At 42.3% G+C, this 70,881-nt stretch overlaps 3 protein-coding genes across 4 annotated transcripts in view; 2 read left to right on the forward strand and 1 right to left on the reverse strand.

Moving 5' to 3' along the window:
• Positions 1-22,668: 22,668 nt before the first annotated feature.
• PCF11 (PCF11 cleavage and polyadenylation factor subunit) lies at positions 22,669-43,750 on the forward strand. The gene is made up of 16 exons (XM_064719457.1): positions 22,669-23,063; positions 27,786-27,911; positions 30,172-30,360; positions 30,748-30,939; positions 31,715-32,823; positions 33,084-33,273; positions 33,368-34,001; positions 34,088-35,562; positions 36,916-37,003; positions 37,733-37,852; positions 38,384-38,492; positions 39,628-39,811; positions 40,213-40,368; positions 41,391-41,483; positions 42,005-42,040; positions 42,605-43,750. The coding sequence occupies exons 1-16, from the start codon at positions 22,875-22,877 to the stop codon at positions 42,815-42,817; spliced, it is 5,103 nt and encodes a 1,700-aa protein (XP_064575527.1). The 5' UTR covers positions 22,669-22,874; the 3' UTR covers positions 42,818-43,750.
• Positions 43,751-45,115: 1,365 nt separating this feature from the next.
• On the forward strand, positions 45,116-64,967 carry ANKRD42 (ankyrin repeat domain 42). The gene is made up of 14 exons (XM_064719470.1): positions 45,116-45,160; positions 46,684-46,837; positions 47,217-47,380; positions 48,890-48,997; positions 50,598-50,717; positions 51,333-51,468; positions 54,287-54,487; positions 54,820-54,945; positions 56,620-56,725; positions 57,527-57,702; positions 58,087-58,213; positions 60,790-60,925; positions 62,111-62,230; positions 64,466-64,967. Exons 2-14 carry the CDS (start codon positions 46,819-46,821, stop codon positions 64,496-64,498), a joined length of 1,572 nt encoding a protein of 523 aa, XP_064575540.1. The 5' UTR covers positions 45,116-45,160; positions 46,684-46,818; the 3' UTR covers positions 64,499-64,967.
• The window catches only part of CCDC90B (coiled-coil domain containing 90B), a 9,723-nt gene continuing 2,991 nt past the window's right edge, over positions 64,150-70,881 (reverse strand). For both annotated transcript variants that reach the window (XM_064719484.1, XM_064719492.1), the window contains exons 3-9: positions 68,951-69,054; positions 67,536-67,637; positions 66,840-66,881; positions 66,689-66,760; positions 66,554-66,607; positions 65,510-65,624; positions 64,150-64,383 (exon numbers count right to left, since the gene is read on the reverse strand). In XM_064719484.1, the coding sequence (XP_064575554.1) occupies positions 64,328-64,383; positions 65,510-65,624; positions 66,554-66,607; positions 66,689-66,760; positions 66,840-66,881; positions 67,536-67,637; positions 68,951-69,054 (545 nt within the window). In that variant the 3' untranslated portion in view covers positions 64,150-64,327. The remainder of the gene's footprint in view (positions 64,384-65,509; positions 65,625-66,553; positions 66,608-66,688; positions 66,761-66,839; positions 66,882-67,535; positions 67,638-68,950; positions 69,055-70,881) is intronic.

Here is a 70,881-nt window from a genome sequence, read left to right on the forward strand (position 1 = left end):
TTTTGTGAGGTTGTAGGGGAAGAGTGTTGGATGAAGGAAAAGTGAAAGCCATAACCAGAGGTTAACATTTAGTTTTAGCAACTATGTTTATGTGAAGTGATGCACCATTACTAATTTTCAAAGCAGGTCCCGCACCTAAATTGATGGAATCCCTGATCATGTGTGCGAATGTCTTTGGGTTCTTCAGTTGTGTGAGTGCAATGGTGCAAAATTACATGTTGCATTCCTGTATGATTCAGCTTAAAATACAAGCTTGGGCAGTGAGTACCTAAACAACAGTATTGTAGTCAGAGCAATGACTACAGTATTGTAGTCATTCCTCATGCACAGAAACATTTCCTTTTGGGTAAGTAATGCTGCACTGTGAAAAAGCATGCAGCTCTTAGGACAGCACCATTTGATTGAGTTCCCTGTGCTACAATTCCCTGGATTTGCTCTCTTCCTTGCCCTGGACTCTACCCAAACTTCTAGTATTTCTGGATGTTACCACTGGTTTACTCTTCCATTTTTGGGTGGGGTTTTTTTGCTGTTTATTTGCAAATGCCTCTTCCTGGAAAACTGGCAGCGACAGTAAGTATCTCAGGTTCCTGGCCAAGTTTCCACTCACATGGTTTCACTTGCTCCATTCTGTCAAGTTATTTACATGTGGTGTCCTAAGGACGTAATTTAGTGGATTGCTAGTGAGGAGCTAACCTACATGTATTGGCTGCAGTCCACATAAGTTACACAAACCTGCTTCCTCATGAATTCAGTGGCTACTCTGGAAGCCCTTGGTTTCCTGATGCACAACTTTATGAAAAAGATAATGTTACACTGCTCTTGCAGAAATTTAAAGTTGGTCATATTGGCGTTGCTCGCTTTACCTGCTGAGTTGGAGGACCCAGAATGATTTCTGAACCTTGTTCTGCATGCACAGCACCTAGGGCTCACAAGGTGAGAAGGATACATTCTTCAGGTCTGATGTGCCACAATACAGGAGAGATAGCTTAGAGATGTGTAGTTGATCACTTAAGCAACCTTGCTCTAGGTAACCCTTAACCCTCATGTTCTGGTTTCATGTGTATCAGCATTGTTTTGTTTCTAGTAGAGCGTCTTTGGGCATGCATTCCCAGGTAGTGTAATTACTTGAATTACCTGCTTTTGAGCTCTTGAAAAATGCAGTTGCATGAAGCAGAGGCAGCAGTGACATTGGTAGTTTGAGGAATTTGGTGTTACCTTCTGCCCTTGCCTTCCCATGGTGCAGTACACCATTCCCTTTCATGCCCGTGCAACTACCTGGAGCGGCTTATGGAGCTATCAGTGTCTTAATCAGGGTGGTAATGCACACTCCCTGCCCTGAGTATGCTTTTCTGTGGGTCACTGCTGATGTCTGGAGGAAGAGGTTTGTAGTTCTGTGGCTTTCTAGAACTTGAATTAGGTTTGTGAACTGGTTTAGAGTGTTTTCACCATGTCACAAAAAACAGGTGATTGGGTGCATGCCAGAAGTCCAAAGTTGTTGTCTTGTTGCTGAAGTCTCTTGACTCATGAAATTATGCATCTAAGGATGCTGTTAATTTTGTGGGGGAGGAGCAGCAATGTCCCTTGTGCACATGGCTGCTTTTTTAACCCATGTTTTTCTGTGTTAGGTCTCATGGCACAGCTTTCTTGTGGTTTTGCTGTGTGTAGCCTTCTGACCAGGCAGATCAAGTGTTCCTGATGTCTGTAAGCAGCACTAGAGATTGTTCAACATACTCCAGACAAATTCTTGTACAAACAGAGCTGGAGTAAGATATGGAACACTCTTCTCCTGAGTTTGGGGTTTTTTAAGTTACTGAGACAACCAATGTATTTTCCTTTGATTGAACTAATTCTTAAATATAGGGATTTGTATATTACCCCTGCACATGTAGCCAAATACAATTATATATTCAATGGCAAAGAAGATCAGCAAAAGAGAATTGGGTACTAAAATGTTTCACATATGATAGATAAAAAGCTAATCCCTATTGTCATTTTTGCAATGCTCCTGCTTCCAGTGAAGGCTGCTCTGCTGTGACCTCTTGCTATGCAATTATGATTTCCTTTCCCTGTTTTGATAATGGTGAATGTTGCCCTCTGATGACGACAATGAGGTGACAGCTGTTTCAGAGAGACCTGCAGTGGCTTCACTGTACATGCTGTGCCTCAGTGGATGTCAGCTAAGAGTAATTGCATCCCCCAAGAGTTAGACTTGCTGCTGTTGACCTTTCTGGAGAAACAAACATGAAGTAGAGGCAAGTGCAATCCTCACATGAGCTGGCAGCCAGGTGGGTGCTGTGTGTCACCAGGGATGACAGGCAGTCACTCTTAAACAGCAGTGAGGTGCATTTGGCCTCTTGAAAATTCTTGCCCACTGAAAGCTCTCATCTCCAGGGTAGATTGGGACTGGGGGAACTGCTGTCCCATGCTACCTCCTGGAAACAAGGGGGTGATGAAATGGAGTTTATTTTAGTAGGTTCAAAGAGAATAAATTAATGTTATTCATTATAAATATTCACACAATAATTCATAAGTATTTTTATAGTGTAAATTGTTCCTAAGTACATATCTGGAAATCTAGGCATATATGTATATAAAATGTATGTATTTAAATACATTTGTATACATTGTTTTATAATTCATAATCTAACACTTAGTAAAATACAAATTAGTAAATTGTATTTACTAATTTGTATTTTTTATTCTTTTTACAAATAGTAAAAAGAATCGTGGGAAAGGAGAGGAGCTTTGTGTTGACAAACTCCTGGGATGGAGAAGCTATTCCTTGAGAACAAATAGAACACACATGTCTGGTCCACAGCATGAATGGTCCACAGTTGGCATGGATTGTTTTGTTAAAACTGCTCATGACTGTCTTTTAAACTCATAACCTTGGGAGGGTGGATTACTTTGTCATGAGCACTGAGGCATGTGACATGCTTGGCCATGAAAGCAAGGATGTGAGGGGTCTCACAAGTTTCTGTCAACACTTCAGTGATGATGTGGCTACCTGGGATGGGTGGCATTGCTGCCATTCATTCTGTGTGACACTGCAGCCTCATCCACATGGGTTTGATGGTACCTCAAATATCCAGCCTTTTGCTATACTCGGTTCTCTGTTACCTGAAGTTAAATTTAGGTGCAGATCACATCAGCCAAGATCTTGCTTTTGGAATATGTCTGTCTCACTCACTGGTATGAGTGACTCTGCTTCTTGGGTAGTATTGATTTACCATCTTATTTCTCCCAAAGGAAACATGCGCTCTGAACTTTCCTTGTGCTCTGGCAGTGCTTTATGTGTGCAACCTCCAGGTAATGTTCACCTCCATGGATGTAAGGGAACAGCTATCCCAGTCTTTCCTAAATTTACTGCTCAGCAGTCAGTGACATTGTGGGAAAAACAAAGCGTTATTTTGCTCATGTCCACCATCCACAAATGGCATTTGGTTTTCATCCCCATTTTGTTTCTAGCTAACATGTCTGTCAACACACAGGTTTTCAAACTCCCTTTTTTTTCCCTTTTTCTACTATTTCCTTGTCACCCATAAGTAACACATTGCACTCAGTGTTTAGTGTGTGAGAAAACCCTAGGATGATTCCCTGTAGTAGTAAATTTTAGCTGTGGGGAGATGGTGATTCTGGTGGCTGCAGAATTCCACCTATAGCATCCCATCATTATAAAGAAAAAAGTAAGTTTGGAGGAAAGAGCCCTCTTTGAATCTGGGTAGGGAAAGAGATGTATTAACACTTAAAAAGTAGACAAAAATTGTTCTTCATGTGTCAAGTTTCATATATTTAACCTTTGCATTTTAAAATTTTAAAGTTGTGCATTCTGTTTCCTAAACTGATGACACTTGAGGAAAACCAGATCTCTGTAGCCAGTCGCTTCAAATACCTCCAACACAGAAGTGGTGTTTTGCAGATGCCCAGGGAAGATGCAGATGCACAGTATTGCTGAGAACCAGCCTGTCACAGCTAAAATACAGTAGTGCAAAAACCTGTCAGCAGGCTGAGCAAACCCAGCCCTTCATACACGTTATGTCTACAGTGTTCTGTGTGAAAGCTATTATCCCTTGGAAAACTTGCTGACACGTTTTAACAAGAAGAATCAAAGACTTAGAAGTACCTCTGCAGGGTTCCCCTAATTTGTACTGCATTCATAATCATAGTCAACTACTGCCCTCTCTTTAGTAAAGATTATATTGGAAGCCATCCATAGATAAATAACTTCTTGATACAGTTTTAACTATTCATCCATTTGCATATGGCCTGGTTTTGACATCAGCAGGTATGTTCACATTTCTGAGTCCGAAATGCAAGGTTGCTTTATGTTATTTCTATAGAAACAGTAGAAGTCATAAAAGAAGGCCTAATTTTCAAAACAGAAACATTACATTTGTATTTTATTTAAAATAAAATCACGCAGATGGAGGTGCAAGTCAGTACAGGGTTTGTTCAGGCAGGGTTTGTGGTTTCCTAGCCCACCTGTTCTGCCTGCAGAGCAGCAGAGAGAGCACGGTTTGTGCAATCATAAATCCTGTTCATACCTTCTCTCCTGGCAGACTCCTAGGGACAGGGCTGTAAGGTGAAACCTGGGCTGGATGCAGCTGCAAGGGGAGGAAGGGAATAGCAGCTTCCCTTTGCAGGACCCAGGGCACCCTGAAAGGCAAAAGGACACGGAGAGGGGCCTACCTCGCTCCCTCCCAGCTGCCCTAGGGTCACACTGCTCACGTCTTTGGGGTAGCTGAATGCCACGTGGTGCTGCAAAATGCACGTCAGGGGCGTTGATCTCTGCTGGCTCTGGAACTGGAGAGGCTGCTGTAGCTGCCTGAGCTGCTGGCCCCCTGTACCGGTGGGTGTTCACCAGCAGAGGGTGGCTCTAAGACGGTTCATGTATTCCTGTAATGTTTAAACACACTACAGCGTGAAAACCGTGATGGCCTCAGTGCTTCCTTTAGTGCCTAATACTTAATCTTTAGTTAGTAATTACAAGAAAGAAGTATCTGGCAAAGGTTTTTGTTTCAGCTTCCCCTCGCTGATTTGTTTTTGTTTTTTTCTCCTCTGGCATTATTCTTCCAGGTAAGAATAACCAAATATAGTTAAGGATCAAGGGATTTGAAATAAATAATTGCATAAGTTGTCAGTGCTCTAGCATTTATTAGGGATTGAAACATAAGACACTAATATTGAATGGAAGTAATTTTGCTGAACTTCAGACACCTAACAGATGTCCAGTGTGTGCTTGGGCTTTCCTTGCACTCTGTGGAGAGCACTGCACACATCCCAAGATTGATTTCAGCTCCTCTTACCCTAATTCAAGATCTCAGTCTAGAGAACACAAGCTAGCAGGAGCCTGAGCCCAAACAGCACTTGTGTGTGTATAATTATTCTCACGTGGAACCCCACTATGTGCGACAGTTAATGACTACATGGTTAATTATGTGAGTAGTTTATGTAGGAATGGGTTCAATTCTTGTGTCTGTGTTGCAGGGAGACTAATTTGTGTCTTGAGATGTTTGTTCATTGACCACAGAGGAAGCAGAGGTCAGACTAGCTCAAAGTGAGCTATCTGACCTCCACATCTAGCTGAGATACAGCTCAGCCGCTGTGCCTGCCGGCTGCTTCTGCTGCTAACGGTGGGTCATACTCTGCTTCATATTTGAAGGCCTGCACACACTTGGTAGGTTTTATAGACCTGATTTCACATCTAAGGGAATAAAGTGTAACAGTTCATGTAATTAGTAGACAGTCATTAACTTCTCTGAAATCAGTGGAATTCCACATGGGACCATGTGTGAGTGAATATGCTGTTGCTGACTGGAGACCTGTTGAGAAGCTCTACAAAATAAAAGGTAGTAGTAAATGATGATGGAAAATTTTTCATGTTCTAATATATAGTGATTTATATTCTGAATTAGATACTCTGTTCAGAATTATCCTACATATATTTAAGTAGTTTTAAAAGGTTTGAACTAAAATTCAGACATTCTTGTTCTTGATTTCAGTTTATTTACTGCTCAGAAATTATTTTCAAAATGGAATTCCTATCTAAAGTTCTTCAATTAAAAAACCCAAACACCTGAGTACCAGCAGTTTTGAACTATTGCAGAAGTATAGCACAGATGCAGCCTCAGTATTTACCAGAGTAGATAAAATTCCTCTCTGTTTGCAGAAATAGAGCAACTTAGGGACCAACTCAAGCAAAAAATTGAAGAGGCATCTTCACAAAGTCTACAAACAGCAGATGACCTCTGGCTTTCTCTTCCACAGAAGACAGGCAATACCAAATGTGAAGAGGATTCACTTCCTCCTTCCTGCCTGATCGGCAGGTATCAAGCCTTTTGAGCCTGTTTCCAAAACCATATCCATAATGTAAGAAGTGTTTGATGTATGTAAACATAGAGACATGCCACAACAATGATTAAGGGATTAGAGGAAAAGGATCAGGAGGACAAGAGAAGATTATTGCAGACACAAGGGTGTATCAATGACACCAGCATACACTGTGGTTCTTCTGGAAGTTTCCAGTCCACACCAGACTAATCAGAGCTTTCTGCAGGATGTAAGCATGCCCAGCACTTGTACTCTGCTTGAGGTTAAGATGGAAAATCCTGTGTGTGATTCCCTGCTCTTAATGACCTGTTTGTATACAGATGGGCTTTCCAGTTATGGAAATGACCCATGACTTATGAAATAGCCTCTTCCTGTTTGCAATGATGCAATGAAGTATTGAGTCATCTCTAACCCCTGAGCCTTCCCCGTACAAGCTCTTTGTTGTTTGCAACGTGTCCCCTGGGATTTGGATTGATGATACTGGACAATTGTTTTCACTTGAACTGGTCCCAGTTTTACCAGTTTTGGATTAATTACTGCTCTTTCCTAGGGGAAAAGGTTTGATCCACATCACTGCTGATTTGAATTATAATAACTTACTGAAAAAATACCTGTGTATAGTTTGGTTTAAATTAATGAATTCTTGATTTGGGGGATTAATTACTTGTATTTACTGTATGTACCTAATTCTCCTCCCACAGCATAATGAGTCCAGGGGTCCACAAAGTTCTGGATTCAGATGGAAAGTACATACTGTAATGCTCCACAAGATTATATTTCACTGCCTTTTGGAGAGAGGCCCTAATGCCAGTGAAATCTCAGAAATACAACATCTGACCCTTCAAGGGATGAAATAGATTAGGGGCCTGACAACATAACAAAAAATCTTTTGTGAGGTATTTTGTTGAGTATTTTTATCCTTTCTCTACAGAATATAGCAAAGGCTTAGGTATAGCAGGTTGGATGGCCCTAACTTAGAGCGGTTAAGTTTAGTTTAACTTTGACATAACGTCTTGGCTGAAGAGCTGCATTTCCAGTGACTGTGCAGACTGCTGGGTGTGCTGCCAAATAGCTGGAGATTGCAGAGTGATGTTGTTGTTAATTTGTTTCTGCCAGAGAGACATTCCTCTTCATCTCTGGGACAGTGTCATAAGTCACTGTCTTGGTTTGAAAAGACAGGTGTCTGCTAAGGAAGGCAGGAGCCTCCCTTGAAATGGAAAATTTAAACCCCCTCTCTCTGGATTATTTTAATTTTGAAATTAAGGGGCTCTCAGGGAAGATATGGGAATAGGAATAACAGTTCTTTACTAGGAAAAATTAAATAAAAATGCAGTAGTACAAAAAACCAAAAAAAAGTACTGACAGAGTCAGAATATAACCTGACACCCTGTGGGTCAGGGTGTTGGCAGCAGTCTGATTGAGTGGTGGCTGCAGTCCTCCTGGGGTGACAAATGTGGTTCTGTTGAAGCAGTGATCCTGCAGAAGGGCACAGTTCTCCTCTGAAGGTCCAGAAGTGGTGCAGTCAGGTCTGGTCTTCCTCTGGGAATCCAGTGGGAAAAGGTTAAGCCGCCTGGTTTTAACAGCTGGCCCATTAACAGAAAATAACTGCCCCAGCTGCTGTAAACAGCTGGTAACAGAATAAATACTTGCAGTTACATCTCGCATTGCAACCTAACACAGTCACTTATTGATCCTGCCCATCCCTGGACCTGGTGGGAACTCAAGCATAATGTATGTGCCAGTTAAAAGCCACTGTGCCTTCCTAGAAGCAGCTCATTTTAGCTGTTGTCCTACAAAGAAGGAGGAAAGAAGGTGGAACAAACCAAGTTACATTGGTGGGGTAAAAGAGCCAGCAGTTTTCCAGGTTTGAAATGCAATGCCATTAGACATTGGCAACTGAGTTGCTTCATCAAGGCACAGAATTTTGCAAAGCCTTTGACAAATTAAATGCAGATGCAACATAAGGCATTTTCTTGTGGAACATTTTAATGGCTATTCTTGGTTTTCCCAGTGGGATCTTACTTTCTTATAGCAGAGATTTGTCACCAGTTAATTGATTTGTGTGAACTCTGCCAAAATCAACAAGGAAGGAATTGACACGACAGACTCTGGAAACAGGGAAGTTGTGACATGTTTGAAGAGAATGCATACTCAGATGTGGGTCTGCTGCTCTTTCAAAAAGCAGTTTCCTATCAGCAAAACAAGCTCCACTCTCCTGCTTGTATCTTGTCCCTGCCTTGCAGCAGTGCTACAGGGGTGCTTCATCTTGTGGGAAGCCAAAGGAAAGAGATTTACTAAAGAACAACCTTGCACATGCTATTGCAACTCCAGCCATTCTATTGAGTTGAGCTAAGGCAAGCATTAAAGCAAACTGTAACTCTAAGGATTAGAAGTCTTCACAGTAATTACAGGGTCTGTTTTTCTACTGACATGCTGCAGCTTCCATGACAAATGAAAGAAGTACATATTGGTATAACAGTAAAGAAAAATATCGCTCTGCTGCCTGGTCATGGGTGATGTGGGGCAGGCATGTCAATTCCTGAGAGAAAACAACAGTGCAGAATTTAGGTGGTTGCAAACTGCCATTTTTTAATACTGAAAGATCAAACTCCAAGCAGCGGAAAATGTGAGGCAGTGCCCAGAGCAGTTCTATCTTTCAGAAATGTAAGTAAACACAAGTAGCCAGGAGTTCAAGAACTAACTTAAACCACAAATTATGCTACTTCTCTCTCCATTCTTCTCACCGTTCCCTGAAACACTACAACCAAAACCAACAGCATACCATGTCATCCCAAGCCTCAATATTTATTCACACATGAAGAACATGCAAAGCTTTTTAAAATCCCCTGACAACTTGTACAAGAAAACTATTTTGCTATGAGTGGAATGTCCTCTTACAAAATGCCAAACAGCCTTGTGCTTTTTAGGCCAAAAGCTAACACGTTGAACTGTGAGCTCTTATTACTTGTTCTGTTCCTCCACAGTAGGAATCTGGAGTGCTTTAAAAATGCTGAGAGCATGACAGTGATTGACAAGAAAAGAAGGAATGTAAGGACATACTGTACTTTTAAAAATTTTGATTATTTTTGTAAAACAAAATTTATAGTGATGGAGGTCCTACATTTGCAATTTGAATCAGGAGTCAGGGCTGTTTTCTTAGCCATGCCCCTTACACACTGCCTTGCACCCTTATGTAGGAACACCAAATTTGGTAAAATCCCAGAGTAACTTTAAGGAGAGAGATCCTAAGAAATTTAACAGCTGCTTGAACCATTCATGTTTTAACTTTTTCTCAGTGAAACCATGTCTTAATTTTAGTGTGTGCAGTGCATGTGTGAGGCTCTTTCCATCATTTTTACTGAATGTGTGCAGTGATGGATCTCAAGCATATAGGTTTGGTTCCAGTTCAGTGTGGGCACATGACCATGTCATTGAATTAAGTATGTCTGGTATGGAGTTGATACTAGTTTTTAACAGTTGGTAGCTGATATCTAATCTGACATGAAGTGACTATGGCACAGAGAGAGCAGTAGTTTCAATCACATTAAGTGTGTCAGTAAGAAATCAGCAAAATTTTAGAGCAATTTTAACTGACAGTGTGAGTGAAAGCTGGATCTGCACCTTGGGTAGCAGGTTATGGTATATCTGGTCCGATGCCAAGAGCCCTAATGTTGGATTTATTGTGTCATTAAGCCATGGCCAGAGAGGAGGAGGCTCAACTGTGTCTCTTACAGTTGCTGAACTGTGTCTCTTACAGTTGCTGAAAAAGGAAAACACTGCCACTGGTGTGTTCTTCTCAGTGAAAAAGCCAGTGCTATGGGAAAACTGCTGTTGGAGATGATTCAACAGTCATCTGTCTGCATGTTAAATCTTCAAATACTCTGTAACCGCATAGAGATGGCAAAAACAATGTGAAAGTGCTAACATGCAAAAGCAGGGAGATTTAAGGACGTGTTGCAAGCATTTGTATAACTACACTTCTTGAACTGAACTCAGGTATAGTTCTTGTCTGCTTGGACCATTTAACTGGTCAAAGACCAAAATATACCCTTAATATTCCACAGACACCTATACCCAGTAATGACAGGGTCCTCTAGTGACATGTTAACTGTGTCAATAAAACATTAGCTAAATAATAGCTGGGTTTTTCTGGTTAAAAGAAAACTAGACCTTCATTATATTCCAAGATAAGCTTTTAAAAACTTACTTTTTTCATTATGGGGTTTATTTATTTCATTATTTCATTTGGTTAGCCTCTGTGGTAACTTGGTGACTGGCAAATTTGGATCTCCTAATTTATTGACTTGACTGAAAACACAGCCTAAATCATCTAAAATATAGATCATTGCTTTGTTTGTCTTCAGTCTGCTGTAATTTTAAGTAAACTAGGTAAATGTGCTTTGTCAGATTCATGCATACATGGGATGTGAGATGTATTTACTCCATCAGTTCACAAGCTGGGTCACAGTCTGAGGGCATTCAGCTCTGGGGTGAAATCACCAGCCTCTTGCACCCCTCTCCACAGTGACTACCTGCATGCCTTCCATTACACAGGCTCTACATCCCCAATAAAGTGACCACAAGAGATGCTGTCTTGCACTACTGACAATGTAGCTGTTTATATAGAGTGTAAACACGCATGTGCACTGTGCATGCACTTACATGCCTTCATTTACCCACATAAGTCAACACAAGGCACAAAACTGCCAGATGTCTTCGCCTCTAATGAGCACCTACCCAGACACACAGCTGGTTTGGAGCAGGACAAAGCAGGCAGTTCCAGGGCATCAAACCCAACTGCTGCAGGGCAAGGCAGCCACAGCCTGCGGCTTGCAGGGGGAGTTCCTGCTCTCGTTGTGTTCACTGGCTATTGTGTGCCCTGGAACACGGTGTGTAACAAAACATACAGGCTGATGTTTTGGCACCAGGGAAGATGCTGCCTTGGTCTTGGATGCTGCAGCTGTGGTTGGAACCCTGGAAAAGGGGCAAGATGCTTTTCTTTGGTGCTGTTAAGTATGATCTGTTGAGTGAACCACTTTAAGGACAGGATGGACAGAGAAAAATGTTTGCAAGAAAGAACCTAAACTAACAAGGGTTTAATTTAGAAACTTTCTGTTCTGCCTAACTTGAAGAGTTCTCTGTTGTTGTTGGGATTTTGTAAAAAGTATTCCTTTATGTTTAACAAAATCTGTTTTCTGAACTCAAGAGCTTTGTGTTTTGGGATATATCTTTCAAGGGAAAACTGGAGGTTGTTCCACCTCAACCATCTGCTGACTCCACCACAGTGCTCATATAATTATAAATGTTTATTACCTCCAGAATGAGGAGGTGCCTGCTTTAAGGTGTCTTGCAGGATTATAATGTGAAATCCTTAGGTCACTGTTCCTCTGCCCCATGCTTAGTGGATTTGCACTTAGTAGATTTGCACGTGTACATGACAAGAGCCAATTGCCCAACATAAAGATTTGAATGTAAACTCATTGCTAAACTTTGGCCTGGAAGCATCAAGCTGTTCCTCTGAGCATTTGCACGTACAAAAGGTGAGTACAGAGGTAAAGAGCAATAAAAGGGCAAGGCAAAAGAGGACTCATAAAGCACCTCTGCAGAGCTACCCTGTTGGCCTGTATCAGAGTCTGAGTTTTGCCCTTTTAAATGCTTGTGCCTTTGCACACTTTGCACCATGGGGGCCTTTATAACACATGCAGAACTTGAACAAAGCATATTTGCAGCTCCTCTACCTATTTAGGAGCTGCTGTGTACACTTTGCAATGTTTCACATAGTGTGAGTAAAACAAATAGGTACCTTTATTCTTCCTTATTCCTGGTGGAAGCAGCAAGGGGGAAAGGGCAAAAGGAGAAGCCAGAATTTCTGCTATCAGGAGGAAAACTGAGATAGAGAAAACCTATGATTTTATTTGGGCAACCTAGAAATGTGTCTGCTTGCTAATGAGTTCTGCTGTAAATCACTAGCTCATCATTATGTATATATTCTGCTTATTTGCTGTATTTACTTAATGACTTGATAATTCAAATCTGCAAATTTATTGACTTGACTGAAAATGCAGCCTAAATCATATAAAATGTGGGGTAAATACATGTATGGATTATTGTGGGGTGGTTTTGTTATGGGGCTAGAGTGTCCCCAAACAGAAGCACATAACTTTTACCTCTGTTTACATATGTTTAAAAATATGCCAAGATACCCAGGCACAGTATTGTCACATATAAACACAGCTCAAAGCAATAACTGGCTGTGACAAGGCCAGAAACCCATCCCAGTTCTATCTCACGCGGCACATCTCCAAATGCTGATTCTCGTGGTATATCCCAATATACCAACTGCTCCCAGTACAAAGGCAACAGTTTTAGTTCATTATGGATTGTTTATGATTGACAATATTTACTGTATGTACATTTTGAACAAACACAGTGCTGTAAACAAACAGGGATATTAGGCAGCTGTATGTTCCTACATCATGCAAATAAACTGTAGCTGGGGCTTTTATCCTGCTAGCAACTCAGGCAAACAGATTGTAAAAGCAGTTGGGAATTAGCCCAGGACTTTTAGGAAGGTTGTGAAGAAGTACATTGTAAGTACTTCTGTAATTATTCCATCTAGGTCAGCCAGTGAATTGTTTTACTGTACAGTCCTCAAAATGGCTGCACTTAGTCTGGCATTTACTGAGGGACAGGCAAGGACTTTAGGCATGGCCAGTATGGCAAAAAGTCATCGTGCTCATATCATTTTTGTCTTGCAGACCTGGGGAATGGGCTGGCAGGCACAGCTCTGCTGCAGGGCTCCTCCTTCAAGGCCAAAATTTCTGTCCTCTCCCTGTCCCCCACACCAATGTGCCACCATTGCACTGATGTGATTGATGAGCAGGGTCTACTCACACCTTTGATGAGGGAAGTGCTGATTCATGTGGACCTTGTGTGGGACCCCCTGGGCAGGGTCTGCAGGGACGCTGTGACTTCAGCCCCATCCCACCCACTGCCAACCACTTTGCACCTCCTCAAAACCTGTGCAGCACAGGCAAGGGAGCTTTCCTTTTCAGCATATTGAAGTGATTACTTTGCTCACTCAGGATGGTTTTTCCAGGAACTGTGGCTGCTGGCATCTGTATGCAACTACAAAGCTCCGGGGATCCTCTGGAGATGGATGCAGGCAGGGTATTCCAGCTTAGAAGTCCTCAAGAGCAGCATAAAATACGTATAATCATTATGTCCTTCTGTTTATTCTGACCCTGTACAAGATGAAGCTATGTGTCATATGCTTAATATTAAACGGACTGAACAGGTTTCTCTTTAATTCTTTTAATCTTCTTACAAGATATAAAATAGGCTTAAGTCAAAAACTGTTCCTTAGTGTGAAGGGTTGAGGGGGCTGGCTGCTCCTTGGCTGTATGATGATGATGACAGCCAGAACGATTGGGTTTGTCGAGCACTGAGACTGCTCTCCCGAGCAGGTTTATGCCTCCTTGCATAAAGGTTTCCACAAAGATTTCTGGGAGACAATTGCAGGCCTAGCAAAGGAAGAGTCAGAATGTAGTTAAACCTCCCAGCCCACACACAGTAACAGGAAAATCCTGTTTGAAGAATCAGAGAAGAGCCTTTTCTGGATAACAAGAGATAATGTGCTGATAACGCTGCATCTCCCCACCCTCTATGTGGTTATCCCGCTAGCGGAGTCCAGCCCCCTGTGGCTTGGTATTTTTCAGGGTCTGTCCAGGGTGGGAGAAGGAGAGAAGAGGTTCTAGGAAGTGTTTCTGCAGTTGAGCTAGCAACAATTGTATTTTAATGAACACACGAGGCTTGGGGGCACTGCAAGGATGATTTGTTTCCTGATCCATGCATGGGGGTTTTTTTTGTCCAGGCTGAAAATTAGAGAGGGAAGAGATGTGTTAATTGGGAGATGCGTTACAAGCCATCCAGCATGGGAGTGGGAAAAGAGAGGGAGGGTGCCGGCTTTGTCTCCTACTCAATGGGTGTTAATGTTCCTGGAACATTACACCCTGCTCCTGGCTGTTAACATGTCCTACTCCTACTCGTGGGAATCAATGTTGCTGGAACAACAGCTGTGTTAAGTAAGAGTTAAAGCACCATCCCAAGACCACATTTGCTCTTCTCAAGAGAAATGCTGGAAACTTTCTGCAACACACAAAAAGATTTCTCACCTCTATACAAAGCTGTCGTTGGGCTACTAGTGTAAGCAGAACCCCAAAAATTGACACCTTCAGGCAAATGGGAGGTTTTTAGCCTAGAATCACAACAGTTCTTCCCAGAAGAATGGCCCGGGGAGCAGTATAAAATTCAAATCAATTAGAAGGTGCTTCCTTCTAATCTAAAAATAAAGACACCACCTACCTTATCTATTGATTTTGAGAAAACTAATTTGCACCTCGCTGCAAAACTGAGCATTTTTCTGATGGACAAGGTTCTTTTGTTAAAAGAGAAATGGGAGCTTTGCTTTTATTTAGAAAACACCAATCAAACAAAAACCCCACAAATATACATTTTTAAAAATGCCTTGCAAATCTTTGCCAATATTTCAATTTTTTTTTAATAGGTAACAACGACATTAGTAATTGACAACATCGATTTAGATGAAAAAAATATTTTCAAACCAATAGTAAACCTTGCATGGGTAAACATATTCCTGGAGAGGAAAAAAAGCACTGAAAATATCTACTCGAGCAGGGCTTTTGCCTCACATAACAGTCCCATAAGCAAAGCAGCTACAACTTCTAAGGGGGTGCAAAACTGGTTGTGTAACTGTTCTGAGAACATATTTATCAGTGATTCACTGTCAGAGCAGAGTGATGTGCACCTGCAGGCATTCATCTCAGGTCTGCTTCCATAAAGACATAAGGGAATAGCTCTTTCTCTTCAGAGCTTGATGTTTACACTGTCTTTTTTATTCCCAGTTGATTTTCACAGTGTTAGTGCAAAGATCAGATGTTCCTCTGTTAGTCAAGTCCTCACTCACTGAGAGCACACAGTGGTGCAGGCTGTAAATTCATTATATAAATCAATTCCAGCATTTCTAGTGGGTTACTGTAAGATGTGTAACTTCAATGCCATCAATAAGAAGTAGGATCTGATGGCTTTGGTCTTTGAAACTAGCAAATTAAGGCCAGCCACTTTCAGTTCCTTCAATTTAGTGTAGATAAACAGTTACTTGTAAGAATTTGGAAAATAACTAGGAAAGGAGTAGCAGCTACCATGGATTCATCAGGTATAAATGATATCTAGTAGAAATTGCAATCAAATTTCTTTCTATGATAGATTAGCAAGACTCATAAATAAGCAATAAGTTGTAGATATCATCAGATACATGGACTTCAGTGAGATTTTTGTCATGATGCATGTTCATAAACAAACTAACTGAAACCTATCCAGGCCCAGTACAAATTTGGTTTCATGTATTTTCAGCACAGAAAGGTGGCTACATGGCTCTAGCCAAGTTATTTCAATGTTTCACTAACATTGCAGATGATGGAATAAAAAATACATGTCTGACGTTTACCAATAGTGCAAAACTGGAAAGGCCATAATTATAATGAAGGATGGGATTCAATTTCAAAACCTGACAACCAGAGCAACTTTTTCATGACTGCAACTTAATGGGGACCAGGACACTAAGGCATGAACAATCAGACACACATGCTGAGTAGGAGCTGGTGAGCAGCTGGTTTTTCCAACAGAATCTGCAAAGTAAAAAGAAACACAACACACCTTCCATCACCTGCCATACTTTGCAACTGGCAGAAATATCAGTTGCATGAATAGGACAGGATTAGGTCTTTTCTCTTAGGTCTTTTTCTCTTTTCTCTTGTGGATCCGTGTGCTGTCGCTCTTCGGAGTTAAAATCACAACCAGAAGTCTATAGCTTTCCAGTCTCCTTATTCTTCAGAGTTGGTAGACTAGGAATATTTCTAAAAAGGGACCTAGGAAAATCAAATGCATTCTCCCATATCAACTTCAAATATTTATTAAGCTGGTGCAATGCCCAGAAGCCTCAAAACGCCCCCAGAACATCCCACAGCCAGAAGCAGCTGTGGTGAGAAGAACAGGGGAGGCAGGAGGGGCTGCAATTCATGTGGCAGCTCCCAGCACAACGATCTGGCACCTACAGCCTCCAGCAGATGCAGGTGACCACTAAAGACATGTGATGTAGTTGTGGTTTGACCTCAGATGGCAACTAAGCCCTGTGCAGCCCCTCGCTCACGCTCCTGCACCAGTGGAAAGGGGGAGAGAATCACAAGGGTAAAGTGAGAAGTCTTTTTTGGGTGGGGATACAGACAGTTTAATGGGTGAAGTAAAAGCTGCACACACAAGAAAAGCGAAACTAAGAATTCATTCCCCCCTCCCAAGGGCAGGCAGGTGTTCAGCCATCCCCAGGACAGCAGGGCTCCATCACAGGTAACAGTGACTTGGGAAGACAAATGTCATCACTGCAAACATCCCCACTTCCTTCCTTGTTCTCCCAGCCCCATATGCTGAGCGTGACACCTTATGGCCTGGAATGTCCCTTGGGTCAGCTGTCCTGACTGTGTCCCATCCCTGTGCACACTCAGCCCCCTCGCTGGTGGGGTGGGTGAGGAGCAGAAAAGGCCTTGGCTCTGTGTAACCACCACTAAGGGATAACAAAACCAACCTGTGTTACTAGCACTGCTTCCAGCACAAATAAAAAAAAAAAAAAAAAAAAAAAAAAAACCACACCCACCAAAAAATTAAACAAAAAACCACATAGCCCCATACCAGCCACTGTGAGAAAAATCAACTCTACTCCTACCAAAACCAGCACACATTTAAGTGTTAAAGGATTCTATTTTATATCAGATCACACTGTAACACAAAAAAGAAAAAAAGACAGTTCATGTCTTGAGCAGAGGCTGGGCTAGCTGCAGCCACATGAAACACTAAAACAACCCAGATACTGCTTAACTAGGTGGAATTTACTCACAAAATTCTTGAGTGAATCTTCTTGCTAAAGATGGACAAGACTTTGGCTCATCCAAACACTGCTGTAGATTGCATCTATCCAATATTCAGTGATATTTATCCCATACTCCTTAACATCTATGCTGTATTTGTTTACATTCAGCCCACATTCATTGAAAATAGTAGTAAAAGGGGATGTTATTGTAGAAGGAGGAAGAGTTGAACTCTCAGAACTGAACAGCAGAAGTGTGGCTGAGAAGGGGATGGATTAAATACTGGACAGATAGTCTGCATAGATGGAAGAAGTCGGAGTGACAAGGGTTTACAACTTGTACAGAGGGAGTTCTCTTGAATTTGTGTGTAGAAACAGCATTTCAGTTCTCCAGCATAATGCCAAGTTTTAATGAGCACTTGCAGGGCCCTGTGTGAACAGAGCCTTAGCACTGTGAGTCCCTCACTGCTGTGGGTACCCAGAGCTGTCTGTGCCAATGGCTGCTCATGGGCAGAGAGAGCCAGGCAGGTTTGAAACACCAGGGAATCCTTTCCATGTCCATTCCATGGTGTTACGCTGCTCTATCCATGAGAAAGCCAGCTGCCTCCTTGGCAGGGGAGGGATAGAGGGGGGAGTGTGATGCCGTGTGATAGGAGCAGGTTTAGTTAAACCAGCTCATTATCTTTCCAAAAAACAGTTGACAAAGTGGCCTGCTGGAGTTGCCCTTCTCAAAAAAAAAAAAAAAATTAGTCTCTAAAGCAAAATGTTTCCAAAATATAGTCTACTTTAGTAAACATGCCTTTAAATCTCTAGATATTAGTTCCAGCTAATTGCAGCTGCTTTCCTTTCCTTGGAGCTCCCAGCTTGTTTGTATGGAAGGCATGGGGAGCTGGCCAGCAAAAACGTGAATTATTTATGTTCTTGCTGAAAGCATGAGTCTTGTCACTAGAGCCTTGCTTGATTGAATGGATCTGCAGAGACAGTTTCTGTAGCAACCCAGAACCTCGCCCAGCAAAATGTCACCCAGCTAACACAGAACGGTAATAAATATCTCTCTGGGTAGCTGAAGATGACACAGATGTGCCAGAGTAAAATATATCTGGGTTTTGAGTCCTCCAATCTCCCAAGACCCTTGAAGATGTCATTTCAGAAGGTGAGCTGGTGGCATGTCAACTTGGGTACCAGTAAGAATCTAGCTGTGACAGCACAGGGTTTCCAAAGATTGCAGAAATCTTCCTGGGGAAGCAGCAAGTGTTTAGCACCAGGAACACAAGGAAAAAAGGTGCTGTGGTCAGACTTTTAGTGGCAGCCCACAGAGTTAAAGTCAGTGTAAATAAAGATGTGCTTCACAAGACTTACTGTCACACCTTTGGGTGCTATGTCCACATACCAAATACTGAGTTTGATAACACTGTCCAAAATATTTCAGAGATCTTTTAATTGCCATGGTATTTAGTATAGATTGACAAAGACAGGAATACGCAGATTCAAAAGTTTCTTTTCTATCTCTCCTTAGTCTTTGATCTTGGCTCTTTGCTGTTTGAGGTCTGACTGCCTTCCTGTAAAGATGAACCCATCACATTGAAAATCTTACAGAGATTACAAGCTGCCAGGACTATCTTGCAGACCTTTGAAAGGCAATACAGGCTGGTACATTTGTCTAGACATACTAAACACATTTTTCACAATGTCTGTATTTGAATTCTTCCTAATTATCAGCCCAGCAAATGATCTTTTACTAAATGTAAACTTCCTGAGGCTAACATATTAGAAAGTTACAATACCCAGAATTTTGAAAGTAAAGAAAGGTGGTTCCTTCATCATGCATCTCCAACTCAGCTGTACTCACCAGAAAAGTAAACTGCAACTTTTTGTGCTTCCACAGATGTGTCATTCCAGCATTTCCTACATTTTGACCTTATGAACAAAACTAGGTTCTCTGCATTCAGAACAACCCAGGTGCTTAGCTTTAAACAGGAGATAATCCAGTTAGAAAAAGCTTGTGGTTATTCAGACAGAGGTCATCAAGGTACAACTCTAAAGGTGAATAAAAGTGACGGAGGCTGCCTGACACCCATGTAACTTGGACAAGGGGAATCTGGCTGGCAGATGACAGGGATTTGGGTTATATTTAAAAGTTTTGCTGATTTAGCAATAGCAGGATGTAACAACGTTCACCAATCAATACAGCTTGGCCAGCAAAAACCCACAGGTGTGGTTTCAACAGCAAAACACCCTTTGCAGCTCTGGTATAAGCAAGAGCTAATTATTAAAGCAATTTAAATTGGATCCTGTCCCTAGGGTTTACCAGGTCTTCTACAGCAGCTACATCGGCAAACCTTCTAGTCAAGGCTGTTGCAGGAATCAGCTGCTGGAGACTGCGAGGCTGATGGCAGCAGAGCTGCTCTGGAAGCTTGAGGGGAGTATAAAGCTTTGCACCCCCAGGCTCTGGGAAGCCCACCGAGAAACACGAGAAACACGGCCTGCTTCCTTAAGAGAATCTCGGCTGGAGAACAAAGGACTTCAGCTCACACACCGAGGGGTAATTTGCATCTCATTAAACCGATATTTAAAAATCGACACTGTGTTTGTTCCTCTAGTGTCTGTTTTCCTCTCCCAGACATGTCAAAAAGGATGCATTTTCAATTAGTTGTTTTGGTTGGTTTTTTTTTTTTTCACTTTTCCAGAATGAAAAGCAGCAAGAACATTTCTGGATGCCTAGAGATCCTTCCCACCCCACCCAATCCTTGCATAGCTATAAAACACTTAAAAGAAATTTTGTAAAACTTCCTAAGAACATCTATCTCATAACATAGACGCATAAACACAAGCATGACTATTCTCAACTATAAATGTTTTGAAATGAAATAAATTCTTGGAAGGTGTTTTACCTTGATATGTTTTTTTATGTATTACAATAATTTCACGGCTATCCAGCAAAACTTCCTTAATCACCAACTGCTGGTGATTCTCAAGTCATGTGTGCTATATGTGGGTCTAGTTTAGAGGCTTTTTAGCAGGTTTTATGCCAGCAAAACCCATAGCTGCATCTATAAAAAACCCTCAAACGACCCAAATATCCAAACTTTATCTGACAGCTATGTCAACTGTGATAAGAAGCAGTGGAATACAGCTGCACCAGAGGCAGTTCTAGGTGATGCTTTCAGCAAAGCTCTGCTTTCGATAGGAGGTTCAAGAACACATGTATGAAGGTGCTTTTGTAGACATAGAGAAACCCACACTCTGCACACACTGCTGGTACAACACAATTCCTGTAATTAGCAGCACAAATAACACAAATAATAAACAATTCCATAATAATGATCAACTTTTTTAATTAAAGAGCCCGGGGATAGACTCAATGGGTATTCCTGTGCCACTCTTAATGAGCTGTTTCAGAAATCGCTTAGAGCACGGAGCGTTCCCACGATTCGTCGGCACACGGGGGCCTCACGGGCTCCTCTCACCACCGACCTGGGGAGAAGCGGCTTCATGTGGAGACTGGGAAAGGCAACCTTTGCAATTATAAAAGGCAAACCAATATTACACGAAAGCATGAGATCTGCTCAGGCACGTTGGGCGTACTCGCTCTCAGGAAGGCTCTGCCTTCTGGAGGCAGCGAACTGCTCCGCCTCACATCACGCTCGGTCCTTTCCTCATCAGTGAGCAGCAAACCTGGTTTTCAGGGCGGCTTTGGACCACACGGTGAGATGCTCATCAAGGCTGCTTTGTTTCTATTATTGGTTTGCTCCTGTAATTAACAGGAGCGAGTATTCTAACTCACAAACACAGGCTTTGGAGGAGGAGCTAGATTTCCCCACCCCCACACTTTTCCCCGAGCAGCAGAACAGCGTGTTCTGGTTTTGCCAAATAAATTTGGTATACATTATGGCTTGATTCCTGGTACATAATTAATATTCTTCATAGACAGTGTGTCTTCAAATAGCTGGCTAGTATTTACTCTGAGAAAATGGTCTTGTGATCCCCGCTTTGGTCAGCCAGGGACGGAAACTTCAGTTTTATTCTCTTATCTTGTGGTGACACACTGTAAAGGCAAAGTGGTGTGTTCAAAGTACAGCGTTTTGGGGCTTCCAGGAACAAACATGAACATGCAATTCAACAGGCAAATAGAAGATGCCGTTGCATTTCCCGTTCCCGACTTCCCTGGTTTTCATAAAGGGCATACAAACATCACGAACACACAAACTGAATTTTTTAACCATATAAAACAACAAGCAGCAGTTCTTGTTAGAAATGTACCAGGCTTATGTCTTTACTATCTTTCTATGTTTGCAGAAAATATTTATGTTTGTATGTATAAACATATACACAGTTTGCACTTTAAACACGATCTCGCACGATGTGTTTTATGCAGTGTATTTTAATGAAGCATTCACCCCTTGCCTGGTTTCACATCTGACAGCTCTCCAGTTACCAAGGAACTGTGGGGGAAAGGAATGGCTACACCTGAAAATGCTTGGCAAGCAACTTCATTTCCAAGAGGTAGCTTTGGGCAAATCTAATGACCAAGGAAAGGCAGGTTTTGTTACTTTTCTCTCGCTCCCCCTATTCCCAGCTCTCTCCTGCGGCTCCCGGCTCTGTGCAGACCTGGGAACACTGGTGCCAGGGGTGACTGCTTAAAGGGATGCCATCGAGAAACACGGCGGGCAGGGCCCTTGCCGAGGCGAACGAGCCAAGAACCACGGGATTGCCAGGGCTGGAAGAGAACTCTGGAGATGGCCTATTCCAATCCCCGCACCCAGGCTGGGCCATTGGGAGCAGGTGACACAGGAACGCGACCAGGTGGGTTTGGAATGTCTCCAGAGAAGGAGATTCCACAAAACTCCCAGGGCAGCCTGCCACTCTCAACGTAAAAAAAGTTCTTCATCGTGCTGAGATGGAACTTCGTGTGGTTTTATCTACGGCCACTGCTCCGCGCCCAGGCGCTTCCCATGCGGCAGGACGCACCGGCACCCTGGGAGCGGCCGCTGCCGTGTGGGGGCTGTGGGGGCTGAGCCAGCGGCGGGCGGGGCGGGCCGCGGGAGGGAGGCGGGGCTGCCCCCGGCACCAATCAGCGCTCGGGGCAGCGCGGGAAGGCGGGAGGAAGCGCCGGGGCGGGACGGGACGGGAGACGTGGCCAATGGCGAGTCGGGACGCGCGTGCGAGAGCGGGACTCGGGCGCAGGAGCCTGTCAGCGGTGAGGAAGGGCGGTGCCAGCCAATCGAGAGCCGCTGTGGTGACGGGGGAGCCAATGGCGAGCCGCGCAGGCGAGGCGCCAGCCAATCAGGGCGCGTCCGGCGGACAAAAGGGCCTCTCCAAGACGCCGGCCCCTCTCCTGAGCACAATTTCACATGACGCAACGGCTGCGGGAAGCGGTTCGCGAGCCGTGCCCGCCGCCGCCATTTTGTGAGCGCGGAGACTGAGCCGGCGGCGGCCCGAGGAGCGGCGGCACCGGCAGCGCAGCCAGCGGGAGCCTCGGCGTGGAGGATGCGGTAGAGGAGCCCAGCGGCAGCGGCGGGGGGGCGGCATCGGCATCGCTCGGCGGCGGCGGCGGGGGATCGCGGGGAGGGGGCTGTCGGTCGGTGGGTCGGGTCCTGGTCGGAGCAGCATGTCGGCCCCGGAGAGCAGCGCTGGCAGCAGCGAGGCCCGGGAGGACGCGTGCCGCGACTACCAGTCGTCTCTGGAGGACCTGACGTTCAACAGCAAACCGCACATCAACATGCTGACCATCCTGGCCGAGGAGAACGTGCCCTTCGCCAAGGACATCGTCTCCCTGATCGAGGCGCAAATCGCCAAGGTTTTTATATTCCACCGACTACTACTCCTACCTATACTGCTGGGGGGACCGGCCGGGGCAGCGGGGTAGGGCGGCCTGGGGGCCCGCAGGACAGGCGCGGGGGGAGCCGAGCGGCCGAGGCGGTTCAGGGGGACACGGCAGGGCCGGGGGACGAGAGGGCCCGAGGGTCGGGAGATGGGGCCCGAGAGAGGGGGAGAGGCTCGGGCGGGTGGGCATGGCTGGGCTGGGGCGGCGGCGGGGGGGCCTAGGAAGTAGTGCCGGGCGAGGGGGGGGTGTTGGTAGTGAGGGGGCGAACAGAGAGCGGGGTTTGGACGGAGCTGGGGGAGGACGGGCGTGCAGGAGGCCGGGGGTCGCCGTGCGGGAAACAGGCGGAGGAGGGAAGCGTGTCTCAGCTGGGATCAGGGAGCAACGGGGCGAGGCGGCGGGCGGGGGCTCCTCCTTCCATCGCGAAGCTTAAGGGTGCTGCTGCTGCTTCTTTACTCCCCCGTGGCATAGGGAGCAGGGGACTCGAGGGAGGGGAGCAGCCCCCACACCAGCCTGTTGGGAATAGGGAAGGCTTTGGGACTGGCCCCAGGAAGAGCTGAGGGAGGAGGGCAGCGTGGCTGGCGCAGGGAGCCCCGCGTAAATAGCAGGCACAACATGGCGGCCCGGCAGTGACTGGGCAGCTGCACTTCTCGCCCTTGGAGCGGGGCTTTCCCCGACACGCAGGCAGGATTCGGTGTCCGAATCTGGTGACTAAACTCTGGCATTTTAGGGATTTTTACAGTGGGTGGATACTGCAATCATTAGAGAGGACATGAGTGGGGAGATCTCGTGGAGAGTTGGGATTTTCTTGGGGGGTGGTCTAAAAGGAAAATAGGTTAAGTGTCTGGAGCGCAAATTGTCCGCCACTGAAGGGCTAAGTATAGTGACCTTTAAGTATAAGCTAAGGCTATTTCCCCAGTGCGGTCCCTGTGCGAGATTAATTGAGGGGTGGAGGCTCCCTTATATCGTAAAAAAGTTTGTGGGTGAGAGGTGAACATCTCTTTCGGTTAGAGAAGTGTGTGTGGTGGTGATGGGGGTTGTTTTGCTCTGCCTTGGTAGAGAAAATTCTGTGGGCTTGGGATAATCTCTTCGGATTTCAGGTGATCTCTGCCCCGAGCAGCACTAGCGTTGTGTGCGTATTTAATTTATTTTGGCTAGAGAAGTTTATTAGTTGAGGATGTGGTAGAAGAAATTCTCCCTGACTGTAGAAACTGCAGCAGCCTGTAGGATCCTAACATGGCGTCTGAAAGCCACATGATATAAAAAGGGAAAGAGGAGGCTCCCTCTGAGCCCAGCCCAGGCAGTTGCTGACATCAGTCAGCCACTGTACATGCATGGGGGTTTGCAGCACCTTTTCAGCGAGCATTTTACAAGAAAAGGGTTTTTCTTTCAATCCCCCACCCCCGTATTCGTGCCAGCCACCCCTCCCCCGTTGTTTCCCTTGCTCCCTCTGATCTCAGGTGTTAAAAGGCTTTTTTCTTTGGCTTTAATCGTGGTTTATAATGGTGAGAATTGTACTATTTAATGATGGGGGTGGGAAACATCTTTTAAGATACTTAATCTTATCTTTCTATCAATGCAGGATGTCTTTTTTAGTGTGCCACAGACCTCTTCCAGTCTAGTTTTAAATGCTGCCAGTGGCTGAGCTTTGCCATTCCTTGGGGAGGTGACCTCATAATCTAATAGCTCTCACCATTATATCTCCTAAAGGGCAGTGGATGTATATAAAATGATTTGTGATGAAATTACAATGCTGTCAATTTTTTTTTCATTTCTGGGTGATTTAGAACCTGCCCTGAAGTGTGGGGGTTTTTTAAAGGATGTCTTAAAACCTGTATCAATGGTTAGTTTTGCCTAGTTACTGTTTATGACTGTAGTTTATTCAAGGCAAGTTTTTAGTTGTTTCTGGGAAAGTGATCTCCTTTACTAAGCCACTTTTAAAAAGTGTTGCCTGGAGACAGTTTGTTTAGTGTAAAACTTGAGTGGTCTGCTTTACTATTTAATAAATGGTTCTGAAATGTGTGACTGGTATTATAAAGTTTGTAAATAAAAAGTGTGAAATATGTATTTGTCTTTTTATTTACCATTGTGTAGTGCAGAATTTGTTTCCAAGACCCATTTTGTATACAAAGTTGCTTTTTTTTTTTCTTTTTTTTTTTTAACAAATTTTTTCACAAGTTTGTGACTTGGGGTTGAATTGCCAGATATTATTTTAAACTTGAAATCTTCTAGGAAACTAATAAAAAAAAGCCACACATTTCCAACAATAGCTTTCCTACGTTATTTGAAGGAACAGTGGGAGTTTTGTAAAGAAGTCTTTAATAATATGCTGAGCTCAGAGTTAGTGTTCTTCTGCGTTCTGGTGGTTATGCGGCGCCTCCCTGCCTTTGGTTAGAGTCGTGCGGGCATCTTTCTTGCTTGGGGGTGCTGCAGAGACCTCCTGGAAACAAAACGCATTCCGGTGTGGGATTCCCTCTTGTGGTTACTGAAATACCTGCTAGATACCTTGACATAATAAACACTTCCAGAAGAGAAGACTTAAATATTCCAGCCGTATTTAAGTCCCGTTTGTTAAACTGCGACACCTGAATAGCTTGTGTTTGGAGCAGGGTACGCTGCTGAGGCGCTGACTGCGCTCCGTAGGTGGAAGTCGGCTTCCTTACCTAGGTGGTGGTTCTGTGTGATTGCTGTCACAGGCTGATGCATGAGGACAGGGACAGTCACACTTCTTTCAGTGCTTTTGCTACTAATGCTTCCCCAGCATCTCAAACTTCCAGCTTAGCTGAGTGTAGTGAGCTGCTTTCCTGCACTGGTGAAATGGAAGAATTCAACTTGGGGAGTAGCTCTGGGGCATAGGTACTTCTGGGAGAGCTTTGTGTGTCTAACACACTGACTAAAAGTCACAAGTGGTGCACTGTCGTTTTGTTATAAAAGAAGGCACTCAGAACTGGAGTGTTTTTAATGTGCCATTGTGCAGACTGCTTCAAAGAAGAAGCCAGTGTTCCACAGACATTTTAAATAGCTGCAGATCCATAATCTTCTATGTCTGAGACTTAAGTGATGCTTTTTTCTAACACTTGCACATTAGGTTGTTTACAGTTCAGTATTACGTCACAGCGTGAAATTGGCTTCTAATGTGCTGCAATTAGTTTTAGCTAATGTAGCTGGGTTTTTGTCTTTTTCTGCACAAAATGCATCACCCGCCTGTTTCTACTTTTTTCCAGTATGTTTGAAGGCAGTGACACTCCCCCCTACCCCCCCACCCCAACTAACAAGGAGTTCTGCCCTCTTCAATAATAAGTTTCAGGTCATGGTAAATTAGTACACTTGGAAGGGTGAGGAAGCCCGATTGCCCATGTAAAAATTACTGTTGAGTGAGTGCCCTTCTGTGAACCACCTCAAAGGGGAAGGAATTGCATTTAAAATGGTGAAGCAGTAGCACTTCACACACGTGTCTGGATAATGGGCCTGCCTTCCAAGTAAGGTGTCGTTAATTAATCTAGTAGCCTGTTCTGTTTAAAATGAGCAGTGGGTGAAGTTGTTCTGCTTTTCTCCAGACTTACCAGATGGTGAAGGGAACTTAAAGTATTACAAGTGGATGCTCTTCCCAGGGGTTCATGGTCAACGCACACTGCTTGTGTTGTCTTCTGTGTCCTCTTCAACAAGTCTCTGTACTTGCTGATGTTTTTTGGAACTTTGCTGTGCCTTCTGCTTTGTGAAAGCCACTGGCAAGCATTAAAACCACTTTTATTGGTCCAGTACTGCCTTTTGTAAATTGGAAGCTGCTGTAGTGGTCCAGGGTCACCACACTTATCGCACAAACTTGGTATGAGTTTTGAAAAAGAATTTAAAAAAACCCCAACCAAAACCAAACTAAAAAGCCCCCAAGCCTCCTGTAGCAAAGCTGTGTCCAGAGTTTGAAGACAACCTTCTATGAAAATGGTGGTTGCAGTTCCTGAGCTTGTCTGTGCGTTTACTCAGTCGACCAGATGACTGAGTTTTGACTGAATTTTGAACTCTATCCTGACTGTTTTTGCATGCATTTTGGAAATCAGAACCATCGCCATCTGCAAGTGCCAAGAGAGAATGGGACTCTCTGCTATGTCCAGTTGGATTACAGTGAAATAATTGCAACCTTTTCTGCGTGTAATTTACGAAAAACTGTGATAATCAACATATAATTTACTGCTGCAGAAGTTCACTAACTTGGGCTATTTGCCAGAAGTCTAATTTGTGTTGTGTGAAATCCAGAAAAATCCATCCAGGAGGTTTGAATTATAAGCAATATTTAGAAGTTCCTTGAAGTGCTGATGATGGTTTCCTACTAAGTTGCTTCCTCAAGGGAAAGGTTACACTCGGTACACTAGTGGCAATTCTGTCTGATGGGCTTCTTTTTTCCTCCTTTTTTTCCCCCCCTTTTTCCAAAGCTTTGATACACAAACAAATTAACCTAAGGTGTTCCTTTTTTTTTTTTTAATTTTTTTGGTGAAAGATTCACTGCATTATGCTTTGAACTGAGTATCCATTTTTCAGATTAAGTTTTTGTATAAACAAAAATCCCAAACAAAAACCATTGGTATTTATAGTGGCAACCAAAAAGAGAGGTCTGTATTTCTGGGATTGGTAATCCCTTTATTTGAAAAAGTTAAAGTATGTTTTTGTTGTACTAAACTTCTCAGTTTCTTCTTATTACTCCAGGCTCCTGCATCAGAGAAGCTGCCCGTTATGTACCTAATGGATTCCATTGTCAAGAATGTGGGAAGAGAGTATCTCACAGCATTTACTAAAAACCTAGTTGCAACATTTATTTGTGTATTTGAAAAGGTATATACTCTTTCAGAAAAGTACTGTATTCTAAGCAAAATTTGTTCCTGGTAAAATAAGTACATTATTTCAGGTTTGGGTTTTCTTGTGTGGTGAACTATACAAATTGATTGGTTTTTATAAATCTCAGTATCTATTCTGTAAAAAATGATTCCTTCTGCTATCAAGCATGTTAGCTGAAAGATGTAAAGTATTACTTAATTTGGTGTGTAAACATCAGTAGCTTTCCTGTCCAGGCAGATTTTACTAACAGGATTTTGACTGTTGATGGCTTAGCTGTATGGACTTTTTGTAACGTATAGACCAATTAATTACAAATCTTTGGTTTATTTTTAAGATAGCTAATAGTCTCCATATGCCAATAATAGACTGAAAATTGACTTTTTGTGGATTTTTCAAAACTTCACTCTCCTGCAGTTAGATTTGTTTGATTTACACAATTCACATTGTGCAGAATGAGTGCTTAAACTCAAGAGGGAGTAGCACTGGCACCTGGTTCTCTCTTGGTGGTCTGTCAGCTGAAAAAAGTGCTGCGACTGTGTGAGAGAAGGACCTTAAAATGCGTGACTGTATTATAAATAAGTTTTAATTTCATTCAACATTGAAAGCTGCTGCCATATCTTTTAATTCTGGCTCTTAATTTTGAAGCCTAGTGAAGTAATTGTGCATACTCCTCTGTGAGAAAAGCATATCAAAGTCCAGGTTTTGAAAAGCTGGACTTGAATGGGTTTTGAATTGGATCAGAAACGAAGGGTTAACTTCTGTGGTTTCTTGTATGTTAGAAGAAAGTGATTTTCTATAAGAATGAGATGAATGAAGCTTTTGCATATTTATCATTACATATCTGAGGATCTGAAATCCCAGTACGCTTTATATATGGTTTTCAGATGTAAAGTGTGTGATGAAGTGAGGAATAGATTGTGATTGTGATTGTAGAAGATTTAAGCTCCTGTATGTAGAGCAGGTAGAGATAGATGTCCCTGTTTTTTGGTGTTAAATTGTGAATGCTCTTCTACTGAGTTGTGTTTAAAGTTGCAGCTGATTGAAGCTCTGGATAACAACTCATCTTCAGAGTTTTATGTGTTAATTTGCTAGTAATCTAAATAGAACTATTTATGTGTACTAGTTAGATGTGTAAAGTGGCAATTATTTCTAATAGCTTAGTTGGTTAAAAGAGGAGTAGAATTCCAGCACAGGCATTGTTACAGATTTGGGTTTTATCAGTAAATGGTCACTAAGGTATCTTTAGACACTTGAAGTCAAACTGTTTGCTTAGTCATTCCTGCACATTTTTGCAGTGAGCTTCAGTGAAGCCTCTCATGGAAAATTCTATAGAGGCATCATCTGCCAATTACTAAGTATGAATTACTTTTATTGAAGCTCCTGTTCTTACCCAAAAAGAACCTCCAAAGTTTCTAGAATATTCTGTGTCTAGGTGTAATATCTGAAAATGGCAGCAAAAATCATCTACCTGGGCAATGCTTAATGATTGAATTGGGATTTTGAAATTTGACAGCTGCATGTATTTTGTCCTTTAATGTTTTTTATTTATTGTTCAATTGAGCCATTTAAGTTATGAGATGAACTAAATTTTGCTTTATTGTAAATTTCTAATTTAGCTGCCATGAGATAATCCAATTGTTTGTAAAGAGATAAAATGGGCCTCTGGTCCTACAAGTACATTTGATCTGTGACTCATACATAGATGGGTCTAATTCTGCAGCTGAAACTGAAATAGTAATTGACTTCATTTTAGCTAATACTCATTTTATTGCATTTGTTGGAAAAAATCCTTCAGTGACTAAACAGCTGAGCAAAACACCTTTTTTTCCATTCAGTTTGTTTTTTCTTGATCTCTTTGTCATTGTTATACTCCAGCACAAACACTTGAATGATGTATTGTCTCAGAGGCAGTTGCCTTTCAATACCTTTTTTACTGTATTTTTTTCCACAGAAGTTGGGCCAGTAAAATGAGAATTTTGCTAATGGAAAAGTTGAAAGAAAATTCTCAGAGCATGGTAATACAAAATAAAATCTTCAAATGGCCTTGAAACAACAATTGAACATTTGAGCTTCTGTCACTGATCCCATTGATAGACATGTGTTGTCTGCGCTGCTTATAAATTTTGTGTAGCGAGTTCAGTATGTTGAAATGACAAGATAGAAATAGGAAATGAATGAAGTCTTAAGTTCTACAGAAAAATTTAAGAAATTGTTTTATATTAACTTAACAAGCCATAGAATTGTTTTATTGTTTTAGGTGGATGAAAATACTAGGAAAAGTTTATTTAAATTACGCTCCACATGGGATGATATTTTTCCTTTGAAGAAACTATATGCACTTGATGTCAGAGTCAACTCATTAGATCCTGCCTGGCCAATTAAACCTCTGCCCCCAAATGTGAATACTTCTAGCATCCATGTGAATCCTAAGTTTTTAAATAAATCGGTAAGTTTTTCTGCCTTCTGGAAGAACAGATGGTAATACATGTAGTTTTCATTGTTTGTGTGCTGCTTTTTGACAATTTAGAATATTAAGAATGAATTATCTGACCTTTGTAAACAGGTAAGAGAAATCTATAAATTCAGAATATTTGAAGGGTTTGGTTTTTTTTAATTTATTAACTGAGTTATAGGCTTTGGAACATGGAGGAATTGATATTAAATTCCCTATACCTGTCAAAGTAGGCAAATCATAGTGGGGCAAAAAAAATTGCAGTTTACAGCTGCTGTATGAACTAAGTCCCAGTACTGGATCATGATAACACTGAAAGGAGATGGATTTAGTTGATTTTATTAGGATTTTAAAAGTAACTTTTCTTTATTTTGTTTTTAGCCAGAGGAATCTAATGCACCTACCTCTGCTGTCACTTCTGGTGCCTCTACTCCTCCAGCTGTTCCTGAAATACAAAAGAATTTGACACAGGAGCAACTGATAAGGCAGCAATTGCTTGCAAAGCAAAAACAGTTGTTAGAACTTCAGCAAAAAAAGCTAGAGCTGGAGCTGGAACAGACTAAAGCACAGTTGGTGAGTAGGATAGTTGATAAAACTTGGTTAGTTGGGGTCTCTGTTTTGGAGAGTACTTGACTGTACTGGTAAGTACAGTACATTGGTTTTTGCTCATGTTGGGCAAGTGTAGTTGTTCTAGGACTATCACAGCAATGCAAGGTGAGCTGGGGTTCCTGAACAGTTTTTATTATCTTGAAATCTTAGGTATTAAACTGAAATGTTAAAAAAGTGGAATTCTTGTGGTTTGGTTTTAATCTCTCTTCAGAATGGTACCTGACTGATCTTCCACCCTTTACCTCTTGCAACTGACAGTGAGCTGGGCTATTTCAAATGTTTGTTCCCAAAGAACAAGGGAACCTGATTGTTTGAAAGCAAAGTCAGTTCCTTGGTTGGCAGTAGTTGGAAGTCTTGCTGTGTTGATAGTTGACAACACAAAATAAAGCATCTTTGAACAGAATTGTGAAAATAGGATATTTGGCAGCTGAGTTGCCTAGAGCATGTGGAAAATATAGGAAAGCCAACACTGTAATTGGAACTTGTGCCAAATTCACATTTTTTTGCAGTATTTACATTAATATATTGATCTTGCACTGTGTTTGAGTTTGATGTGTAATAGTATTGCATTATTTTGGTGCTTATAATTAGCAATTAGTGGGTCAATTTCTGGTAAATGGTTGAAGCTCATAGCTCTCAAGACATGGCTATTACAGTTTTGGTTTTGAGACACAATATTAGCACCTCTGGGTAGGAGTTGTGGCATACAGATTAATGCTGTATTTTTTTCCAATTTCAGGCTGTATCTCTTAGTGTTCAGCAGGGATCATCTAGTATAGCTTCAGTTCCAGCACCTTCCAAGCAACACATGTCTCCCACACCTCATATGACAGTTAAACCACCTCATCAAACTGCTGTGCAATCTGAAAAAAACAAACCATCTCCAAGTCCTCCACTTCATGACATCAAAATAGTGAACAGGGATCCTCGGCTTAATAGAATGGGTCAACATTCTTCTCATACTAAAGATCAATCTCACAGGAAAGAATTTTCACCGAGTGTGACCAGTCAGTCTGAGACCAAGGGAAGCAAAACAGCACAGGCTGAAAAACAGAACTCAACGAAGTCAGAAAAATCAAAAGCAAGTGAAAAAACACAGAAGAAAGAACTTGAACAGTCCAAAGCAAAATCTAAATCGCCATCCCCTTTGAAAAATAAGCTGCCCGATACTAAAGACAGTAAAAACCAGGAATGTGAAAGCACTAAGGTTTCTGACATCAGTAAGCGGGATCCAAGACTGAAAAGACATCTTCAGGATAAGTCAGAAGGGAAGGAAGAGGAGGTCAAAGAAAAGAGGAGAAATACAGAAAAGAAGGAAAAAGAGGAGCATAAGACTTGCGAACATAGACCAGTAGGGAGCAGAAATAAAGTGATTAATGGTGCTGTTCAGAAACAAGACACAACTACAGAGGAGTCAGAAAAACAGGGTGGGAAACAAGGAAGATCAAGTAGTCGAAAACGGTCACGATCACGCTCTCCTAAGGCAAGATCACCATCTACACACTCTCCAAAAAGACGAGAGAGGAGATCACCTAAAAGAAGACTTCGGAGTTTATCTCCTACTTCATCGACTCCTAAAATTGGAAAGATACGTCAGATAGGCCCCAAGCAGTCTCATGTTGAAGAAGGCACACAAGCAGCAAGAGACGAAAGAAACTCTAATAAGAGAAATGTTAAACAAGAGGTGCGTGATCCAAGGAGATTGAAAAAAGCCCAAGAAGAAAGACCCCAAGAGACAGCCACCCAGCATTCTGCAAAAGCTTCTCCAGATCCAAAGGAAAATGCAGAAAACTGGCAAGGATCCAAATCAGGCAAGAGGTGGAAATCTGGTTGGGAAGAAAGTAAAAAGTAAGTTACTATCTCTTAAACAACTTGTGTGTGAAGTCAGTGGAAATTCTCCTGTTGACTTCAGTATAGTTGACTTTAAGAGGCGGTGCTTGGATTGTTAAAATGGATACGTTTAATTTGTTTCTACTATTGAAATACAGAGGTGATGCATACTTAAGATTCTAAGGTGATAGCAATGTTTTGCCATAATCAGTTCTAGTAGGAACCATTACATCCTGAATAATGAATAATCTATATTTTACATATATTCTTGTTTTCAGTTCACAGCAGAATGATGAACACCAAGCACTTGTTAAATCCCCTCACCAAAGACATCGGGAAAACTGGCCGGCTGGTAAAGGAATTCTATCACCCCGAGCACCAAAGCAGCAGCACCGGTTAAGTGTGGATGCCAATTTACAGATTCCCAAAGAATTGACATCTGCAAGTAAAAGAGAATTACTTAAGAAGGTAATACTTATAAATCTGTCTTCATAGAAACGTCCCAGGTGTGGGGTTTTTTTCTTGTCTTTTTGGAAGTCTAAATTTTAACTTTATCTTACAGGCTAATGACCGCTTAACATCTGGTGAAATAACACAAGATGAGTTTCTCATGGTCGCTCATCAGATCCGACAGCTGTTCCAGTATCAGGAAGGAAAGCACAGATGTAATGTCTGGGATAGCCCTACAGAGGAAAAATGTGGTTTGAAAAAGAAACCTCTTCTATCGGATGCAGAATTAACGTATTATGAACATAAAGCTAAACTAAAAAGGACACAAGTTCAGCATTCGTTGTCAAGGCTTGATTTGTTGGATCCTGATGATATTTTGGATTATCATATACCTGATGCACTGCTTTCTGGAATAGAATGTGAGCAGGCAAAAGCCAAGCGGGGAGCACAGTTTGACAGAAAAGAGCCATTTGCAGAAAGATCAAGGAGGCACTCGCCTGTAAGTGGCACTACAAGACCATTTGCTGAAAACCTGTCACCGCTTGAGAGTCGACGAAGACTTGAGGACCAGCGTGCTACTAAAGGAGCAAGAGGTTCTGATCCTTATGACAGCTGGGGAGAATCGGATGAATTTAGAGATGCTCTCAGACAACAGGGGAAAAGTACAGCAGAGTTCCAGAAAACAGATGGAGATGCACTTTGTAGGTTTGATAATCGTGAAGAAAGACAGCTTCTTGGGCAAGCTGGTATGTGATTTTACTTTATTTTGTATCTGTTAAATAATTGACAGCGTATTCGCAAGTGGTTATGTGATTTGTTCTGGTTTTTGTAGGTGTTCGAGAGGAACCAAGGTCACCGTTCACTGAACGTTTCAAAAGAGCTAGGTATGAAGATCCAGAGAAAGCACCATTTCCAGAAAGTCCAGGATCGAGATTTGGAGGTATTGAAGCAAAGCAGAGGATAAGTGCACTGATGGAAGACAGACCTCTGTTTGATGGCTCACCTAGACCGACTGCTGCAAGGGTTGCGGTAGATGGACAAGGCAGTCCTTTTGTTGATGGTCCTGCTGCTGGTTCAAGCTCCAGAATTGATGGGCCAGCTGGACAGGCTGCTATGAGATTTGAGGGGCCTTTGGTGGGCACAGGTGCATCTCAGTTTGATGGACCACTGGCAGGAGCAGGGGGAGCTGGAGCCTTAAGATTTGATGGGCCACCAGGGCAGCTGGCAGGGTCCCTGAGATTTGAAGGACCCTCAGGCCAGGTTGGCGGAGGAGGCCCGCTGCGGTTTGAGGGACCTCTTGGGCCTTTGCGATTTGAGGGGCCTGCTGGGCAGCCTGTAGGTGGGGCTAGATTTGAAGGTCCTGGAGTTGGTCTCAGGTTTGAGGGTCCTCATGGTCAGCCTTCAGGTGGTCTCAGGTTTGAGGGACCTCATGGTCAACCTATGGGGCCTCGGGGTCAACCAGGGGGTGGTCTCAGGTTTGAGGGACCCCATGGTCAGCCCTTGGGGCCTCATGGTCAACCAGGGGGTAGCCTCAGGTTTGACGGGCCACATTTACAGCCATTGGGGCCCCATGGACAACTTGGAGGTGGCCTCAGGTTTGAGGGCCCACATGGTCAGCCCATGGGGCCACATGGGCCATCAGGTGGTGGGCTCAGGTTCGAGGGACCACATGGACCATCAGGTGGTGGGCTGAGACTGGACGGACCACGTGGTCAGCCGGGTCTAGGTCCTAGGTTGATTGATGGACCAGTACACCAGGGAGCTGGACTTAGATTTGATGGTCCTCTTGGTCGGGCTGGTCCAAGATTTGATGGCTGTCATGGAGCTGGATTTGATGGTCAGCCTGGACAGCTGTCTCTCCTGCAAAGATTTGATGGAATTCATGGACAGCCTGGTCCAAGGTTGGCATCTGGCCAACAGGCACAAGCAAGATTTGAAACAGCCATACCTCAAAGATTTGATGGACCTCACCAGCCAGCCTCTAGGTTCGACTTGCCCCTCGGCCTTCAGGGTGCACGTTTTGAAAATGTAGCTAACCATCCTGCCTCAAGACTAGAAATGTCACCATATGGACAAGGTGGTCCGTTTGTTGACCATCCTGGCCAGGGCTACAATGGACCAGCTCATGGAATGCAGTTCCAGAGACCTGATATATTTGATGGCTCACCCGGACCAAATTTCAATGGGCCAGCTGGCCCAGGAGCACAGAACTTCCCACTGAGAGCAGCTGGACATTATTTCGAAGAAAAAGGTCTCCAGGGTCCTCAGTATGGAAATTTCAGTAATATGCCAATGGGAGGTAATCAGGTAAGAGCTGATTGCATCAAATACTTTGCTTGCAGAAGTGTTTCCCTTAGAGAATTAGCCCGATTTCTTCCTGTAAAAATGAAATATTTTTCTAAAGCATTGACAGGCTGAGAGTCACTTTCAAACTAAAAAAGTCACTAGATAATTTAAGGACGTGCATTGCTGTGTTTCAAGAATCTTGTTTTAAATATTAGACAAAATACTGGATCTTTGCAATCACTTCATAGTTCAGAATATGTCTTTGAAATCATTATTTTCAGCATTAGAACAAAACCAGGTAATTGGAAGCCTTTGATATTCTCATTAAATTTCAACAAAAGTGAACTCTATATAAAGCGTAAAAGCTAATGTACGTGATCACATTATACTTGATTCATTTTGATCAGAGGTGTGAAGTTAGGACTAAAATAATAATTGTCTTTTTGCAGCTGTTAGTACTGGTTACAAGCCAGTTTTAGGGAGATATCCATGACTTGGGGGAATTGAGGAAGATAGGGCCATTGTTGAACTTTCTTTCTCAACTGCACTGTTGTCTTTTAAAATTCTCTTGGCACCATCTTGCTTTGTCAGTTCAGTTGTCTTTGCTGTTGCCTCTTTGACATGCTCTCTTCAGAAGGAGTAAATGGTACTATACAGAGGTGAAACTGATGTAATTTCTTGCAGAGTTTAGAGATTTCCAAAAGCATTTTTAATTTTGGGGGTTAAAAAGTGAATGTGAAGAGTTTACTGATTGTACAAAAGCAGGTAATGTGTCCTACAGACCTCTAGTGGGATGAAATCTTAAACAGTGTGTAAATCCGGAAAGCAGCCAGTTAGGAAAAAAACCTCCAAACATTTTTATTACAAACGTGTTATAAAGACTTGTGTTTCTACCTACAGCTTACTGTAGCTGATGTGCTGAAAAGTCTTGTTTTCAAGATGTGTGTCTGTTCCAAATGCTGGTTCAGTTCCTCATAAAAATTATTTGTGGCATTTATTAATAGACATTTACTAGTTCCTTAAATTTCTTGAGGACTTCTATTTTGGTGAACATGAGCAATTTAAGAGGAAGTAATGTGTTTGGAAAATGTGATTGTTAAGTTATAAGGAAAGGTGTTGAAGGTGCTGTGGTAGGGTTTTGTTTGTTTATTTTTATATTAGGCAATACAAGGATGTGGTCTGAATTTTCCTAGTGGGAAATTAAAATTAGGGAAAGATCATATAGTTATATGTGGTCTTCTTCAATACCAAACTGACAATGGTTCATTCCTGGAAGGAGTTCAATATATGTGAAATGATTGAGAAACATCTAAAAGTTAATAAGTTTATAGTCACATTATTATACAAAGATTACATAAATGTTTACTTTCACAGGTTTCTCTCATGTCTGCTCAAACAGGACCTTATGGCCAAGGTCAGCAGTATTTGCCAAATCCTGGAAGTTTTGTCCAGAACCCTGCAGGTGTGTAACAACGGAATTTCTTTTATATCTTTTGGATTGTTCGTTTGGTGGTGGCCACAAAAATGACATTTTTCAATGTCCTGATTTACTGGGTCTTTGTGGATTAAGGGAAGCCTCCTCAGTGAGGTGGCTTTAGATATGGTATCTGTAGCACCTTCATCTCTTAAGGAGATTTTCTTAAACACTGCAGGCTTTTGTTAGTTTTCATTAACCATGTGATTTGGGTGATTTGTGCTGAAAAAACAAAAAAAAATGGTTTTGATCTGTTTTTCTGGAAAGCATCAGTCTGTAGGTCTAGCTTGCTGTGCTGGGGTGGGCAAACATTTCCAGTGTTTGAGTGGTTAGTAGTGAAAAACTTCAATAACATCATAAAAGGTTAAACTAGGTGATGAAGTATTGAGTGTGGGGAAATATCGAAGTATGAATCCAGGAGAATACTGCATTTCAAGAACCACCATCCAGTAGAGATCTGTGTATGGGCAACCAGCTTAGATAGCACTCCAGAATACATTATGAAGGAAGGGAAAATCTTGTTACAAAGATTCCCTGTTTCAAGGGAAAAAATTAGCCAAACACTAGATAAAGCAGAGAGTTGGTAAATAATTTGTAACAAAAAGTGAAATAAATGGGAGGCAACAGGAAAATTGTGCTGTGAAGTATACAGATAAAAGTGAAGTCAATTTCTGATGCTAACCTTTTGCCACCTTGAATGTCTATGTTCTTCCCCAGGAGGCCTTTCACATTCATATCCTGATAACCACCTTGGACAGGTTGATGTGAATGAGTTGTTTGCTAAACTGCTGAAAACAGGGATCCTCAAATTGTCTAAAACTGATTCCGCTTCAGCACGTATGTAGATTTATTATGTTCTAACTATGGAATTTATCCACAGCTCAGGTGTAAATCTGAGTATACACACTTCTGTGAACTCCTGTATAGGCTTTTTTTAAATGGAACTCTATTTTTGGGAAGGAATTTAGTGTATGTGATTGAGTAAATTCTTAGTATCTTGTTTAATTTACATTTCATCTATCTAGAGCAGTCAGTTTTGTCTTTGCTGCTGTGCTTTTGTAACTTGTTCTTGATTATAATCAAGAACAAGGTCTTTTCATCTTCTGAAATATTTCTGTATCTATGAAGACTGAATTTTAATGCCAGACACTGAGGTGAAATATTGTTTTCCTCAATTGAAATTCTGGCTTATTTTCTTTTATGCTTTTTTAAAATGGTGTTAGAAGATAACTGATAATCTGATTAACTGAAGATAACCATAGTCAGATTGTATCATTAATATTTGAAAAAAAACCACCCACTTTTAGGAGCACATAATTTCTTTCTGATGATGTACTGAAACTTTGATAATATCTTTATGGTTTCTAGAAGCGAATGAAACATCGGCCCAGCCAAATGCTGAAGAAGAAGATGATGATCAGAATGAAGATCAGAATGTTCCAGACCTCACTAACTTCATAGTCGAAGAACTTAGACAGTGAGTATAGCTGAATGGGCTTACAGTAGGAATAACAGTGTGGCAGGAGCTGGATAGTTCATCCAAGACAGTTAAAAGCTCTTGAAAGATTATCTGTCACTTTGTGCTTTTGAGGAGGTTAAACCTGCATTGTTTGATGTCAGCCTTGTTGAAGCTGAGAAGGGAAAAATACAGAAGTTGAAGATGGGAAAGCTTAGCTTTACACAAAGGTGTGCGTTGTTACTTCAGCACTAAGGTTGGGATAGGCAGTGAAGCCAAGCCTGGGCTGCATCAGAAGCTGTGTGACAGGGAGGTCAAGGGAGGTGAGTCTCACCCTCTGCTCTGGTGAGACCCCACCTGCAGTGCTGCTCTGGGGCCCCAACACAAGGAGGACATGTTGGGAGTGACTCCAGAGGAGGCCATAACGGTGATGAGAGGGCTGGAGCACCTCTGCTGTGAGATAGACGGAGAGTTGGAGTGGTTCAGTCTGGAGAGCAAACAGCTCCAGGGAGGCCTTACTGTAGCATTCCAGTACCTATAGGGGACTACAAGGAAAGCTGGAGAGGGGCTTTTCACAAGGCCAGGACAAGGACAAATGGCCTCAGGCTGAAGAACAGATTTGCTTGTAGATAGTAGGAAGAAATTCTTTACTTGAGAGGATGATGAGACACTGGAATAGATTGCCCAGAGGAGCTGTGGATGTCCCAGCCCTGGAAGTGTTCAAGGCCAGATTGGATGGGGCCCTGAGCAACCTGATGGAAGGTGTCCCTACTCATGGCAGGAAGGTTGGAACTCTAGATGGTCTTCTAAGGTCCATTCCAACCCAAATCATTCTATGATTTTAATTATACCATTTGGTGGTAGCTTGTAAAGCTGAGCCAAATGAAGGCATTGCTATTTGTGCATTATTAGGTGAGAAAATCTAGTAGGAATGAGACACAACACTAGCGTGTTTCTCATGAATCGTTAATAAGAGCCTATTGTTTTTTGACTGTTTAAGTTGATCATGCTATGAAAATCAAGGTGAAATATTACTTTTAACTTGGAGCAGATCCATGCTTTTCCCCTAGTACTGTAGGCAAGTGAAGCAATTTACTGAGAAGTTTCTTACTGTCTTTTTTTAAAGAAGTGCTGAGATTTTTCTCTCTTTTTGTAGGCGTTACGATAGTGTTATAAATCGGCTGTACACTGGAATTCAGTGTTACTCCTGTGGAATGAGATTCACCACTTCACAGACAGATGTTTATGCAGATCACTTGGATTGGCATTATCGCCAGAACCGGACGGAAAAAGATGTTAGCAGAAAAATTACACACAGGAGATGGTACTACAGTTTAACAGTAAGTAATGCAGTATTTGTCTGGATAAATTAGAGGCTGGATTCTGTGCTTTATTCCTGCATGTGCTGTAGGATTGCAGCTGAAATTTGCATCATCACAGGAGTTGGTTGTGATAAACAAGATACTTCAAGTAGTCCGCAGATGCCTGTCAGAATACAAAAGGCAATTGTGTGATGAACAGTAAACAGTTCAAAGCTGCTAACTGCACTGTTTTCATTCCACTGCGAATGGAATTTGAAGGATAGTGATTTTTTTGGTAAAAGAGTTTTTGAAACATTGCATTGTGAGAAAGAGTACACTGTGCTCATGGTGCATGTGGGAGATATTTCAGTTTTAACAAAGTAGCATTTATGAAATACGATACTTTGGGATGTCTGAGTGAGAATGAACATTTTCCTTAGGACTGGATTGAATTTGAAGAAATTGCAGATCTAGAGGAGCGTGCTAAAAGCCAGTTCTTTGAAAAAGCTCATGAAGAGGTTGTGTTGAAGACGCAGGAAGCTGCCAAAGAGAAGGAGTTTCAGAGTGTCCCAGCTGGACCAGCTGGAGCAGTGGAGGTAAGTTTCAGCTTGCCAGACAGCAAGAATCTAGTCTTTCAAAGTACTGTACTTATGTTACTAAATGTAGACTTTGTACTTGGGCCTTTGTGTAGCCCCTCCATAGGTTGTGTGTTTGTGTATGTAATGGTTGCTTGCCAGGGGCAGGAGTAGTAGAAACCTGTAGTTAAAAAAATCTGCAGCCATTGGCATTGTGTAGTTTTAGCAAAATTGAAATGGGCAGACTGTGTTAATTTGCTAAATGTTTACGTAGAGAAAATAGTGGGATTTGTCCTTTGATGGCCGTTTGTCATTTGTTTGTCATTCAAATAACTACAGGATTTACTGGGTTTTTGGTACTTTCAAACACAAAAATTTCTTTTTTGGTAGCAGATAGGTGTTAGAAAAAAGAAATACCACAACTTGAAAGAAACCAGTAGAACTGTATTTTGGTAGATGAATTGGTGTCGTAATCAAATACAAATGTTAGAATTGCAATTTAGTTTTACATGCCAAGTCTTTAAGGAACTAGCTATGAAACCAGAAAGGCCCTTTTATTTTTTTATTTTAAAGAGCTTTTTTCATGCTTTATTCTCTGGGTTGATAATTTTTCACAAAAGTACTAAAAACTTCCATCTTGTTTGACTTGAAATTGCAGGTTAAGGGGGAAGAATTAAGATATTGCCAGAAATAAAACTAGTTAAATCACTGTAATGGATTGTCTTACATGACTGTAAGACACCATGACACTGTTACAAAATGCTTTGCAGACTAACTAGCTAGGTGAGGGTAAAGCTTACTTTTCTCAAGTGACAAAGAGTATTCAGGGCCAGAGGGTGATCCTTTCTCTGTCTGCAAACCATACTCAATTTTTAATTAAGGTTTACTAAAGTGATTTTTAAAGTGTGGAGGAAAGATTGTGTTCTAGGCTTAATATACTTAATTTAAAAGAACCTTATTTGACTCCTCCTAGGTTCTTGAATTTCATGTGTTCAGCAAATTGCAGTAACATGATTTATCTCTGTTTTTCCAATAATTTTCAGAGTTGTGAAATTTGCCAAGAACAATTTGAACAGTATTGGGATGAGGAAGAGGAAGAGTGGCACTTGAAGAATGCTATCAGGGTAGATGAAAAGGTAATCTGATCTTATTTATATGTGATGCTAATTTATAATAAAACCCCTGAAGAATTACAGGATAAAAAACCCCAGGAGTAGGCAGCAAGTGCTCTTTTTCTCTTGAAGGATTCCTATTGTAGTTTTTCTGGCTTCCAAATACATAAATATCTCTGCCTTTGGAAGTGCCTGAAATCCTGGTGTCATTGGTATGGGCTCACTAGCTCTCCCTTACACTGCAGTGCTCAAAGAAAAATGGATGTCTCTGTGTATGGGTGTGGGTATGGGCTCAGTTCTTCCTGCATGCAGCTGTGCACAGATAATTCCCAGCACTCACCACGCTTCTGTATGATTACATTTCCTAAATAAACATCACAAAATCTTGTCTCAGGTGTAGCTGACGCCATACTTAGCCTGCTCAGACCATAGTTTCTCTAGATTAATTATGTGATAATGTGTAATAGATACTGTTCAGTTCATGATCAGTGAGCCTGCTATAATTTATTTTTACATATTTAAATGTATAACAATTTTTTTTTCAGATTTACCATCCATCATGTTATGAAGATTACCAGAATGTAAGTGAATCCTTCATATTTTTGGAAGCATTTTGCTTTCAGTTTGTTTGCTTCATTTCTTTGCTTTGCAGGGAGCAGATGTGTTCAAAATGTGCTGCCCATTTCTCTTGCCTAAGACTTGGAGGCCTTGGGCATGGCAAGTTTATAACACAGAATTAACTGAGATGTGTTTCTGGTTGTGAGTACCATGACAGCTTGTGTGCCATAAAGCAAAGCCATGCTTTGATGGATTTATTGTGGAGTAATGTGTAATCTTAGGAATTTTTAACAATGGAGTAGGTGGGTATTGGTGTGACGTTTTTAATGCTTTGGAAGTTACAACAGTCCATGGTAATGTGTTAAGCATTTCATCTCTGCTTGGTGATACTTTTCAAAGGAATTGGAAAAAAAAGTAATGCTATTAAAAAAAATGAATTTGTTTTCTTAAAAGTTTGACAAAGTAGAAGTTTGGATTTTGAGTGCCTGACCATCAACATATTTGCATTTTGAAAAAAGGCAAAAAGAATGAGAGGCTAAAAATGGTTATTTTAGTGTGCTAATGCTACATTGACTTTGACTTTGTAGACATCATCATTTGATTGCACACCATCTCCCAGCAAGACTCCTTCAGAAAATCCACTAAATATAATGTTGGACATTGTTAAACAAGAAACAGAAGAGTCCTGTGACTCACCTAAAATCAAAGAAGAACCTGAAGACACCCCTCCTCCTGCCTGTGCAGAAGAGAGCACACCTGCATCTACAGAAATCAAAACAGAACCTGAGGATTCTGTTTAAATAAACTGTGGTATGATTTCTTTTTTTTTTTTTTTTTTTTTGTTTTGTTTTGTTTTGTTTTGTTTTTTACAGAGGAGCTGCTGTGTTAATTCTGGAAGATGAATACTTTTTATATGAATAAAATGTCCAATTGAGGCAGGGCCTCAACTACTGTTTGGTTAATAAATACATTTTTGTATTTGAAATTTCTTATTGCCTGCACAGTTTCAGGTGTCATTGTGTGAAAGTTCTGTAGATGCGTGAAAATTTAATGGTATATGTAAAAATGTAAAATTTTCACTTGTTGAAATGTAAATTATAAATAAAAGATATTTTTGCTATGTATGGAGTGTAATGTTTATGCACACCATCAAATAAATACAGTTTCTGTACTTTTTTTCAGTTTAAAATTAATTAAAATGAATTTTTGCTTAATAAGATTCAGAAAAATGAAAGCAAGACTCTTCCTTCAGTTATCCCATAAGTGGGTTATCAAGGGAAGGAGCTTTTCAGACAGGCCTAGATTCCTTGTCTTTTTGAAGTTATTTGAACAAGCTTACATATCCAGATGTTTAAAAAAACAATTACAACAACAAAATAATAAAAAAATCCACAGAAAAACTCACAAAAAGACAGTTCTGGGTAGAAGGGGAGAATTTAACAAACCAACCGGAGTGCTTGATTGTGGTGAACACAAGTGCCAACAAAAAAATTAACAAACCAGGATGCCTGGTAGTTAAGGTGTTTTTAATGATTTTTTTTTTCCATTAGTCAAACACAAATTTAATACAGCTGAATTTTCTTTACATTACAGGGGGAATGAATGTAAGAATGCTCATTTGAAACATAGTTAACATTTTCTTTTTTTGTTGCTTATGACTGGACTTAGATGGTAAACCAGATATCCTGAGATGTTAATATTTCTTAAATGTTATAAATAAAACTAAACATATATTTGAGTGTGAGTCTCTTCCTTTCAGTGATGGGTCTGTGTGGCTGGTATGTTTGTGGGAATTGAAATAAAGTTGTGTGTTTCAGTATGCATTTGATGTTTTATTCACTCTGCTAGCTGCAGTGTGTATTTTTAACTTGCTGGGAGCAAGACAGAAGCACTGAAACTCAGAAAGTGGTGTCGCAGTCCTAGCAGGTTATACTGGGAGTCAGAATTCCCCCTTAGTGTGCAAGTGGAAATAATCAGCAGTGCAGGAGATGTTGGCTGCAAAAACTTCTTTCCACGTTGACACCCCAGCTTCACACAGTTTTTAAGGTGCAAGTAATGCTTTGATTCTTCTATTAAGGTTGGAGCTGTAGTTATAGATAGTTGTTCTATAGTAGTTCTAGTGAGCTTGCCCTGTTCTAGCTATCAGACTTTAAAATGCTGTTTAATTATAGACAGTCCAGAGGCACAAAAATACAATGGATCAGGGTGGTGTCAGTGCATGCAGTGGTGTGTGTGGCTGCTGGCTGTGTTGTAGGGGGTACTCCTGTGTTATTGCAACCTCTTCCTGGAGCAGGGATGTAGCCTGGCCCAAATATGATGCTTTGTGTCCTGGAATACCTTGAACTGCTAAATTGCACAAACTGGAGTTCAGAGGAGGCTGAGCAGAGACGTGGTGTCTTTAAATATGCAGAAGGCTGTTCAGAAAAGGGAACAAATTACTCTGTCTACTAGAGATAGAACAAAAATGAGACCTGTAAGTCGCAGAAATGGGCTTTCTGACAGCTCTTTAATGACAAGGATAATTAAACCCTAAATGGTTCATTAAGCTCACTTGGTCCATGTAGTTATCACTGCACACCTGTAAATCTGACTGGGAATGGTTCATTCTGCCTGGAAGCTGGATTCTGGAAATACAGCGTCCTTTTTTTCCCCCCATCAAAGGAACCTGGCTTACCCCCAGGGTACCAGCTGGTTTTGACTAAGCGAATTGGGGAGCAGGATCGCGTCGCTGCAGAAAGCAATGAGGGTTAAAGGTTCCCACAACGTGACCGGAGTCCGATTATCTAGAGCACAAGCTGGTTCAGTACTTCTTGCTCAGAGCATCACCGGCGGGGTTCCGAGATCAGAATTGGTTCTAGTTACATTTCTCGTGGGGATCAATCACCGTGCCGGCCGCAGCCCAGCGCCGCCGGGAGGTGCAGAGCGCCCCGAGCAGCTGCAGCGCAGCCCGTGCGGCAGGGCCGGGCCAGGCTGCACCTCTCCCGCCCCGCCCGCCATTTTCCGCCGCGGGAGGGCGAGCCCGGGGCCCATGGCAACGCCGGGGCGGCAGCAGCAGCAGCAGCTGCTGGAGGGAGCGCTCCAGGCGGCAGCGGCGAGTTGCCGACCCCTGAGCTGCGAGGGGCGGCCATGCCCCGCTCCGGCCGGTGAGACCGCCCCGCCCGCCTCTTCTCCGCCCGCTCCTTCCCCCGTCCCCTCGCCGCGGGCGGCCGTGTGGCGCGGGACGGGACGGGCTCTCCCGAACCCCGGGGCTGTGGCGCGGGGCGGGACGGGCTCTCCCGAACCCCGGGGCTGTGGCACAGGGCTCCGCCGGGATGCACACGCAGCGCTGAGGAGGCTCCGTACCCACCAAAAGCACGGGGAAGGGCGGTGTTTGGCGCCGGCCGGCCGCGCCCTGCCCCTGCCCCGGGCCTGGCAGCTCCGCCTCCGCCCGGCGGGACGCGCTGGGCCGGGCCGGGCCGGGCCGGCGGCTCCCGCGGCCCTGGGGCTGCTGCCAAAGCCGAGCACCGAGAGGTTGGGTTTGTGTGTTACGGAAACATCACAACACCTAAATTGTGCCTTTCCCTATTCCGAGCCATATCCTTCTTCACTTAATCTCTTTAACTGGATTTTGGGCAGGTACCGATCTCAAAGTGCTTACTGAATTCTTTCTGCAAATTTTTCTCCCAGAACATTGAACGAGCGTTTTATAACAATTTTTGGTAAAAAAAAAATTGCCCTAGAATTATGGAGCCTGCCCTTCGCTTTGAACATCAGTGTGTCTTCTTACAGAATTGATGTTAACAGCTTTATTCTGAGCTTCAATGCCAGGCTGCTGCCCTTGTCCTGTGCCCAGAAGCCAGGGCAGCCACCCACCCTTGGCATTGGTCTCCTTGCAGTAGGAGGTATCCAGAGGGAGAGGGGAGACAAAATTCTTTCTGCTGGTGAGCCTTGTTGTTTGCTTTTCCTCTGTGTTAAGGGGAGGAAAAAAAATAAAAGTTGCCTTGAACTTGCTGTACCGAAACATTGTGTTAAACACATTAGAAAACTTTGCCGAGCAGTGTAATCAGCCAGGGCTGCCTGTGATGTTGTGTAATTCGGCTGAAGTCTGTAACCCTCGCTTGGTATAATGAGCAATTCCTTCCTTGGGGGAAAATTATGTCTGGTGAAACTGTTCTTCAAAATAACCCAAACAACTCAAACCTCAAAACATGAACTAGGTGACCTCTTGAGGCCCCTTCCCGCTGAAATTATTCTGTGTTTCTGTGCTGCTGCTTCTGTTTGTTTGTACAGTGTTTTGCAGGATGGAGCCCTGGTTCTGAAGTTTTCTGGGCTTTGTGCAGGGCAGTGATGCAGCCTGCCAAGCTGGGGAGGTGGAGGTGGGCTGAGACAGAGGCACAGGATCCAGCAGTGTGTTACAGCACACACAGCGTGTGTTACTGTCAGGCTGGAGTGCTGGAGCTTCACTCCCCCCTCCTCTCTGTGGCAACCCCAAATCTGCCCAAGCTCTGCTATCACGCTGCAGATAATGTGAAAATAGGCACTGGGAAACTGCAGAGGATGTTTTTAATTATATCTAGGGCTTTTTTTCAAATACGACAACATGTGCAATATCTCTTATAATTTTTATTATTTTTTTATCTCAAATTGTGTAACAGTGTTAACTGCCGCTACCATTTCTTCTCCACAGGCAGAGGAACTGAGGCACTAATACCTTGAGACCTTCAGTTTTATGCTTTCTTGACTTCCTAAACAGCAGCCCAATTCTTCAGGACTTCCAGCAGTGTGAAATGTAATCAGTGTGTTGGTGCATTTTGGTACTGGAATGATGACTACTGCAGAAGGTGAATACTAATTGGTTTAGGTTCCTTTCATGTTTGGCTATCTGAAGTTAGCCCCCTTGGCCATTAGATCTCATATTTCTGTTTACAAGTTTTGTCAAGGTACCAAGATGTTGCAAGGGGTTTGGATATGTAATTCTCATTGTTTCCAGTCTTGTAGTTAATCAGTGGAAAGGCCTAAAGGGAGAACACAGGTAATTTGATACCATGGCCTGGTGACAGAAGATTTTTTTTCTTTTATCCTACTGCCTCTACATTTAGAGTTTGATTCTGTGCCATGAATGTCAAATCTGATATTTTTTTGATTCATCACACATTCTCTATCTCTTACATGTTGCTGATTTAAGCAGTGGACTAATGCCATTTCATTACTCCTCACTAGTTGTCAAGAAGAAGGAAAATTACACTAGTGTGCATGAAGCAGTGAAAGCTGGGGATGTAGAACAGCTTGCATCGATGATAAAAAGTGGAGCCAGCATTAATGAGGTGGATGTAGTTCACAAATTCACACCCTTGCAGTGTGCTGCCCACTCGGGAAGTCTGGAGGTAAAGCATTACCTTAGTGTACAGGCATAGCTATAGTCCCTATTTCCTTCTTTGGGAGAGGCTGAACACAACATTGCTTTGATCAGACTGAATCAATAATCTCTGCCTGTTTTTCTTATTAAATATAATCACGAAAGGCAGGAGTACAGGATTTTGGATTTTATTTTTTTCTTTCTGAAGACCCAGCCAATTTACTTAATCAGTGTTGCTGTATTTTACAAAATCGTTGTGTTACTGCTCTGAGTAAAATCTGCCTTATAGCCCCCCCTTCAGACTCATGACCTTCTTTTGTCTCTATTGCATTTTCTCCTTCTCTTGAGACACCTGGAAAACCTTGTAGGATGTGTAAAATGTTCTAAAGGTGACTGAAACAGGTGAGAAGAGACATGAAAATATATTAATTCTGCTTACCAGTGCCCCATGCCTCATTCTCCATAGAAGTAGTCCTAATACACTTTATTTTAATAAATGAAAATGTTGAATAATGGTAGAGAAATCAGCAAGTGATTGCATCAATATTTTAAACTTCCAAAAGGACTGAACTGCTGTGTTCAGCACAACATTCTCCTCCTTCTTGCAGCTTCCTTGTTCATTGTCCATGGCAGTCTAAACTTGAAGCAGCAAGGCCATTCATGTCCCAAAAGAAAAAGCATGAAGTTCTTGCTAGACTCAAGAATTGCTAAGTGCAAAGCTGCTTCTGGAATGTAGAGACACTGCCAAGAAAATGCTAATGTCAGCCCCAAAGCCAGATTGCTTACCTTCCCTTTCTGCCTCTCTAAGTTCTGCCATTTTTCATTGAACTCTCCTCCTTTGCAATCAGTCTGTTAGACTTTATTGAATTATCTGTTATCTGTTTGTCACTAAGCTCCTTGGAAGCTGTAAGATGGCCTGAAAGAAGATAATAAATCATAATAATATATAATAAAAAGTTCTAACTGTTCCTCTAGCTGTCTTTGAATAGTTCATAAAGCTTTCCATTGCAAGCAATGATATCTGCTGGAAAAAGATGAATAAAATAAAACTAGGCCATGGAAGGATGAGAAGAGATATGGGATTACATATGCCAAAGAAGCCTAATAAATTAAATGAGGCTTTAAATTTAGTATGTGATCTTTTTCCTGCCAGTAATTTTAGCTGGAATTCATGTGAGCATGTTTGCATTGTTTTTTCCAATGTTTTTCCTTCATGCCATAAGAATACCCTCACAGATTACATTTTAAAACTGGAAGAGTAAAATGATAAAGACAAAATGTAACATTAATGCTAGGATCTGATTTAGTGGGTTATTTGCACATTTTGTACCCTTGGGTGGAACCTGGAAAGTATAACCTACTCATAACTTCCTAATTCACAAATACCTGTTTAAGGCATACTCTGGGATCTCCTATTTCCATAAGGAAGTATTCCAGCACTGTTTTGAAATGTAGCTGTGATGGATGGATCCTATTGAAACGTGCCTCAGAGTCACGATGGGAGCAGTTAACAAGGAGCCTTTGGTTTGTTGAGCAGTGCCTGCAGTGGCTGCTGTGGCACGGCGCTGACCCCGCACGTGTGACCGTGAGAGGCTGGAGCGCGGCTCACCTGGCGGCCATCCGCGGGCAGGACGCCTGCATGCAGGTACTGCCAACGCTCCCTCGCAGGCAAAGGTTACTAGGGCAGACCTTAGCACTGTGATAAATAGGTGTGACTCGTGCTGATAAAAATTGAAACAGTAATTGGTATTTAAATGAGTTTAGCTTGGTTTTATTTTATGCAAGCTGTTACAGCTCTAGAGCTCAGTCCCCAAGGGGACTGGGTGCTAGAAGTTAGCTCGCTCTTAGACTAAGGCTGCAGGACAGCTCTAGCAAGCAGGGAATATTCAGCTCTTAGTGATTAGGCAGCTCTTGTGATTTCAGCTTTGCTTGCTAGGTAGCTTTTCTCTTGGCCGAAGGCTCTAGCAGACGGTAGAGAGAGGAGAAGCAGAAGACGTTGGCTGTTCTACTAGTATGGCTTTATTGGAGGGTCTGTGAAGGGTCTCAGCTCTTCTTTTTCTGAGTTAGTAGGGGTACAGTATGCTACTTTTATACTCTTGGCTTGGATTTAATCTTGACTAATGGCAAAGGTGTTAGAGTGACCATGAGTGACTAATAGTAGGTTTAACAACGTATTGCCTTACATGGCTATAGGGATAAGGTACAAGGCAGATGTCTCTGGAGACAGGAAACTTTGCTGCTGTGTTAGCATTCTATTCTCTAAGGGGCTCTGGCTAAACTTGAGGGGTTTACTACAGGTATTGATACAGTAATTAATATTTAAGAATAATAAATAGTTAAAAAGTTGTAATGCCAAAGAAGAGAGGGAGAGGAAGGGCTCCACCCCCCCCCCCCCAGATGTTTTCAAGGACCGCAGGAAAGAAGCTGAACATATAATTACTAAAAATGACCAAGAACCTGGTTCGGTCCCAGAAAATGCTAATTATAAGGGATTTATTGCCTTGATATGTAGATGCAGTGATGCAGATGCAGTTAGTCTTGGCTTACATTGTATTGGCTTGGTGTGCATGTGTAACCCAGGGGTGAATTAAAGGACAACGAAGAAGACTACAGGGCCTTCATCAGTGACGACCCCCAAAGACTCGTGCGACCACCAAACCGAGTGGTGGCACATGTGTGGGAAAGGTGGTAATGAGGGCGGAGACAGAAAAGTGACAAACCAAAAATGGGAGGAGATGGTATTGACACACGGCATATAAGGGGTGATTTTCACTTGGCAAGCTTGTACGTGAGGTGGCAAGGGTCATTGAACTCTGCCCTCCGTACCCCGCGGTTGTTTTTGCTTATGCGCTATTATTGGAACCAAATTATCCCTTATTTATATATTTTCTAAACTATTCAATTAAAATTGTTGCTACCTTAAATATTGTTTGGTTTTTTTTTTTTAATGAGGGGATAATTGGGCAAACATAACAGCACTGGACAAATTCATTATGAAGATCCCTGAGGGAGCCCCTCAGGGAGCTATGAGTAGCTCATCTGATGTCTTGACATGTCAAATGAAGTTAGCCATTTTCAGAGCAGAGCACTCATTTGCACTGTCTGTGCAAACAGATCTGTTTTGTGCAATACCAGACCCCTGAGGTCAGCCCAGAGTTATCCTGCTGGTCATCATGCACCATCCTTCTAGGAAATGTTTGCTTTTTCAGCTTGTGAAATGCACGTGTGCTTTGCGTTTCTTTCAGGCGCTGTTAGTGAGCGGAGCGGACGCCGCAGCTCGGGACGAGCGCGGCTGCACGGCCGCGCACCTGGCTGCGGCCCACGGGCACTCGTACACGCTGCAGAGCCTGCTGCGCACCGGGGCGGTGAGACTCTGCCGGCAGGCTGCTGCCCGCCTCAGCCCGGCAGCTCTCCCAGGCTCAGCTCTCCCGAGCTTGAGCCGAGACTTAGGGCTGGAGATTAATTCCTGGGGGGGAGGGGGGGCGGGAATTTATTCTGTGCGTGAATTTCCAGTTTTTTAGATTGTGATATACATTTAGGGACATGATCAAAAAATGTAGAGAGAATCAATAATGTGAGTAAATTACCTACTGCTGAGGATGTCATTAAATGAGCATCAGGTACTGGGGTGATGGTAATTTTTCCCAGTTCTAAAAATCTTCTATAGTAAAGGAAACATAAACTTTAAAAAAGGGAAAATTATTCCAGATGCATATTTAAGGAATAATGACCAATGCAGATCACTATGATGATAAAAACATGTCTAAAAATGCACCTTTTCTAAGTGTATTAAGTAAAAGCAAGAACCTGTGAACAGTACCTGTGAAGCTGGAACTGCGTATAATGCATGAACTTTGAAAAATGTTATTTGGTTTGATTTAAATAATTTAACACAATGAACAGCAGATTTCCATATATAAAATTTGTCTTGTGTCTTAGGGTTCAGAAGTGAATTAATTAACCTGCTACTTTCATTTTAGGATGTAAATGTTTCAGACAGGAATGAGTGGAAACCTGTTCATTATGCTGCTTTTCACGGTCGCTTGGGGTGTTTGCAGCTTCTTGTTCGATGGGGAGCGTGTGTAGATGATGTGGATAACAATGGAAACCTTCCAGGTAAATCAGGATAAATCATATGTTTTTAAACCTTTGGTTTACAGTTGTTGTGAAATGTGATGGTTAAGCAAATTATAACTAATGCACAGCAGCAGCATTTGCTATTTGATTCCATGCAATCCACATAGATAGCTCATTTTTTCCAAAATGTTACTGTTGGTGACAGTATCCCATTCACTTCCTGCTGCTGCTAGCAAGGATGAGAGCTCACAAATGCTGGGATGTGGAGCAGGTTGAGCCTGATTGGGAGCAGGTGAGCAGCATCTCCTGTGTGTGTGATGGAGCTTGTGTGCCAGTGGAGGTCGCAGGAGAAGGATAGGTGGAGTGGGAGGCAGTTTCAGCTGCTATGTGCTACTTTTGACTTGGTGCCAGTGTGATGAGGTTCTGGTGTGTTGGCATGCAAGTTTTTGTAACCCACTGTTTCTTAACTGATTTTGTAAAACAGTTTTTTTCATTTTCCTGTGATTTCTTCATCTTGATTTCCAGAATACTGCTTTTTCTAGATTATCTGTAATTTATTTTCATAATTATCAGTGCATTCACTTCAGCACAAAAATTTGCCAGTGATTGTTCCTTGCTTTTTGTATTTTCTCCAGTATCCCTCTCCCTAACAAACCACTGCCTCAATATCCTTTGTAAGCTCAATGGTATTGTTCCTGTCTTGAATTCTCCTGGCATCCTTTTCATTTTAGCATTTTCCTTCTTATGGTTTGACACATTATTTGTTCCAAAGAGCATATGTTTTTCTCTATAACTTGTACAGAGTTATCTTCATAAATCCCTTCTTAAAATCTTTTACCCTCTACTAAGGACTACTAACCTAGGAAACATAGCCATGGTGTGTTTTGCAAACCTGGGGCTTGTTAAAGGATGTGAGGCTGCTGCATCCCAGCAGGACATCTGGTGCATTAGCAATAAGGGGTCACGATGTGAGGCACCCCGGGGGCAGCATGGAAGGCAGCTTTATTTGCATTTGGGAACACTTCCCTGATAACAGACTTCTGTGCAGAGAAAGCAGATGTCAGCACAGTTCTACTTAAATGCTCTATATAAAATGGTTAGTAGAAAACTGCTTTTGTTGTGTTTTGGCATCTACAGAAGCTTGATCTTCCAACCTTTGATGTGTTTCATTTGATCATATTATCTTCCAAAGGAAAGAGGATATTTTGGAACAAGGCTAGTAACAGATTCATAGAAGTACTGTGCAAACCAACTTGTTGTCTGCTTGTGTAACAGAAGTGAACTTAAATTATCTTTACATGCTTCAGCTTCAAGATTAGCTGAACTCTGCAATAATTTTTCCTAAGAGAATACTGGAAGAAATTTTTTGAGGTTGCAGTGCCAGGCACCTGAAACTTAGAACCTGGCTGCATCTTTTGTATATGTATGTTACAGCAAGGGGTCTAACTATCTTTCCTTGCCAATATTTTGGAAGAAAAAAAAATTCTGTGGCTCATTCAATGTACAGAATGGGCTGTGCTTATTAACTGAACATTTCAATTTGCTTTCTCTCTATTCATTTTTGGGCCACTTCCATGCTTCTTTTATTGCTCACTAGTCAAACCTATTCTAAATATTTTTCACAGACACAATTTTTTGACTGGTGGCTTTGAGAAGAGTGAATATTTTTAGTCTGATTTTATAAAAAGACAAGATGAAACACAGAGAAATTGGGATACCAACAGGTTTCAGGTATCTGAAAATGGATTTGTAAGGGTTGAGTCAGTTTTTCACTAGCTGACTTACCTTAAGCATGGTACCCTCCTTTTTCCTTCTCCCTGAGAACCTAACTCACTGACTAAAATTCAGACAATGGCAAAAACTGCCCTTATTTCAGTGAAGCTCAGATTTTAAACTATCATCTGTACAGAGGTATTGTCATCTTGCTGTAAAACCGTTGTCCATAGCCTTTTAGAGCAATTATGCTCTGGAAAGCTGTGGATGGTTTGGTTTGCTATAGAGAACTTGTATGTGCCAAAAATGAATTGACATGGGTTTTTTGGGTCCTAGGCCCATTGTTTGTTGATTATGAAGATAGTGAGATTCTTATCTGGAGACAAACTAATACTTTTGCCTTTAGAACATCAGCCAGCTGTTTCAGAGCATTTTCATGGAGTGAGAGATCATAATAAGCATTTATTTGGCAAGTTCTTCTCTTTAATGGGATTAGAGGATATTACTTATGTCAAATGAGTCAGCATGTGTTTGGTACCTCTTACTTTGTTGTAGGCCCAGCACTGTAGTAATATTAAGTAAGTAAACCTCTGTATAGCCTAAAGGTCAGGTGAGGAATGTACCTTCCAATATTTTGTGCAGTGAAGCACCTATCACTGTCCTCATTTCATGGGTGAGGTAACCGAGGGTGTGTTGAACTTTTTTGTGGTGGCACAGTAGAGGCTAAAGCAGAAATGGCCTCAGCTCCTAATCAAGGACACTGCTTGCTGTCCCCCTGTGAGGAGTATCCCTGGGACAGCAGGGTCAGTGGGATCTGTGTTCCTGGGGAGGTGAGGCCCAGCAGTGCACTCTCTGAGCTAGGATTTGGTGCTCTGCTGGGAGTCTGTTCTGTCTCCTGCAGTCAGCTCCACCAGGGAATCATCCCTGCAGATCCCTCCTTGGCAGCTTTACCTCCTTTGCGTAGAGCTGAACTCTGTCCTGGGTGGGAGCTGAACATCTGCAGTTGAGCTGAGGCTGCTCTTCCCCCTGTGCTGGATGGCTCAGTGCTGCTAGATGAGCCAGCCCTTAGCAGTGGTGGGAGCATTGCTTCATCAGTGGGCAGCAGGGCTCAGCTCTAGCACCCTTTGTTTCATTTGTGCTCTAGCACATCTGGCAGCAGTGGAAGGACACTTGCATTGCTTTAAGTTCTTGCTCAGGAAAATGGCCAGTGTTACACACACTCTGAAAGCCAGGAATGACCACGGAGAGACTCCAAGGGACTTGGCTGAACGGTTCTACAAAGATAACATTCTGCAATATATTGATGGTGTGGAAAAAGAGGAGGAACATCCAGAGACACAGGAAGGTGAGTATGGTCAAGATATGCTTAAAAAAAGCATTATGTGTAATTCTGCAGAAGTACACAAAGGTGTACTTGTTATTTCAGGTCTGTGAAATTAATCTGTTAACTGTAGGAGGTGCCTGTAGCCATAACTAAGACATGTTTAGTCAAGTGTCTGGTGAGCACTGCTGGTTACACAGCTGAATTTCAGCTGACTGAGGAGCATTATCCTTGCTACCTCTGAGGTGTCCATACATAATTTGCTGTGAGAGAGAGAGGTGAGCTATGAGACAAATACCAGCATGTTCAGTAGAACTGCTGGCATCTTCTTGGAAACATGTGCCTTTCATTTTCAGTTTTAGCTTTCCCAGCTCATGATGCTGCGTTTAGTGGGGACTTGTTAGTGGTTAGAAGCCTAGTGAGAAGTGGAGTAATCAACATTAATGAGCGGGACGATAAGGGATCCACTCTCCTGCACAAAGGTCAGTAAATATGATCTGTGCTTCAGCTTGTTTGTCTTTGTTGCTGATTCATTTACTTTGTTTTTCAAGTGGCTGCTTATCGGAAAAATTTAATGAAAACCAGCATCTCATTTCTTGAGGGCTTGGAAAGGCAACCCCAAACCCCGTATTTCGTAATGTATGTGTGTGTGGGTAACTTTAAAAACAATATAACCAAGCTCAGGTCAAGGAAAAAGAGCTTACAATGAAGAGAAATCAGCATCTAAACTGAAAACTAAGTAGCACTGACATTTATTTGCTATTTGTATATCGATATCATGTCAGGTTTGCTGGAATTAATCCTGATTTTCAGTGATGGAGAAAGAACAGATTAAGCACATGAATTCCAGCTTTGAGTGATAAGCAAGGCTGTATTCTAGCTATAAAAGTTTTTAATTTTCACTTAATTTAATGTAACTAAATAGTTTTGATTTTTTTTTTTAAATCGGGCAAGATGTAGCTTTTAGAAACGTCTGGCTGGCTAAGTAGAAGAATGATCTGTACTGTGGGCTGACCTTTATTTACTGAACACATCAGTACTGTGGGGATATGTTGTAAAAACCACAACAAGTCTTTTGGTAGGATGCTGTGAAGAAAGGTAAACTTCTGGTTGACACTTTGGCATGTAGTGGATTACTGGCATTACAGAAAAAATGGTTCTTTTGTGTTTGGGGTTTCACAGTATTATCTGAAAGATGAAACAAAAGATGAAAGATAGAGGGAAGCATTTTTGTAATATTCTTTTAACACATTTCCTACATTTCTTTTTGATTAGGTATATAGTAGATTTGAAAAAAATTGAAGTTCTTATTAAAAAAACTGATATGAAGTGATTTTAAAATTCCACTTTTTCTTCTTGGAATGATGCTGACCTACAGTTGTTTCATCCCCAGTGTTTACATGCTGTTGTAACTCCATTTCCTTCCTTCAGTAAGAAAACAAATACAAAAGATATCCAAAAGAGAGTGCTGTCAAGAAATGGATTTATTCTTCCTTGAGCAAATCAGTGTACAGTTTAATCTAGTCCTGCCAAATACCATCTTCCATAAGTGAGACATTGTTCCTGGCACCACGTGGTGGGAGCAGTGGCCATGGCACATCATACGAGTAGGGCTGTGTTAGGATGCTGCGGAGAGGTGCTGCCTTGAGTGTCTGCCCCAAGAAATGCTGTACCTTCAGCTCCAGCACACAGCCTGCTTGTCTCTCCTGAGGCAGCAGCACACACCCCAGGCTGGGGCAGCCAGCTGTGTCTGAGCCCTGGGAGCCCAAAGCCAGGGAGAGGTGACAGCACCTGGCTGCCAAACTGGCATGCAGGCCTTTCAGCTAGGGCAGCAGTTATTTGTGTGTCTTGTGCTCTGTACGTGAGACTGGGCAAGTTTAGTTTAGCTTGTGTTCAGCAAGAGCTGCCAATACATTTCTAGAACTAGAGAGAGTCACCAACCACACTGCAGTGCAATGCTCTGCCCCAAAACTCTGTGTACCCAAGTGATTGTCAGCATCTTGATACAGAGGCTCCTCTTGAAATAGTATCTCCCTTGTGGTGTCTTAGTGAACCCAATCTCTGACTTGCCAAATAATGGCAAGAGGAGGGCATTTTAGGTTTGAAACACTCCAGTTGTATATCATTGACTTGTGTATGCCTTCCTTCCTGCTCAGCTGCTGAACAGGGGCATATCCATTGCTTACAGTGGTTGGTTGAAATGGGAGCTGACTGTGACATTACCAATGACGCTGGAGAGACTCCAAAGGATGTAGCCAAGAGGTACCAGTACATATCCTGTAGCTCTGACACTTATTTACTTACTATTTGTGTATCAATATCATGTCAGCTTTGTTGGAATTAATCCTGATTTGCAGTGATGGAGAAAGAACAGATCAAGCCCATGAATTCCAGCTCTGAGTGATAAGCAAGGCTGTATTGTAGCTATAATATTGTAACTATAAAAGATTTTAATTTTCACTTAATTTAATTTTCTTTTTAGTGAGGTCAGACACAAAAGAGGAAAACTGGCTTGTGGCCACATTTCTCTTCACAGAGTAAAGCAAGGCACAACTTCCCAAGGATTTTCTGGGATTCACATTCTCTGAACCTCAGGGAAAGGAAAAACAATTCTTATCTCATTTACTGCTCCTGTGTTTTAGAACAAGTAGAACGCATTGCAGAAAATTTGTCATTCCTTTGTCGGGGGTTGCCTGTTTCCAATACTAGCTCATTTGCCAGGGGTCAGTTTTGAGCCCTTATGCTCACAGTTTGCTATCCAGAGTAAATGAGAAGTAGCAGAGGCCAGCTGCTTTTTGCATTAATAAAAATAACGCAGATTCTGACGAATTTCAGTTAAGAAACCCTGCAAAGGAAAGAGATGCCTCTGATGTAGGAGCCATTGCCATAAGATTCCATGAGGCAGAGCTCGTGCCCTAAGAATACTACAAAAAGCAGATAGATAATTGTAGTATGTGTCCAGTCTTCCTTTAGTTCTGAAACCCCTCTGATAAATGGGAACATGGGCAGCTTGAGAGTTTCTACCACATGTGTTTTTCCAGATTTTAACTGTTCTCTGCGCAGATTTGGCCATCTGGCAGCTGTGGAACTGTTGACACCAAGAACTGGAAACAGTAACTCTAGTGATGAAGAACTAGATGCAAACAACATCAAGTTTTTTGAAACACATGGTGTGGAAGGGAGTACAGATAGCAAAGAAGATTTAACCCTGGATAAAGCAGAGAAAAGGAATGCACGTGGTAAGTACTCTATTTCCATCATTCCTTGTTTTCAAAAGTTGTTATCAAGACATTATAATCCTAACTAGGACAGTCACAGCCAACTGCTCTTTTTGTTACGAGATGGTTGACAGGATATCTCTAATACTGAGCAGTGAAACAAATTGTGCAAGCAGAAGGCAATCAGATCATAATTGTCACACCATTTTAATCCATGTTGGTGCAACAGTGTTGGTTGCTATTTGTTCTTGACATCTGCTTGCTGTGTGGGTGTCAGGTGTAGCTCAGTGTTTGCTGAGCAGTGTGACTTCTGCTCTTATGTTTGTGAGACTGTTTTCCAGACTATTGGATTTCAGCATGACTGTCTTCTTGCATTTAACCTACCTGGAGAACTCTGTTTTACAGTAAGGGCCTATCACAAGATTAAAGAACTTCAGAGACTTCTAGAAATTGCCTACAGCAACTACAGACAGCTGGGGGGAGTAACTGAAGAGGAGAAGAAGATGAGAAAAGAAGAAAGGAAATTTGAGAAGTAAGGTCATTCTGTCCTGCTAATGTTTAACACTGTGGGACCCATTTAAAATCCTCCTTTAAAGCTGATTTATGCTCAAATTTGCATTTGACCATTCTGTCTTTTCCATTTACCAACTTCAACTAGGCCAAAAGAAATGAACTGCAGCAATTTGTCTGGCCATTTCTAAACTTCTACCACCAGGATCAGCCCCACAACACAAGTGCTTGATAGGTCCATGATTCTTGTGCGAGATAATCTGTTCAGTCTTCAGGTTTTTCTGCAGATGTGTGCAGTAGGTCAAAGCAGCTTCTGGCTGTTTTGTTTCCTCTGAGGATGCCAAAGATATGTATGCCCTTCAGGAAAACTGAGAATAGGCAAAAGTCTTAGCATGGCTTGGATGGAAGAGCACATACAGCAGAGATTATTCAGTGACCCGCTAACATTTCTGTTCATTGGCCATGTTTCTGTGCTCAAGAAAGGATTAGCTTGTATCCAGACTACAGGAAAAAACTACCAGCAAACCTGCCCTTGCATGTGAAGCATTGTTCATGAGATATAATTCTCAATGTCTCCATTAAATCCAATGGTTCTGTTAGGTTGGTCAGGTGATTTGATGGACAGACTGTCTACATTTCAAAGAAAAGTCTATCAAAGATTTAGAGAATTAACAATACTGCAGCCTCCAAAGACAGCCCTGTCTCCACCCCTGCCTGTCAAAGATTTGACTACCTTTGTTCTCAGATAACCACCTCCATCATGTGTTTGGGCCAACCCAAACCACTGTCTTTATTTGGTCACTGTCTGGGGGGCTTATATGCCATCAAGAAGACAGCAGACTTAGCAGTTGATCTGGAGCAGGTAATAGGTGTCACAGATTGCAGTTAAGTACTTTGTTTTACAGCCATATCTGAGCCAGGAAACTGAGGTCAGGATTTCTTCTGGATCCAGGTCACTCTTTGACTCAGCTTATGCTGAAAGTCCATCTTGCTTAACTTGATATGTATAAAGTTGGTAACAGACACCTCTGGCCAAGTTAGTTATCATGAGCTCCTTTGTCAGCTTCTTGGAGAGGTGTAGGCACTTCCAGGGCATAATTAGACATGTACTTCAGGATGAGACTGATCACTTCTAGAAGTGTCTCTCCTCGTTTTAGAGGAGGGTGACCAGCTTAGGTGTTGATGCCCATGTTAAAAGGTCAGAGCAATCTGGTTTTAATGATAGAAAAGTCACTCTTGGCTACTGACAGACAGGAAAGTTCATGGTGGGATAGAGCAGCTGCTCAAAAACTAACAATGTCTATTAGAAGGCTCTGTGGGGCTCTTTAAGGGGTGTTGCTTTCTGTGGCATGTGTGGCTAAACCAGAAAAATTGTGAGGTTCTCTGAAGGGTTTCTCTCACCTGTGAAGGCTAGAAAGCATCCCTAGACCCAAACTATTCTTTTGAAAAGAAATGGGGCTTGTCAGAATACCTGCCTACCCTTCTCAGGGTACCTATCTGTAGATAAACCCCAAGGTGCTTGTATCATAGGCCAGAAAACCTCATTATTGATAAAACACTTAATGAGAACACCATTTTGCTAGATGAAAAGCAGGAGTTGCCACTTGGGAAGGCTACTGTAGCAGATTTTGAAGATTTCTGCTTTAGTCCAGGATTTTTGGCTGTAAGAGGCCTGGTGTGAATCACTTCACAGTGCTTTAACCAGGGTTGGTTGCAGGAAAGTGTCACCATGGGTGTGCCACACAGTTTGGGAGCTGTGCCTCTTTAATTGGAAGCATGGAAGAAGTCAGCTGTCCTCTGAGCACAGGCCATTCATTCTTGCAGTGGCAGCAAGGCTGATTGGTAGCTCAAAAGGACCTGAGTCAAGAATTCCTCACTCTGGGAAACAGAGAAACATGGAAACATGGTAGGTCTTGCTGAGAGCTTTCCTCCTGTGCTGTTTGAATGCATAGGGCAGATATCTCCCCTTTGCTTTTACTGATCTTCCATCCTTATAGCTGGGATAATTCATCCTGATATATGAGAGAGCCAGCTCAACTGCAGAGACTCAGTTTATGTGTGAATTACGTGTCAGCTAAACAGTTCCAGGAATCTCAAATAATTTAGGAGCCCTTGAGGGTGTGACCAGTGAGATCTTGTGCAACTGTGTATAAGCCAGTCATGCAAGCTGTCATCTGAGTATTTCTCATCCGTGCCTAAGCCAATCAATAGGAAGGGTGTAGAAGCACCAGATGTGATTGAGAAGGCTGCCCCTGACCTTTCCAGAACGCTGCCGGCTTTGTGCCTTTTCTGTGTTTCATAATAACTTCGTGGCTGCTCGGGCGCTTCTCCCTCCCCCGCAGCTGGAGCCGGGCCGGGTGGCAGGCAGCGCGGCCCGGGCTCGGTGTGCGGGCGGACGGCTCCATCTCGTGGTGCCATGGCGCTGAGCACGGCTGGCAGCCGAGGACGGACAGCTGCTGCTCGGCGCTGTCCCCAGGGCTCCGGAGCCTGAGCGCAGCCGGCGTGACTGACCTGCTCCCTGGCAAAGGCGCTGCGCCACGTAGAGCAGCCGGGGCAGGACGTACTTCATGCTCTGCTTGTCTCCTTCGCTTTTGGCAGGGCTGTGAGGGAGCTGGAGGCGCAGCTGGAGTATGAGCGAGTCAGGCGGGAGAAGCTGGAGAGCCAGCTGGATGATTACCGTGCTGAGATAAAGCAGCTCCGAGAGGCCCGGGGCAAAACCCGCATCGCCTCCGTGGTGAGTGCCACACCAGCTCCCCGGGCGGGGCACAGAGGCCCCTCCCTGCTGCTTCTGTGTGTTTGTTCCCTCTGTTAGAGGGCACAGTCTAGAGAAAATGTGCTACAGCTTTCACCTCGGGACGCTGAACTGAGCAGCGTGACCCTTGTCTGGCCTTGGCCGTGTCTGTGCTGTGAAAGGGTCTCAGTTTCTGTACCCTGGCAGAGAAGCACTGCTATTCTTCATCCTAATGTTCACCTAAGGAGTGGGCTGATCCCCAGTGCTTCCCTACTGCATATCCAGTGACTGGCAGCTGTCCTTGGCTCGGACCTGGTGTCTGAGACTCGAATGGTGCTTCAGGAGAGGTGTTGACACCACCTGAAGGGCTGCCCAGCCTGCACGGCTGAGATTGCTGCCATGGGTCCCCAGAGGAGGACAAATTCAATAACAGGGACTTGATCCATGTCACAGTGTCTGGAGTCAGTCAGGCATACTGAATGAGAGTCCAAGATCTCATAGAAAATTCATGGAGAGAATTGAGTCTGTTTAGGAAAGGAACATTACGTGCAGCACTAGGAGTTCTCAGACAGAGGTTCTGTTTTGAATTAAAAATTAAGCTCTTTTTATATGATAGAGACATAAGAGGAAAGAGGACACCAACACTGCAAGCAGCCAGTAGGTGATGATGATTCTAATTTTTTACTTTTCACCTGTACAACAGATGGCAATAGATGATGGTGCTTCTATTCTTTCAGAGCATTTTTTATTTCCCAGATTATTTTCCACCTTTTCAGTCAATTGCCTCTGCAGTCCTTGGTTTTTGTGCTTCTTGGTGGAATCTCAGGCTCTGAATGCTAGGTGCCACAGCTGTATTTCAGAGAGGCCAGCCGCAATTTTTCAAGGATGTTTCTGCTTCTCAGCCTTGTGATTGCCAGGCCGGCAAACATTTCTCTGTCAATGTTTTTCATTAGGCAGTTTTTGGTTTTGGTAATTTTCCCCTTCTAACCAAGCAGCCTTCACTGGCTGAGTGACTGCTACAGCCAAGGGACCTCAAGTCTCACACTGCTGTGCTGCCACCCCATGCCCCAGGACTGTGCTCTGCCCTCAGCTTCAATCTGAACCAGTATTCTGTGGTTACTCCCAGATGTGGATTTTCACATCCTTCCAGTGGTTCCTGTTTAATGACTGCAGTATTCTTTGTTTCAGGAAGCTGAGACAATGGCCAAGTCTTGCAAAGACGAAAATAAAGAAGCAGTCAGCCTGCAGCCCAGGAGGAGTGCGACTACACTGAGGAACGAACCTCCACGGAGGGGCAGCAGACTGGAGGTACAAAGGCAATATTCCAGATAATGCACAGTGTTTGCACAGCCCTGCTCTATAGATGAGCTGTGCATCTCTACTTTTTAAAAACACTGAACTGTTTTTAGTTCTCTGGCCTAACAACAGGAAAGTCACAGGCCCTTATAATTCTAAGGAAAGTATCTCCATTCACTGGTTTATTTTTACTGCCACCTTAGGATGGCGTAAGTGCTCATTACCTCCTAGCATATTCAGTGTGGAAGCTGAATAGTGGATGGAGAATTACTCCTCAGCTGTAGAGAGGTGCCAGGCCCCTTGATTTCCATCTTTAGTCATTCCTAAAGAAGGCAGGAAGCCACTCCTTTGTGAGGTTTCAGCTGACCTGCAGCAGTCAGTCTCTGGGCCTAACTCAGGGCTGAAGGGTTTACTATGGGGTAGCTTATCATTAGAAATTGCAACCCTGACCTCTCCTCCATACCTAAAAACCATTTAATGACTACACATATAATAGCTTTTCTGTCAGCTGTGTGCTAGTGTGAAATTATTTTCCCTCTGGAATCCTCATTTTGAGACTTAGAAGATAAGTGTGTCAGTCCTGATCCATCCTCTCCTTAGTACCAAAGAAAACTTCATCTCTGAGAATTTCAAGGATACTGATAAATAAAAGTCCATGGTTTTGTGTACACCACGAAGGAGAGGCATGCTGACTTAACAGTCTTGCATCAAGAGCCTGGTTCAGGGTGTGTGAAATTATGGTGGTGACAAGCTGCACCACGTGAGCTGTTTCCTGCATCCCCATTGGTGCTAAACTTTCATGCAGAAATTGTCAGATAGCCAGACAGCAAATATAAGAAATTAATTTTATTTTCTTGAATAAAGATGATAATAATTTAATGCAGAGAATATAAGAATTGGCAGAATACCAGCAAGTTCAACTGTAAACAGAATAAAACAGCAATAAAAAAAAATTGCCAGTACTCAGTACTACAACAGTCCTTCGCCCATAAAAGGCCTATTCTTACTTCAAAGTTAATCCAGAAAGACTTAAAAAAATTATTATTATACTGAAAGAATCAAACCAAGCATATGCATTTGTAATCAACAAGATGGAACTGCTTCACTTTTGGAAGGCATCCACTTGTGTTGTAACTCTGCAACAGGAACAGTCAAGTCCTTGCAGAAGGCAGAGTGGTCACGAGGGTCAGCGTGTCCCGTGGGATTGCAAAAACGCCTGCAGGAGGGGGAGGAGGAGGATCACCACCACCACCCTGGCACCACTGAGATGCTGAGCATTGCTGTATTAAGAGTCAGATGCTATGCCCAGAAAACGTGCAGGTTTCTTGGAAATTCTCTGCACTACTTGAGGGGGGAAGTTAAGAGCATTTATCTGACCCATGGCTGCACACAGCTGCTGGGAGTGGAGGCATTTCCCCTTGGAAAGGCAAAGACAGAGAAGTTTTCCCATTCTTTGGACCTCTGGGCTTACAGAAATTGCGGGAGATACTAACAAAAATCTATAGAGACATTTTATACATGAGATTTTGAATGAATGTAAATCAGTTTTCAAGGAAAAAAAAAAAGGTTCTTTAGTAAAGGCCCTGGAGTGTGTTTTAACATATGTAGATTAAAAAACCAAAGGGACAAGCTTTAATTCATCAAAAAAGTGAGGAACAGACTGGAGGCAAAATCCTGAACCTATGTTAAAGAATAATTTACTTGGATCAGACTAGGTAGTTTGAAGTCTGGTATTAGCATCCCCATACTGGGAACTCTAATTTGGGAATTGTATTCCCATTTCTAGAGTATATAAAATCCATTCTGAAAGCAGCTGAGAGTGAGAATTTTCCAGAAAAAAACAAATTCAATTCTAAAAGATATTAGGAAACTTTCTGGTATAGCATAAGAAATACTTTGAAATAAATACAGTATTTAATAGGGGGCAATGAAATAATACTATTTGGCTACTTCCCCACAGTTATTTTGATCTTTAGTGTTCAATATTCAGAAAACATTTTTATTATACAGTAGGAGTATCAAAACCAAAAGGTGCCAAGGTTATTGTCGAAGTGGTGTTGCCTGGGTGGCCTTTTCTGTCTGTATTTAGTGCAGTCATTCCATGTAGATCTATTTCCAGAACCTGTAAAACCCCAGTGCTATTGCAAGGCAAGTGAACACTGAGGCTGTTAAAAACAGAACAAAACAAAACAAACAACAAAAAAAGGAGATAATTAGCTGAATGCTGTTGTACCACTTTATCCATAGAAGAAATCAGCTGCAAACAGATGGAGGAATTAACAACTGTAGAGCAGAGCCTCCTAACCCTCCCGGATTGCTGCAGGTGTGACAGAACAATTCCAGAAGCCAATGGCTTGTCTCAGCAGTGCTGAGATGGGAGGCCCAATGCAGCAGCCTGAGGAGCCACGTTTCCAGGGACACATCCCAACAACTATGCTGGATACCTCAGAGCACCACAGGCTACAGGGACTTGTGCTACTGTCCCCCAGCTCCTGGAAACTGCACTGCAGGAGAGCTGGCTGCACAAGGCTCATGTTAGACATCCCAGATTTCCCATGGAACCAAAATGACAATGAATTTGAAAATGAGCTGTCAAACATGACAGCACTCCTGAAACCTGACAAGTCGTCTTTTGGATTTGTTACACTGCTGTTTCAATTATTGTTAGAATAAAGCTAATTACATTTGCCTTTCAATTTATTCTTCCAAATAAAATGCATTACTCTTTTTATCCAGCTCCTACACAATAAAAAACTTCACTGGTTATGTACATATTGAGAAGACTAATCTCAAATTATGTTTTTGAGCAAGCAGAAATCTGTTCTGCTTGGCAGGGGAAAAGTACAAGTCCTGCCACACAGAAACTGTGTGCCTGTGAAGACTCAGTGGGAGGCAGAACTGGTCACTCTCAGACCAGTCCTGAATGACAGAAAACCTTCAGGTAAATGACTTCATCAAAACTTCTGCAGCAACTCCATCACATCAATAGCTGCTGCAGCAAGCAGAGGTACTGTCAAACTGGGTAAGGTATTTAGACTGTAATTTTTTTTAATCATGTCTATATTCGTCCTAATCTCAGTGCTGGGCACAATCCTAGTCCCATGGTGGCATCCTCCCAGCTCTTCTGTGTTCTCTGTCACAGTTCTTCCAACTGGAGGGGGAGAGGGAGATCTCCTCCACCCAATCCCAGTTGCTTGCTGCTACAGCTGACCTCATATAGCATTTACTCTTGAACAGAATTTTATACAGCCAAACCCAGTACCAGTACTCACCTCCTTGCCTGTCACATACCTGCCAAATAGCGAATGGTATCAAGTTTATTCGATTCCATGAGTGTTTTTAAGGAAGCTATTTCAGTGTCAATTTTATTACTGATTTCTGAGATAATACTGTTGGTATTTGCATCCTGAAATATTAGAAGACAGCATATATTTAACAAAGTTGAATTAAAATACCATGCTACCAGAAACAAAAAAATTTCCAACCTATCACTGCTAAGAGACATTAGAAGACAGAGAAACTGACTTCATACAATCTGGAAAGACTGCTGAAGGGATAGAGACAGTAAAAGAGAAAACTTCAATGATCATAGAATCACAGACTGGCTTGGGTTGGGAGGGACCTTAAAGAGCATCTCATTCCAACCCCCCTGCCATGGGCAGGGACACCTTCCACTAGACCAGGTTACTCAAAGCCCCATTCCAGTCTGGCCTTGAACACTGCCATGGATGGGGAGTCCACAACCTCCCTGGGCAACCTGTGCCACTGTCTTGCCACCCTCATGATGGAGTTTTGTCTCTGATGTGCCACTGCCTCCTGAAGGAGACACTGGCACATCAGTGCCAAAGAACAGTATCAGAGCACACAGAACAGTATTCCTCCATTTTTGAAAAACAAAGGTTTAAGCATTCCCAAGGCATATTGCAAAAATGGAAGATATGCTCAAGATGGGACATGGTCCCTCTTCAGCCCCTTAGACTCTGGTGTCCTCTAGCAGCTTCAGGACTTCCAGCCCTTGAATAGCTTGGCTGTAGGCACCTGCACCATCCCTGTGATACAGCTATCAGTTAACACTGGGAAAAAGGAAGCATGACAGCTCACATCCCAGCTGTGCCAGCCTGTGACAGTACTTGGGAAGGGAGGGACAAGGCTGGAATGCCTCCCTCTGCTGACTGGAGTTTAGTGTGAATCCCACAGGCAAGAAGCACCTGCAACAGCCCTGAGTGACAGAGCCTGGCCTTTTGCTTTACCATACAAACCTATTAGCTTTCACCAAAGCTTGGAGTTTACAGAACACACAATGTATATCTACATCCTGCTTTGTTCAATACTTACTTTTTTATGAAACTCTGTCGTTGCTTCCATCAGCTTCCTCTCCTGATCTGTAAACTGTGGATAAAAGATAAATCACAGCTATAGCAACAGAAACACAACACAAAGCTAATAAGGGCATCTCACAGACCAACTCACCATATCTGTCACCCTGCTCCTCTCCAGGTTTATGTCTAGCTTGCTGTCAGCTCGGATTTTGCTGGTCTCAGTCTTTAAAACAAATGAAGATTATGAAAATAGCTACTTATTCTCCCTAATGGGAGTGTGTAGATACTTGCTGTTTACTTACCATTAGGTGCTGTTTAACTTGATCTAATTCAATTTTCATTTTCTAAGTGCAGAGGAGAAAAAAAAAAAGAATTTTAAAAAATTCAGGAAACTTAACCAAATGAATCAGTGATGTGTTATCACTGCATCCATGTGTTATCATTGCATCCATGCAATTATTCTTTCCCCATTTTTCCTCCCAATGGGGCAATTTGTTCTTGATTAAATATCCTAGCTAATGTGTTCAGATGTACAGGCATATATAATCTGCTGGGAATTTTGTTCAAAAGAAAGGATTTATTTTGTAACAATGATGATCTTGTTATTCTGAGTCTAAAGACAGCAGAAAAATACCATAATACCATGAAGTAAAACCAAAATATGTCTTAATCACCAAATTAATGAAACTGTTGCAAAGCAATGGCTGACCCCTCTACCTGCACTATATGGTTAATGGCCAGAAGCTAGCAGTTACCCTTAAATAAAATTACAGAGGCTGAAAAAATGTGCACATCTTAGAATCCTTTACAGAAGATCTGAGCAGGTCATAGCAAGTGAAATATATTTTTATGTGATCTCTGAAGTTGTAACATACAGATTCTTCAATTCCAGTTACAGAATTACTTTTACATTTATATTTTGTTCCACAAAACTGTACATCAGGTAAAACACAACAAATACTGCAATTAAGATGCTTAACGAAAATATATATTAGTACCTCATTCTCTGCTCTCAAGTTTGCAAATTCACTTTTCTCCAGGATGACCATATCTTTTCGAATGGAGTCCAAATGTGCCATTATCTGCTGTAAAGTTATTTCCTTTGAAAAATAAAACATGCCATTCATTAAGGTGCACTCTTTCTGACAAGTAAAGAAAAAATGCTCAGGTCTGAACGATGAAATTAGCTACTGCAAAGCCCAAAAGTGGGGAGTCTCTCTAACAAGAATGTGACAGAAACAGACAATTTAATACCAGCAATTTATTTGAAAGACTCAAGAGTTTTGTGCTTTTTCTGTTACTTTAATTCACCAAATCTGAACTTAAGCAAAAAGGCCAGAGGTGTTAGTCCAAGTAGCAATGAAATGAAATAGACCTGAAACTACAGGTCCCTCCTGCAGTCTCTTCCACTTTCAATGAACATTCAGTAGCCTCAGAAGCATTAATTGATGATCTGACTCCAGCTCTTACTAAGCACTTCCATTTCTTGCCTACAAACTCATTGAAAGCCAAAGAATTAATGAGTACCATACTGCCAGCTTCAAAGTCTGATGGACAGAAGTGAAACACTGCTAAAAAGCACTGAGAAAAGCCTTCCCAGGGTTTGAACTAACAAGTTCAGAATTCAAACGCTACATATAAACATAGGAAGAAACCCAAACCAGAAAATAGAAGAATAAACTCAGAATTTTAAAATGCTGAAAGCAATATTCCTTCACCCAGCATAAGGAAGTTACCCTACTATTTAGCATGGAAAAAGAAACATTGCTGTGTGATTCTCTGATGCACAGTGATGGTTTTGATCATTGCTCCATAAGGCTGTGCAAGCTGTAATTATGTGCTATTCTTCTTTAATTACTTAATGTAATTAAGCATTCATTGCTATTTTATTTCAACTCCTGAGCCTTTCTCCTAACAGTAAGATTTTTATCTTACTGGCATTTACTTGTAATAAAAGTTGTCTAACTCTTTTTCCCCCTCTGAATCTCAGAAGAAAACAAGAACTTCTGTGTCTGTGATTTTCTTTCATCAAAATGAAAACCTTTCTTTTTGGAAATCCTATTACATGCAAAGCATTCCTAAACAGAATTTTCATGGAATTGCGTCAGGCAGAAACACTGTTTTTTATAGTGTAGTCAGTGTTGATAATGAATATTTTCAGATGGTATGAGGCATATTATCTCCTCAGTGTAAATGCAACCAAAGTTTTCCCAGGAATTGTAAGTCTTCATTGTGTTCAATTAAGTAATCAGACTTCAGTGGAAGCTGGTCAGGGCCTATAACCTTCTGTTAAAATCCCGAGTGAAACTTAGGAAAATCTGGCACAGTGAGGTGTTTATAGCACTAGAGAGAGCTGCTCACTTGTGTTTCAAAGATGCACCCACGAGCCTTTGTAGCACAGAGGAGTTTTTACCTGCTGGGCCTGCGTAACCATGTCCTTGTAGACGGTGTCTAAGCTGACACTGGACAGGGTGATCAACGCCGACACGATGGTCTGTGCCTGCTCCTTCCCAAAGCCTAGGGCACAATTGAAGGATGACAACTGAAGGTATTAAAAATCTGGATAAGGAGCAAGAGACGCTCAAGTGTCACACCAAACCACAGTGACACATTCACACAATGACGGGGAACAGAGAGCCAGCAGCCAGGCACTGCGACTCCAGCTAGAAAAAACAAACTTAATGCTGCAAAAATCTGAAGCACAGCACCTTTTAATATACTGAAAGTCTAGACAGGCAGCTGAAATAAAGTCCAAATTTCTTCATACAAGATCCAGCCATTCATGCGTTATAAAAATAATTTAGCAAAACTACTTCATAATGAACTTTCACAAATTCTGTTAAAACCAAACTTACCTTGAACTACAAAGCATGCACTCTATAGAATAATAACAAGTAATTGCATATATTGGAACTGTCCTGCAGAGATAGGAACATATGCAAGACTGATTTTTAAACTGCTGCATCCATTGCCTGCAGAATGAACTCAAGTGGGGATTTTTGCTTTCTGATGATAAAAAGTACATTTTGTCTGTAACTTGGTGTAAATTTGAAGTGTTACAGGTGATGTGTAGAAAATAATGGGGAAGAAAAACTGCTCTCACTTTAGCTGCATCTGGTCAAGTGCTGAGAACTTTTGCCTTAGAGATTTATTTCCAGCAATCTGACTGATATGTTGTGTTTCAACTACCCCATTTTATAAAGTGGGCTAAATTAACACTGAAAAATGCTTTCAAGGCACATTATTTAGAGGACTATGCCACTGCACCCTTCTAAAATACTGGTACTGTCCAGGTGCACCACTGGCTTACATGTCTAAAAAAGCTACACATATTTTATGACAGCTTCCTTCCACTACAAAGTGTGATAGTATTGCTTCAGTTTCTCTGAATTTTCAGGGTTACTTAAGCTCTTGCCAATTCCTTTTGTTGCTCTTCCTCCACAGCAAGAAATTACTTTGTTTTGTGAAAGTTTAGAAAATGAAGAAAAATATATATAAGCAAGAGACTGAAGCCTGAAAACTGCCTAAAGCTTGGGAAAAACTAAAATGGCTCCCTTACTTTTGTGGTTTTACCTATACTGACCTGTCACTGAGGTAGAAGTATTTGTAGAAGTTATAGAACAAATTAAACTGAGTAACAACTGGCACCAGACTTCACCCCACAAGCTCTAAAGGAACTTGAAGCAAGAAATAGCTGAATCAGTTTCTGGGACAAGTCACATTTCACAGCCTACTGTGGTTTCCCGTGGACTGGAAAATAACAGTGCCAGTTTTTAAAAACAGTTCTAGAGAGATGTAGGGAAGAACAGGCTGTCAAGTCTGACAAGCATGAAAAAAACCCAACTTAGTTAGCAGACTACTGTAAGTCTTTTAACTACTAACACATATTACTATTATTGGACCAAATAGTGGAAACAATCCTAACCTCTGAGTCTAAAAGTTTCTACTGTCACTTGGGATTTTAAAAGATAGCTGCTAGTCTGATCAGCTCAAAGCTCAGCAGGGATGAATAAAGCAAACTAAACCCTTTGAATTACTAGGAAAAGGAAGAGAACACAACAGACACAACATTACTTTACTATGCAAATCCATAGGACATTCAATTGTCAAGTAATGCCAGCACTGTTCCCTGAAAACATGAAATGGAATGGAATGTGACAGAAGCAGAAAATATTAACAGAAGGGCATCGTGAATAATCAAAAATATGGAAAATCTACTGCTTCAGGAAAAATGCAACAAGCTAGGATTCTTCTCTTTGGAAAATGATGGGGCAGTATGACAGAAGTTTGCATAATCATGAGTGACATGAGAGATTAAATGTTCACTCCTTCCCACAGAAGAGC

The sequence above is a fragment of the Zonotrichia leucophrys genome, chromosome 1, assembly GCF_028769735.1.
Source record: "Zonotrichia leucophrys gambelii isolate GWCS_2022_RI chromosome 1, RI_Zleu_2.0, whole genome shotgun sequence".
Classification (NCBI taxonomy): domain Eukaryota; kingdom Metazoa; phylum Chordata; class Aves; order Passeriformes; family Passerellidae; genus Zonotrichia; species Zonotrichia leucophrys.

Coding starts and splice junctions, on each gene's coding strand:
- ANKRD42 (XM_064719470.1), top strand. Junction 54,946..56,619: donor ATCCACTCTCCTGCACAAAG/GTCAGTAAATAT, acceptor CTTCCTGCTCAG/CTGCTGAACAGGGGCATATC. Junction 62,231..64,465: donor GGAGGGGCAGCAGACTGGAG/GTACAAAGGCAA, acceptor CTTTATCCATAG/AAGAAATCAGCTGCAAACAG.
- PCF11 (XM_064719457.1), top strand. CDS start 22,875: ATGTCGGCCCCGGAGAGCAGCGCTGGCAGCAGCGAGGCCCGGGAGGAC. Junction 33,274..33,367: donor AAAGAGAATTACTTAAGAAG/GTAATACTTATA, acceptor TTTATCTTACAG/GCTAATGACCGCTTAACATC. Junction 39,812..40,212: donor GATGGTACTACAGTTTAACA/GTAAGTAATGCA, acceptor CATTTTCCTTAG/GACTGGATTGAATTTGAAGA.